Source organism: Amblyomma americanum, chromosome 2 (assembly GCF_052857255.1).
Source record: "Amblyomma americanum isolate KBUSLIRL-KWMA chromosome 2, ASM5285725v1, whole genome shotgun sequence".
In the NCBI taxonomy this organism is placed as follows: Eukaryota; Metazoa; Arthropoda; class Arachnida; order Ixodida; family Ixodidae; genus Amblyomma; species Amblyomma americanum.
The window spans coordinates 110,430,986-110,503,074 of record NC_135498.1 but is presented as its reverse complement, the minus strand read 5'-3'; the positions used below and the strand labels follow the sequence as shown (position 1 = coordinate 110,503,074).

The following is a 72,089-nucleotide window of genomic DNA, read 5'->3' as shown; positions in this document are numbered from 1 at the left end:
TGCGTTGCATGATGTCCAGAGCAGACTCCCAACAAGTGATTCAACTCTCACTACTTGATCGGAGCGGGACCGAAGGCACATCTGTTTAATAAAATTCTCTGCAGGGCTAATTGGTACAGCGTCCCAAATTTTGAAAGTGCTCAGAAAGACATGGACAAGAGAAATAGATGAGACAAGCGCGTTTGCTCCGTCCAGTTTTTCTGTTCTTGTCTTTCGGAGCGCTTTCAAAATTAAAGAACATGTCATCGGAGGGGTCTGTGAACCGGATTTTTAAGCCGCTCTTACCGCAGGAGTCAGTACAGCGACGACTCGAGTTCTTCGCAGAAAGACAGACTCTTTGCAATTCATACGGCGGTATGGTTAAATTGGAGGCTTTTCATAAAACGCTCTGCAATTCTAAAAACAACAGGCTTGCAGAATTAGAAGAACGCTTTTTTCGCAATAGCGTTGTCAGCAGTGTACCACGTTAGTAAACAGCTTTATTGTATTCATGTGAACTAATATTTCATAGATAGTTTTTGAAGTATTGCTCTTAGTGACCTTAATTTTTAGAGGCGTGTAGCCCACCGTGAATCTTATCCCTATCAGTTTATGGACTTTTAAAACTCAAATATCTTTGGCACTGTGGCCCAGAAATTTTGGCTATTTCAGCGGCACGGGTAGGGTTGCTCTGCCTGCCAGCATTTCGAAAGAGCAGGTGTTTTGATCTGATGTAGGCAGAATTTGTGCGGCCACAAGTCTGTTTTGCGGAGTTTATGAAATTCTAAATATATTTTGGGTATTACTGTGGTTTACATGCCTCTTACTAGTCAAGTTCAGTGAGAAAGAAGCTAAAAAGTAAACAATTCATTATTAGCTAAATAACATACCAGTTAGCCTGTGTCAGCTCTTTCTTATGCCCTATGCCGATGACAATAATATGCTGAAAAAATATGTTGTCTGTGGATGCTGTGGAAATTTTGAACAAAGCTAGCGAATGCGTTAGATCAATTATATTGCCGGCGTTATCAGCTTCAGTGAGGCTGGGCGTTGTGCATCTGGCCCACAACACTCGGAGAGTCGGGAATAATTACACTATGCTACCCACATTGCGAATGGTATCCAAGGAACAATCCACCAGCGAAGCGCCTAAACTGGTTTTCTGGAGACTGGAAAGAGAATTCCAAGCGGCGGTTCAGTACTGAAGCAAATTGCTGAAGTTAATAAACCGTCTCGGGTAGGAACAAGATATTTCAGCACAGAGAGAAGACATGCCTCTGTCAGATATGAACTTGTCTGGTGCACATGTGTGAGAGCTTGGAGTTCGTTGCTAGAAGACAGGTCAATTAGCTCTCGGAGTAACATGACGTGAAACATGGCGGCTCTTAATGAAGCGAGAGCCGTCCTCTTCACGACAGACCCGCCTTCGTACGCCTGCGGCGAGTTGCGGTAACAGTTCAAGAATTGCTCGGAGGGTCTCTCTTTACGGAATTTCGAGTGCTGAAAGAGGGTTTTCCGACGAAATGGGTTCGCCTTGAAGATCAGATACAGAACGGCGCCCGATACTAGGCCTAACTGGACACCAGTACCGTTGCAATGTAAGCGAGATCGGAGACGGGAAGAGCGTCAAAAGTGTTCGGCGAGGGTGTAAGGGTCCCGTTCTGGAGGGAAGCCTTTGTAGCCGTTGCCGACATCGTTGTAACCGAAGAATCCGGATCTGTCGGAAAGGTGGCTACGGCAGACTTGGAACGAAAGATTTAAAAAGTGATTAAAACGCTACAAATCTTCAGGTTATAAACTCGCAAAACGACGAAAACGTGATGAAAATATCATGGTATATATTGTAAAGGAATTGCGCTGAAAGGAAAATTTGTAGAGTGGGAAACCGAACCTGAGCCATAATCGCTGCCGCTATGCCACGCAGGTGCTTTGTTCTTTACTGCATAGAAATATTGCCGAAGAACGAAATCTGTGTATGCTTATGGCAGAAACACCAGGTTGCGTAATTAGAGTTCACCACACGTTTGAAGCTGGCCTTTATGTGTATGTTCAGTGGTGTTGCACATAAAAATTGTGATTGTGAAAGAAGTAACAGAGTCAGTGTCTGCGTGGGTAAGAGGGACCACTGTTGCGTCATAGCCGCATAGGCCCGCATTTTTTTATATGCGCAGTTAGTACACGACATTCTTGTGTTTCTGTTTTTATTCAGTATTTGAGAGCAGACGTTTGGACACTGGAAGCGGTGCTAGATATGCGACATTGCTTTATACATTCGACCTCCGAACCAAAATATATATCTGTTTTGAGGACATTCATCTGTTCTACTAAGCTTCATTACTTGATGCAGTATAGTCATTTAGGCTCAGAGGTTGATATTTTGTAGTCTGTACATATGCTGCTGGTGGCCGTGTAATGTCGTCCTCCGATTTAATTTTGGCCACGGGGGTACACAAGAAGCTTGCTCTGAAATGGAATATGATACGCCGTTTGTGCTTCGAGGTTATGAAGCATAAACTATTCAAGCAAATATTGGAACGGCTACCTCTTCCTCAATTCCAATATTTGGCTACAGTCTACTCCTCACCGCTTGCGAAACTGTATACGCATAGCCGCAATTAGGATCATCGGAGAAGTTAAAGAGGCTGCACTGATTAGAAATACTATAATGCAATATGCGGGCTTCCCTTCGATGCTGTTCCCATTTTCGGCTTCAGCCCCCTGTGAACGTTACAGATTTTCTTTTTTCTGTTGCGCAGCGTAGTATGCGTGGAATGAATGTAGCGGATTCTGTTGTACGTATATTATATTCTCAGTCCTCTCCAGTTAGCAAGGATCGTTCAATTCCAGAATTAAATGCTAGCGTTTCTCGCTTGCTATATTTCCGCAGGTTTTTAAGTCTGGTATATTTGCTACACACTCTATTGCGTTAATTTGTCGTTCATGGCTGTGACTCGTCTGCGATGGAAAATGCTGTCACGGCCGTTGGCGTGGAAAGGACGAGATTAGAAAAGAAGAAAGCCGCGGGAAAATTCTCATGTCGTTGGCAATAATATATTCGTGGTGCCGGCGATTTTCATATTTCTTCCATCAATGGCAGCCTCTTAGTAGTCAGGATGGTAAAAAGCTTAAGGTAACGTGCAGCGCGTACTCTGCGTCACAGTGACCTGCAAGAAAAAGTAGCTCCACTATGTTTCCGAATTTACTTAAACGGCAACTTGGGAAGATTTAGAAAAAAATTAAGTTTGAAAATTGATTTACATGCCTTGAACCTCCTTTTCTTAACTCCTACAAATAGTGTTTAAAATTACCGCAGAAAACGTAAAAAAAACAAGCTCGAAAACCAAAACCACGTTCGGCTATGTATGGCATCAAGATAAAAAGAAATATTACACCTGGGACATTGCCATGAACCTTATGTACGCGGGTAGCTTAGCTAATATATGGGTACGGTAAGTAACGGCTTCAATATATTTGTTTGAAATATTAACGAGTAAAGGGTCTCGAAGCGAGCAAAGAATAAACACGGTCGAATTGTGTTGTTTCAGCAAATGCAGAGCGAATATCGATAGGCTTGCAGCCCGTGACGTCAAAGGAGTAGGGTTGACGTAGAAATCGGCCGGATTAGAGCAACGAAACGAGGAAATGGAAGTTCATTTGTGATGAAGCAATACGCCTGCGGGCTGAGAAATTTCGTACTTATGTTCAAAAGATTTTGATATACTAGCGTGAAAACGTGCATCAAAATGACAGAAAGTATTAAAACGTCGTTGACTGTCAAAGAAAGATATTTCTTTCATCATATGGCCGGAAATGTGAGGCGCGCAGTTCACCTGGCGAAAGTTTCTTTCAAATTTCGAAATAGTTGTAAAATGTCGTTTTTGTCTAATTTAGAAGATTAAATTCTTTAATTAATAAAAAAATGCGTTGCACAAGGATTTAAATCAAAGCTATTTGGTTTGTTTGTATGACAATCTTGAATAACACAAGGATGGCAATGGATAAGAGAAAAGGTAATGATAAACAAGGCGCCTTCTCTTTATTTGTGAGCTTCGTGGTCATTCAACGACGCGCTGCTCGGGCATCAAAACTTAAATAAATGCTAATTAAAGTATTGTTACAGTTGTCGTGCTGTCACGGATGTTGGAAACTGTTCTGAGGCTTCTGAATTGGTCTGAATGCAAAGTAGGTGTCTTCGCATTTTACAGAGATCCAGCGGTTTCAGATTGTAATTCTTTATGCCAATAATATATTTTCTGCCCCCAAAGATTAGGTGTCAACGTGTGTTTTTCTTATACAGTAGAGACTGCAAATTCAGCCAAATTAGCCAACATCGTGAAAGCTATCAACTTAATTACTTTCACTGCAGTACATAGACTTCTCCCATATCTCTCCAATTAAGTCTCTCCAGCACCAGGAGCGACGTTGTTTTCGCCGCAAAATTCATAATCTCACAGCCCACCCTAATTTTTGCCGCTCCCTGCTATGCTCGCGTTCTTTCGGAGTGACTCCGTTACCATTAACGAACATCACTCATACAGCCTTCGCTTTACACTTCCTGCCCATGCTAATTTCTTTTCGATTTCGACTAAGGTGTCATTAAGTGGAGTCTGTTTCCGAAAGCAATGTGTTCTTTTCCTGATTTTTAAAGCTTCACCTATCATTTTGCTTTCAATAGCTCCAAGTTTCTGCTCCAAACGTTCGCATCGGTAAGATAGAGCTTTAATATTCTTTTCTCCTGAGAGGTACTGGAAAAGTGCTTTATGTGAACCAAGAATAGATTCGGAATTCAATTCATCCCTTTTTATTCTTCTTGCTTGTTAACGCTCGTCGTCATGCTACACTCTCACACCTACGCCTAATGGAAATACTTCCATAGCACTCCCAATGCTTCCCTGTCTACTGCGTGATATTTAGGCTCACTTCGGTGACTTTTCTGTATGATCCTGGATCATGCTTGAAAATTCTCTTGAACTTCAGTATAACCCTATAAAAAAATCACAGTTTGCTACGGTGTTTTCTCAAAAATTTGTTTTCAACTCTTCGCAAATCAAGTCTCTAGAAAACTTCTTTAAGCAATCAGTGAAATCCAGAGCTGATATATTGTATTCCTGCCTAGCATCTTTTCATATAAGGATCAGACGACTTTCTGGCACTAGGGCGTTTATCCCTTTAAAGGACTATGGGTCTCTATGAGTATCGTACAGCACGTTTATACACTCTTCTATAGTAATTTTAGGTGATGCCTGCAGAACTGTGCATATTCCAAGTGAGTAAAAACCATTCCCGTGTTTTTCAAATACTTAATATAAGCGTTGCTGGCATTCTGCGCATTTATCAATCCTCGGATTGATGACGTGAATGAAGTCTAACGTGAGATATCATTTCCAAAATTCGTCCGAGTCTTTTCGCTCACTGAAGTCTAAGGTTCGCAATAATTTTAATAAGGGCAACCTTCTTTAAAATTTTGCTGACAACCACAGAATCTGTGCTTGGAAAAGACACGTCGGATGCTAATTTACCGATGGGAGGGCCACCTGACTGTCCTCCAGCACTCTTCTACGCAGGGTGTACGCAACATACGTAAACTGGCTACAATGTACAGGTAAGTGCTGCATCTTTGTGTTTTGTTGTAAGCGATTCACGTCTACGCCTGCTCCCTACGTTTTACGGGCGCAGCCGCAATATTAGAAAGGTCGCTTTGGTGTTCCACCTCTTTCCATGTGCTATTTAAAGGGTATAAGAAGGTATAGCGTGCTAATGCGCAAGTACATCGTAGGCACTTTATAGACATGTGAGCTTGTGTAATTTATTTTTTTTTACCACCTAAGCTCACTAAAGCAACTACATCATTCAATCTTGGTGCACATTATTGAAGACCCGAGAACACACTCTGATACGATTGTGGCATCACAATGCTCGGTGGCAGCCTTTTCTAAGTAGAATGTTTTTTGCGCATCCAGGTGCAGTATAGGTAGAATTCCCATACTATTTCAATCTTTTATGCAGCAATAGTTCTTGTCGCTGCTAAGGTAGCCAAAACGAGCCACACTGCAAATTTGTATACGGGTATGCTCTGCCTCATCGTGCCGGCGTAAGAGTCAGGAAGCGCTTGTCATAGAGGTCTTTTCTAATCGCAGAATGGAATACCTACTATGCAAAAGGTTCACTGTTGCAGAAACTGTCCAAGGACCGAAAAGACGACCGTCCCCGGTGCTATCCACTCGACACGCTTCGTAAGGGTACAGTTTTTTCTGAAATCGGTACGAATATACGATTCTGCGTAAGTCTGGCAGGCTAGCTAGTGGTGATGAGACCTCTGCGCAATATTTATGTAGCTAGCGCTCTGTTGCACAGGTAGCTAACAAAATGTGGGCGCTTTTTTTTTGAAGGAGCTTTTCATGTTTTGTGCTTTATCAAAACTCATTAAGTAGGATACATTCAGTAGCGTACCCTAGAAAACGTCTAGACAAGAACAAGATTGGAGTGCAACCAAATCCTTCTCAGAAGTTATCTCCAAATTTGTTCACAGATCCAAAAAATGAAACTTTTTAGCTATGCAGCTCTTTAAAACCATGGTGCGTGCACCAGCAATGACCGCCGCCGCATTGTCTCAAAAGGCCTTCTTGGGATTATTTTGAGGACTTATGGGCAGTGGAAGGCGAGCCATAGAGTTTTGAAGAATCACCTATCCTAGGTGCTTAAGAGGCAGCTGAAGACGAGCCGCCACCGGAATGACCATCTTCGCTGAAGCCGCGAACAATGTGTGCAAGAAGGCGCACAGGGACTTACTTCCAGCAAGCTTTGTTTAGTGAACAGAATATTTTGCGGGGAAGCTCCGAGCCACCACTGCAAGGGAGCTCGGATTGAGAGAATGATACTGAAGCAAGGACGATAAATTAGAAGCATTGTTTTTGCACACTGAGCTTGCGTTTCGACGTAATAATGATTACAGAAACTTGGTATGAAAGTAGTAACCAAGATTTGCACCTACCCGGCTACAACACGCATGTGCAAAGCCGTACTGGGGAACGAGGTTTTGGTGTCTTGATAAGAACGGCAAAAAAGTTTCAAATGTGCCATTCTTACCGACTTGACTATAACCCACGAGGACTACGATATAATGTCGTTGCAAAGTGGAAGTAGTTAGTGTCTTCTCCGTTATATATCGGCCTCCTAAAGCAGCATCTCTAATTTCGTAGGCTTTCTTGATGAATATCTGCAATGGATCGCAGCAAAGAACCTAAATCTATTTTTAGGCGGGGATATTAACATAGACGTTCTATCTCAATGTACTAATAAACGTGCGGTCGACTACATATTGCACACCTACGGATTTGCTAATGTCATAATTAACCCCACACGGCCGCAGACAGCGACGGCAATTGAAGTCTTCATTAGTAACTATCCCTTTGACTTTCTTCATTCAGGAGTCATTATTGCCCAGATAAGTGACCATCTACCCATATTCATGTTTGTAAATTCCTTTACTCCCCCAAAACAAGGCAAGTTTCCTGTTGTACAGTACCGGCGTATAAACCAGGCCACATTAAATTCCTTTCGAGCAGCACTTTCAGGCGTGGACTGCCATCTCGTTCTCCGCAATAATGATCCAGAGGACGCATATGGTGTCTTCATTACTACATTTAAGTCTGTCTATGACCAGAATTTTCTACTTGTGATTTACAAAAACCCCGCAAGGCCCGCATGCCCTGGATACCAAATGATGATACTCAAATCCTGTTCTTTCATTATATCTCAATACCTACAAATCATATTCTGCAAAACCCTCGAAAGTGGCATACTCCCTAAAGTTTTGAAAAAAGCCAACGTAGTACTAGTGTTTAAAAGCGGCACCAAATCCTCCGCAACTAATTATAGGAAAATGTCACTTTGTTCCATATGTTGTAAAGTTTTTGAGCACATTCTATATAGCAATATAGCACTTAGAAGGAAGCAATTTTATCTTTCCAAATCAGCATGGTTTTCGCAAAGGCGTGAGCTTCAAAACTCAGTTAATTGAACTATTTCATGAGCTTGCAGATACTGGCGCAAAAAGAATGCGCACCGATGCAGTCGTCCTTGATTATCGCAAAGCCTTTGATTCCGTATCACATGATCTGTTAATACAGAAAATGCGTACTCTTAACTTAGATACAAAGTCATCAAGGTTATTGTAGACAACCTGAACCCACAGAACACAAAGCATAGTTATTGGTGGCAAGAATTCTAATTTTGCTTAAATCACCTCCGGAGTGCCGCAGGGCTCTGTGCTCGGACCGCTACTCTTTAATTTACATCAATGATATCGCTTCAAACATTTCCTCAAAAATGATTCTATTTGCAGGCGAGTGCGTTGTCTACAGAGCCACTGGCACTCAGCGTGAAATAGATTCACTCCAGCAAGACGTCAACAGTATAGCCTCCTGGTGCCAAAACTTGGAACTTAGCCGGAATACAGACAAATGTTACCAGGTGACATTACTAAATCAAAAATCACTAGTGAATCCACCTACGAACTGCGCGATTTCATACTCAGAAGGGTGATTGAAGTTAAGTATTTAGGTGTTCTTTTTACGGAAGATCTGCCTTTTTCTAGCCATATTGACACGACTGCCCCTCCCCCCCCCCCCCCCCCCAAAAAAAAGCCGGGAAAATGCTGAGCCTACTTACAAGAACACTTAGGACTGCCCCTCAGATTCTTAAAATTACAGCATATAAGTAGCTGGTAAGGCCGCAATTGGAATATGCGTCCGCATTATGGGATCCTCACAAGCGGTACCTTATTTACGAAATAGAAGCCATACTAAACCGCGCTGCCAGATTCATATCAAGGCAGTACTCCGGACGCTTAAGCGTTAATGAAATAAAGAAACACGTCGGACTAGAACTGCTACACATGAGACGCAAGAAGCACCGCCTGAAACTACTGCATGAAATATACACTGACTCGACAGGCATAGAGAAGCTTATGTACCTCAAACCACCCCATTATGTTTCAAACAGAAGAGACCACAGTTTCAAAATGCGCGAAATTACCTGCAAAACAAACTACATGAAGTATTATTTTTTCCCGTAGTAATTCTGAATGGAATAAGTTGCACGTTGAAGTTGTGAGTGCTCCCCGAGATGTATTTTTAAGTCTAATCAGTTATATGTAATTGCACTGTTCTTTTAAACTATTGACTGTATGCTTTGTCCAAGAGCGCAAGCATGTTTTTTGTGTTTGTTTTCTGTTCTACTGATTTTTATGCATTGCTCCTTTGTCATCCCTCCGTTCTGGTGTGATTGTATTCACGTATTCTTCACTTTAGGCAGTACCCACTCCCCTGCTAAAATGCTTCGGCGCTGCATGGTGTACTGTAAATACAGAAAAGAATTCCTTCGAATGATAAAACAAAAAATGAATCTTTACAGCTGCTTTATCAAAACCCGATCCCTCGATGACCTAGCGCGTTGTAAGGCGTATCGAAATCAAGTCACTTCTTTTCTTCAGCAAACAACGCAAGAGTATATGGAAAAGCTATTTAATCCAGACGTAATTAAAAGGAGTGACCTTGTATGGAAAACAATAAATGAAGTTTTGAAGCCAGGTGGACATGCCAGCGGTGTGCTTGAGGTCTTGGGTGATAACACACCAGTCAGTGGAAACATTTGGCAGAAAAATTTATTGACTTTTTCGAGTCACTTGTAGATGGCACCCACGGCCCCCACAATATCAAATGCCTCGCCTTCCGTGTTTCTTCTACGGCATTCTTGATGCCAACGGACGACAATGAAATCAAAACTTGCCTTGTGTCTCTTCGTAACAGAAGGTCACACGACATAGACGATCTTAAAACACAGCCAATAAAATATGTAGCCGATATAATTCGCCCAGTTTTAGAGCACATTTTTAATTGCTGCCTCGAACTTCTGGTGTTTCCCCCAACGATTTCACGTTGCCAAAGTAACCGTTGTTCATAAGGGCGGAGACAAAAGTGACCTGTAGAATTATCGCACAATTTCTGTCCTCCCCATTCTCTCGAAGTGTTTTGGAAAAATATTATGCAAGCGAATGTGTAGTTCCTGCGAAAATTGTAACATACTAACGTCTAGCCCGCATGGCTTCAGGAAAAGCTTTTCTACAGAAACTGCGCTCCTCACCCAAAAAGAACTAGTTCTAGAGTCCTTTGAACCAAAAAAAATTCAATCTCGGCATTTTTATTGACTTTTAGAAAGTGTTCGAAGGCATTAATCGCAGAACAATGTTGACCAAACTGAAACACTATAGTTTTCGCGGAAAATTTCATCAAATAATTACATCTACCTTAGTTGTCGTGTCCAACAAGTAACAGTAGACAACGAGTCATCAAATTTTCTACAGCTGTCTTCTGCTGTGCCGCAAGGCAATATATTGGGATCGGTACTTTTCCTTCTTTATGTAAACGGCATAGTCTGTATAAGTATTTTTTTTTAATTTATCATGAGATGAACACGTTGAAAAAGTCCGGGACAAGTTGTCCAAGGTTGCTGTTATTGTGTCCCGACTGCGATACCTTTATCCAAAGCATATTAAGCTGATGCTGTACAACGCACTGCTTTCCTCTGTTGCTAACTATTGTATTTTGGTCTTGGGAACAACTTCATTTATGAATATTAAACGGTTGCATTTACTTAAAAATAAAATAGTTCGAAATATTGTTAATGCTTCACGTTTTGAACATACGGAACCGATTTTTGCATCACTTCGCATCAGACCCCTTCCCCAAGTCTTTGAATCTATACTACTGAGACGATATAAAACAGGTATTAGCAAAATAATTCATTGATGTGGCACCTGTCGAACTTAACATGTACAGAAATGAAGTATGCCACCTGTACTGGTTTCACATGGTTCGTGCCGAAATTTCGAATTATGGTCGCCCAATGCTTTCATACACTCTTCCATACTCATTAAATAAGGCATCTAAATTGATGTACACTTAGATACCGTCGGCACTTCGTGCAACTGTGATTTATACTTATCATTTGTATTTTTTCCTCTGTGCTTAGAAGCCGAGTGGAACTTGGTCAGTTGAACTGCACAGTCAGTCTTTCGCTGCTCCGTATAGCTGGGCTCTCCTTCTTCATCTTCGTCCCGCGCCACCGGCAGCTGCTCCTCACCACGTGACGAGCCACGTGACAGCGTGGCGGCGCAGCCACTCTGAACGCTCGAAATGCCACCGTAATGTAGCTATCACTACAAAAGAGTGAAAGGCAGCAATCATAGCGGGCGCCACGAGTGGAAATCAAAGCACCAAGATCATCACTGAAATCAACCTAAGTGATGAGGATAAACATTCAAGTTCCCTACCAGCGAATCATACGAAAGTTTGACTGATCGAATTAGTGCTATTCAAACGTATGTAAGGAGCTTCTATGCGTTGAAGAACCAGTTGGTCACTGCGCCTAAAAAAGATGCTTGTGCTGCCTTATAGCATTCCCTCGGGTGTAGTACTAACGACAAAAATGAAATGAAACATTGCACTCCTCTGTTTGAACAATACAGCTGTTCTCAGCGGTCATGTCAGACTCGCCAATATGTAGGCCTTTTTGTAGATGGCTTCGGTGCGATTTTTATTCGTCTTCAAAAACATTTTAGGAGCTGACTAGTGGTGAACTTCCAAGGGATGTAGGATAATTTGTTCGAGTGTGATTTTTGAACCGGTCGTGGTTGACATCTCGGCTGCATTCTAGAAGAAAAGGCCATGAGCAGGAATGTACTCGAAGGCAACATAATCAATATTTTTATAAGGTAAAGAACGGATCCAAAGAGATTAAAGCGTAGAAGTGTGCGGCAGAACGTCAAGTGGGTGGTTGATATTAGGAAGTTTGCCGGGATAAGACGGCCGAAGAAGGCACAGTACATGGTTAATTATAGAGATGAGGGAGAAGCAACTGCCTTGCAGTGGACACAGGGTGCTGCTTCTGTTCGTAATAATGATCAGATCAAGGGGTCTGCCGAGATCATAGACTGTTGTCCGCCAGGAACCTTCATTTTTTGTTTGCGGCTGTGAGTAGTTTTGTGGTTATTTTGCACCGGCTGCAGTCTGGGAGGGACGTTCGCTGAATTGTACCTGTTACTGACTTGCCTACATTACGTATTGAAGATCTGTTGATAGCATTCTTTCAAGGACTGCAGTTCAGCTTGAGAACAAAATATGATACCTCTAATGTTGTGTTCTGAAGAGAATGGCGTTTTAAAGTGAAGTGAATTAGTGGTGTGATCGAGCAATGTTTTGAACGTTTTTCGTCAATAGGAGCAAAAGAACTTGGATCAACTAGATATTCATGCCCGGATGCTCATCCTGAGCTTTCGTCCTCATGGGAAAGAAAATTATTGAATAAAAAGTGCATGTGTGCACATGTGCACAAGCGATTCATTCGAGGCTTTCCTAGTATAGAAGGGCAATGTCCAGATCTCACGCTTAAATCTCTAGTTGATCTACGCCAACTAATGCTCTTTTTTTCTTCCCACCCATATCATGCGGAGGCATTGTACTGCTTTTCAGGCCATGTTGCCTGTGAATGTATGGTGCCAAAAACACAGGAGCTGTTTTGCCTCATGACTCTTCACCCTTGGCAAATGAAGTTACCTCCTTTGTGGGGCATTTCGTTGCATAGAAAAATACGTATTTGTTTGCGCAGAATATACATACTTTCATTTGCAACGTTTTATCCACCTGATGCATATCCATCAAATATGTTTCTTGCGAGATGTTCGCATGCTTCTTAAAATTTTGCATTTCATATCTTCACATTTTTTCTTTAAAAATTTAACATTAAATACCACATTTGCGTTATATTCTACCCTTATTCTTTAAACATTTGGAAAGAAAATCATTTTCAGTCGCAGAACTGCTCTCAAATACTTCCATGAAATAAATATCTATTGCTTCTGAAAGAAAAAAACTCTTTTTACAGATGTTTTGGTTTGGTTTGGTTTATGGGTTTTTAACGTCCCAAAGCGACTAAGGCTATGAGAGACGCCGTAGTAAAGGTCTCCGGAAATTTCGACCACCTGGGGTTTGTTAACGTGCAATGACATAGCACATTACACGGGCCTCTAGAATTTCGCCTCCATCGAAATTCGACCGCCGCGGCCGGGATCGAACCCGCATCTTTTGCCCCGCGATGATGTTATTTTATGAAAACGTTCAAATTTTTACACTGTATCATCTAATATATGTTTACATTTCGAAATAATTATCTTTCTCTGTCATAAGCTCAAAATTAAGCTACATGCATTATTTTTGCAAGTTTGTATTTCAGAAGTTAGCACATTACTGCCTGCCATTTCTATGTCGAATGCCTCAACATCAGTGTACTGTCTTTTAGCTACATATTTATGACTACCGTGTTAATGAAACTAATGAATATTTTAAACATATAATATGAGTCTAACGAAATCATCTATTAATTGCAGAGCAGGATAATGAAAGAACGGCAGATTAGGCGAGTTTGTAATGATCCATAACATTGAAACAGCGCTAAGCAACAAGGAGAATAGCAAATTGTTTGCTGGGAAACATTATAATGATTTTAATGACGCTTCTACCACGCTGAAAAGATTGCATTTGTTATAATTAGGAAATATTACATGATTATCAACCTGACTGCTCCCACTTTTTGACAAAGGCCTCCTTTACATCTCCAATTTACCCTTTGCGGCCACCTCTTTCACTCAGACTTCTTAATCTCTTTCGCCCTCCTAACATTCTTACGCCTCTTGCTACGCTTGTTTAGTCTTGAAGCCCAGCCGTTATCTAAAACGACCAACAGATATCTAGCCTTCGAATCGAAGGACCTCCCCAAGCCCATGTCTTCTCGTGATTTCGACTAGGGTCTCATTACATCGCGTTTGTTCACTGGCCCACTCTATCCACTGTTGCTACGGGATCCTTACCATCTATTTTTCCTATTTGGATTCCTCCTAATGCTTCACTTGCTTCATCTTTGCTTTCTGGCGGGATGTCCAAGAGCTCTGCGTTTCTGTCTGTCTACAATGGGCACTGGTTAGATTGGTGTCATTCACCTCTATGTTCTCCATATTGGTAATCATATTGCTCTCCTTGTCTCTAGATGCGTACATTTGATTTTTTTTGCAAGAAATTCCATGTGGATACCTCTATGCGATACATCATGCTCAATTCTCTCCATATTATACCACCCCTTGTCAGTTACCTTGCGTTTATTGATTAGCTTTGATAGCTTTATCAATTTACCTCAACTTATAGCGTAAAAACATGGCATGCTTCGGCGTTTCTTAACAAAATGTTTAGTCTCCTGACGGAGTTTTCCGGGTTCCTGTATAACAATTCTACCGCCTGTATCCACTGCGCGCTGCGCAATGACAGCTGTGAGATTAGCGCTCACTGCTTGAACATTAAGGTAGTCGGGCGTGATTAAAGCCGAATATCTGTTTTTCGACACAGATCACGACATTCTCTACTTTATTTATTACTGCTAACTCGTTGTTGAGCTTTTGACTCCCCAGTTTGTTTCGTTCCCTCTTCATGTCTCGACTACTTCGTGACCGTACCATCCTATGGTGGCTACATCGCACCTTTCTAACACCTTCACATCCTGCACAATGCCAGGCTAAGGGCACTGTTTGAAGTATCTTTTATTATTAGGCACACCGTTGGAGTCTCTAACGTCTGCTTCCTGTTGTTCTGTTCGAGGAAGAAGGTATTCATGAACAGCAAATAAGTTCTCTTGCGTCTTTGAACGTCATTTCGCAATCGCTTTTTCGTTGCAATGTTGGAGAGCCTGCTGGGAAGGTGGGGTTGGAGACTTTCTGGAGAGTGCACCCACCTGAGGGTTCTGGTATCATACTCTTATGCACAGACCACGAAATTTTAGTGCGGTAATACTTATGGTATGCATTACACGCATTTAGAAGCGGTGTGTTTGTCTGAAGCGTGTTTCATGGCACCCTGCTCACCTGCCCACTGAGTGGTCGATACCATGCCCAGGCCTATATGTTGGTATATAATCTAGCAACCTTTCTTCTCTATAAGGTGGCAGCTCATTTATTCGCCAGAGGCTGCTCGGCAAGAGAAACCTCGGTCGCTATCCAACCGAACTACCGCGGACGGCAGCACCTGCCATGGCAGGGCATTTGCGCATCGCCTGACCGCTGCGCTAGGGGTGAGGACTCCCAGGGGTCTATCAATGTGAAGGAGCGAATCACCAATATGGACATTAACCCAGTATCGCTATGCGAACAACTGCCATTTGTGAAAACTGCATGTGAACACTGGAACCGAAGTGTAAACCAAATTGCTTGCGCGCATAATTCTCATTTGGCAAAACTGCCAAAATCGACCATAATTTTTCTAAAGAGCACTACACTGCTCACGCAGTGAAAAACGCAAATGCCGGAGAACAATCCTATTGCCGGGCGCTTGGTGACTGTGCGCAGAGCGGGGTAGATCCGACAGGTTGTAGGACATTATTAACAAATAAGTGACGTTACGGTAGAGCAGTTGCCGGCAGAATAAGCAAGGCTAATCCCAGCTGTACCATTCAACACCTCCACTCAACTCGAAATCATCTTCGCAGCTAAAACCTTCTCCAACTATGCTCGCGGACAGCTTTTTGTGGCTATGCAGCCAAGGCTAGGCAGGAAAGGTAAGTAGGCGTCGCTTCGTCCACGAACTGTGGGGAGTGAGTTCTCATTTGTTCGAGCCAGGGGTGCAGCGGGATGAAGGGGTAAATGGCGCAGGCTCGCAAAGGCTGAGATAGGCCACTCCGCATGGCAACAAGCCCACTCTCTCTCTTCTCCTGCCTAGCCTTGGCTGCATAGCCACAGAAAGCAGCCTTAGCTGCACTTGAAACTTATCTGCGACGGGGTAGAGTGGAGCCAGGAGGCAAGAAAGTCTTTTAGTTGGACGTGCGAACAAGCTGCGTACAATGTACTTCTGCTATTCTTCATAGCAACCGATTCGTTTGTCCGCGCTTGTCCCACGTCGATGAACATCTAAAATGTAGAAAGGGCCTCGCTCTACAGCCGCCGGGCAAGGGTGTGATTAGTCAGAGCAGAGATACCCTCCAATGCGGTCGCTGCCGTTGAGATGTCTAGCCATAATAATCGCAGACCATGCGCAAGGCACAGGACGCACGTTGCTCTGTGGTTTCTTCTTAGACTTAAGTCCTTCCGTTGTCATGATAGGGAGCGGTTGAGTATTCAATTTTTGTAGATGTGTGCACAATTTTATGCCATTTTTTTAAGCTTGTAAGCACGGCGGTGGTATTTCAGACGGCTGCCTGCAGTAATGACTTTAGAAATGTCCTATAATTTTAGTAGCCTGAAAATTATACCGAGTATACCCTGCCGTGTGAACTTTTTACACCTCGAATTACTTTTTCAAGGGTAAAATTAACTATACACTGCCTGCGTACCCCAGCGCAAACAGAAGACCTCTGTGGGAGGCAGAAAGAACGGCCAAAAGGATGTTTACGAAATTTCCCAATATAATTTCCGAATCTCCTTGTGATACCAGTCGGCGCGAAGGCACGTTGGAGGCAATGCGTCTAAACCTACGGCTGTTACTTCTCGAGCAGGTGCTGCTGGTCTGTGTTCGGAGCCAAGAAGACACATGAAAGAAGTGTCCCGTTGACCCGGCTGCAAACGTGGCTGTAATCAACGGATCGTCACGGATTGTCGGCACTATCTAACATGGCCGTCACGTGGGATCAAGCACAACCTCGGTTGGGCTTATAAACTACGACTCACCAGCAGCCAGCTTCAGTGGGCGCGGCGGCACGGTGGAGGCAATGCGTCTAAACCTACTGCTGTTACTTCTCGAGCAGGTTGGTTATTACTGCTATTGTTGTTACGGCTACAAGAATGGCAATCGTTTTGTAGCTGTGCTGCCGTGCCCCAAAGTTATATTTGCTGCTTTTGCAGCAATGTCTCTCTTGCTGTTTGGAAATGTGGAACTGAATCCTGGCCCCGAAACCGAGGCAATTTTGAAAGAGTTATGTGACGGCCAAAAAACAATTCAGGCTGAACTACTTGATTAGACAGGACGACTTCTAGAGGTCGAAAACAGCTTAAAGGCCGTTAAAGACCATGCTCGTAGCATTAAACAACTGACAAAGACAGTGAATTACCTTGATGACGCCCTCCAGAAACAAAATGAAAAAAATAATTGTTTTAGAAGACAGGAGCAGAAGGAATAACCTAATAGTGTTTGGATTTAAAGAAAGCAATGAGGAAACTATTGAAGAGCTCAGAACCAAAGATAATACAGATGTCTTTTTATATGTATTAGTGAAAACCGTGGAAAGAATTCACAGAATGGGAGGAGAACAAATCAAGAAGCCCCGACCGGTTATTCTAAAGCTGTACGACTATCGAGAAAAGCCAGAACTCTATAGGAATTGTAAGAAACTAAAAGAAACTAGTATTTCTATTGGCGACAACTTTTGCAAAGAAACACAATATAAACGCAAACAGCTGTGGGATTGTGCAAAGATCGAGACGAAGGAAAAAAGTGCGACTTGAATATGATAAGCTGGTTATAAATGGTGAGGTTTTCTTCTGGGATGAGTCCAAGGAGCGCAGAGTTAAAATTCGTGGTACCAGAAAACGTCCCCTATACAAAAACAGGAATGAATTCATGCAAACCAGCAACTACCCTCTTTTCGGCTGATAAATCTGAACGCTAAGAGCTTGGTCAATAAAACTGGTGATTTAGAGTACTTATTAGTTAATTATGATCCACACGTAGTTACCGTCAGTGAAACTTGGTTACGCCTGGAAATAGGAGATAGCGAGTTGGTACCTACAGGCTACGGGATAGTCCGTAACGACCAGGAAACTTGAGGCGGGGCGTCGCAATAATTGTAAAAGAAGGCATTCGGTTCTCAATATTCCACGGTATCCCAGATCATGAAAGTGTTTGGTGCCAGATAAATTTAGATTAAGCTTCTCATCTTGTAGCTGTACTCTATAGGCCACCAAATGCACCAGTTTCATGCCTAGAAAATTTGCAGTGTTACCTAGAACACGTAAAGCCGAGAAAGCATAAGCTTATTATCTCCGGAGATTTTAATTTAGCTGGCATTGACTGAAATACATAGAAAAATGACTCGAGAGAAACAGAAATCAGTGAATTGCTCGTAGATGTTGCCTTTAATAACGACTTAACACAGGTGGTGACTGAGAGTACACGGATAACAGGCAATGTGAAAACAACGTTAGACTTGGTGTTCCTAGACGGGCGGATCAACAACTACGAAGTAAATGTTGAAGAGGGTGTGTCTGATCACAAAATCGTTTTTGTACAGATAAGTACACAGCCTGGATCTGAAAGGCTAAAAGAGAGATTCATTCATCTACCTGGTTTTCACAAAGCGGATGATACCAGTATTATTGACCATCTATCTTTTTCCTTGGAGAGTTTTAAAGAAGGTGACGTCAATATCATGTGGTTAAGATTCAAGGGCATAGTCTTCCACTGTGTGAGCTCATACATTCCAACAAAACGAAAGAAAAGAAACAAACACAGCCCGTGGATTTCGCGTGATATCATTCATTTAAAACGAAGACTTAGTCGACAAAGAAGGAAAGTGCCAAGAAATTGCAGTTTTATCTCTAATTTATGAAGCCTTTCACGAGAAATGCTGAGAAGCCAAAACGAAGTATTATGATGGACATTAACTAATTACATAAAATCTGCTCCCCATCGATTTTGGCGTCACTTGTCACAGATGAATAACAACCCTTAAAGCATTGTTATTGGCGATCAGGTGATTACCGTTTCTTCAGTGATTGCGACCGCCCATAATACGTTTTTCAGACTGCGTTTACTGCCCCAGCAACGAACACTGTGTCATGGAATCTATCGTCACAAATACAAGAATCAACAATGCCTGACATTGAAATAACTTACGAATTAGTGTATTCTTTTGTACTAAATATAAATGAAAAAAGTCTGTCGGACCGGAAGGCATACCAAACGCCTTTTCATGTTGTTATGTGGAATGGGTAATCCATTATCTGGTCATTATATTCAATACCTCACTCGAACAGAAATAGGTCCCAAATGACTGGCTTACAGCCAAAGTGGTCCCAGTAGCACAAAACTGGAAACCGGCACGCAGTTGAAAATTACAGGCCAACCTCTTTAACTTGCGTTTGTTGCAAATTTCTGGAGCACATAATATCAAATGCAATCCATACATATCTTGAATAAACAAAAGCCTTTTTTCCAAATCCGCATGGTTTTCAGCAACAGTTGTCAACTGTAACACAACTAGTAGGGACAGTTAATGACTTCGCGAAGGCACTGAACGACAAGAAACAAATCGATGCAATATGCCTTGACCTTTCAAAGGCTTTCGATGGATTCAAACACAGTGATTTAATTAACAAATTACTATCAATGGGTATAATTCAGAAAATTGTGCACTGAATATCAGCTTATCTAAGTGGAAGATCTCAATTTGTCGAAATCAATGGCAGTAAAGAATTATTAAGCGTAACCTCCGGTGTACCTCACGTGTCTGTCTTTGGTCCCGTTTTATTTTTAGTCCATATTACCGACATTTCTTCTGATATTAATAAGGATGTTACAGTGAGACTTTTCGCTGACGACTGCCTGCTCTACTGTGGTATAAATAATCCAGACAATCAAAAAGCACTTAATGATGCTCTCGTAGCTGTCGAAAAGATGGTGACAAGGCTGGAAAATGAAAATCAATGAAGAGAAAACAGTAGTTTTGCGCTTCACGAACAGGAACAAACATGCCCATGAGCGCTGGTATATGCTCAGATCTACCGCGCTTACCACAGTAAATACACTTAAATACCTGGCAGTCCTCATTTCTAGAGATCTAAGCTGGAAAAATCATGTAATTAAAATTTGTTCACATGCTGAAACGAAACTCTGTTTTTTGCGCCGAAGATTAAAACTGGCCTCACAATATACCAAGTTAGCTGCCTATTTAACTCATGAGCGACCAACATTAGAATATGCCTGCATTATATGGGATCCTGTAGAAAGTGGTTTAATAAAAAAACTTGAAAATGTGCAAAGAAGAGCAGCTCGATTTATAATGTCCAGATAGACGCGTACTGATTTTGTAACAGAGATGCTGCGTCTTCTAAATTTGCCGCCTCTAGCCGAACGTCGCCAAATGACCAGACTAAAATTTTTATTTCAGCTCTCAAGAAATTCCTTCAATATCAATAGCTCCCATTACTTCGTCCCAATACAACTTACATATCTGATAGCAAGCAATGAACACTCTTACCAAACCCCTAACCCACCCATTAATGTGTACGCTAATTCTTACTTTCCAAGGACGATAGCAGAATGTAATGGTTTACCAGCATTTCTCTCACAGTCCAGTACATTAACAAAGTTCGAAAAAGCGATCTCCATTTCACAGAAAAAAATTGTTTATTGTGGTTTTTTTAATGTCATATGCCTAACGACTTCGTGATTACATCTCGCCTGAGATGAAGGCCGGAAAGGTAGAAAAGTTTTCCTTTTCCTTTTCGGTGTGAAATAACTGTACGTTTCTAAAGTGAACGTTTATTAACACTACTTCTGTAAAAAAAAGTAAAAAAAAGGCAAACATCACACTGCAAGAAATATGATTGAGTAGATGGCGATGACTTTGTATTTTTGTATTTCTGTATAATGAAAAGGAAACCTGTTACGATCCACCACTGTAACAGACGCACGGCCAAAAGTATTTGCAAATAAATATATAAATATCCGCCTGTAGTGTGTCAGGACCTCTCTGTCATGTACGGTGTACGTCAATGTTGTCAATGGAAATATTTGTTCCTCTTCACTTCTTGCAGTTATCTCCACTGTTAATGTTTGCTAGATACAATAACAACTGTCTTCTAAACGTTCCACCCCTCGATTCCGCTTCGTTACTGCTCCCTCGAGCTATAAGCAGTTTAATTATCGTCGCGTATTGGGGCAACGTCGGCACACGCACCGACCACAGCAATCTGCTGGACTAGGGTTTCTAGAACCCGGACACCTACGTTAGAAATAAGCTGTCTTTTTAGTGGATCCGTGTGAAATTTTCCTAGCAAACTCATGATCTTGGAGTCGGGGACCAGTGGAGGCGCCGGAAAGCACTAACCTATTTTCGAGAGGAGCTTTGTAGGACGTGAGAGACCCATCGCGTTTGCGTCAAGAACGTTAACAAAGACCGAACGGAAGTATGCCCAGATAGCTCGAGAGGCTTTAGCCATTGTTTTCGATGTTCGTCATTTCCATTAGTATCTGTGTGGAAGAAAGTTATTTATTCTCACAGGTCACAAACCGCTGCTCGGCATTTTTTGACAAGAGAAGCAAATTCCAGCTGTATTATCACCACGCACACTCTGTTGGACGCTAATGCTGTCGGCTTATGATTACCACCTTGACTATAGGAAAACGCAAGAGCATGCCAATGCTGACTGTTTAAGCAAATTACCAGCGAAGGAGACGCGAGGTGAAACCTAGGCGCCGGGCGACGTCCTTCTGCCAGAGGCAATGCGGTATCCTCCAGTGACTGCAGAACAAGTGGCATCCTCTACCAGGCAAGATCCTCAATTGCTTCAAGTGAAGACGTGGACTATCGACGGCTGGCCGAAGCACACTGTGTCCTCAGAATATTATGCCTACCATGCGAGACGATATGAGCTATCCGTCGATCTCGACTGCGTCCTTTTGGGAAATCAAGCACTGCTACCGGAACGACTACGGAAGCGAATTCTTGGCATGCTACCGGCAAATCATCCAAGAATTACGGCCATGAAAGCTCTCGTGATGTGCTATGTTGGTGGCCCAGAATTGACGCGCAAAGATTTCTTTCGGCACTGCAAACAATGTCAAGAGAACAGGCAGAGTGATCACAAGACACCTGTACATTTCTGGTCGAAACCCGAAAGACCTTGGAGCAGGGTTCATATCGATTTTGCGGAACCAGTCGTAGGCGTTTGTTTTCTTGTGGAGTGAATGCGTTTTCGAAATGGGCTGAAATCGAGATAATGATATCCCTTCAGTCCTATTCAGTGATCGAAAAGTTGCGTAGAATGTTAGCATCGTACGGTCTACCAGACCTTATAGTGTCTGACAATGGGACTGCTTTCTGAAGCAAGAAATTTCAGGAAATTGTAAAGCTAAACGGCATCCAGTTTATGTACACAGCGCCGTATCATCCTTCAAACAATGGAAGAGCAGAACGGATGGTTCGCGAGCTCAATTGTGCACTCAAGAAGCAAATACAAGGCACAGTGGCGTGTAAGGTTTCTCGCTTCTTGTTCAAGCAGCCCTCCACCCTTCATTCTGAGACCGGAAAGGCACCAGCAGAGCTCATGTTGTGTCGGAACTTGCGTTCTGCCCTGCCAAGGCTTCACCCCGACATGGAAAGCGGGGACTTGTGTCAACGTGTGGCGACAAAAGTGTTCGAGTGTGGGGATGATGTCTACTTGAGAAATTTTATCCGAGGGCCTACATGACTAACCGCTCGGGAGTTACGCCGTCTGAGCCACGTCATGTACGAAGTTTAGACGACTGAAGGAAATGTGCATACACGTCACCGGGATCATTTGCGAAAGGCATGTGTGTCGGAACCGGCACCTCCAGCTAGTGCAACAGGCGATTTCTTCAGCCTCCCACCGACTCCAAGCGCAGAACCCGAACTACCCAACGCTGAGGCACCACTGGTTCTTAGACGGCCTACTCGTGAGCGACAACCTGTGCAGCGCTACGGCATTAACTGAGGGGTAAGGGATGTGATAACGTGATAACATGCCGATGCGGCCATTCTGTGTGCCGCGTTGCTGCCACGTTCTGATAAGATCATCGAGTGTGTTATCCTCTGTGGTTATGTGATGTTCGACGCCCTTTCCCACTTTACTATATATGTACCCTGTTCTTGTACGCTTTTGCTAATAAACGTTTGCCCCCGGCATCGACGCGTCCAACTGTGAACGTTAGACTTAGCATCCTCCGCTGCGTCACAGAACGCCCTGCAGGCGCGTCACAGAAGTCTCCGCAGCCGCTGGAAACCGAGGCCCGAGTGCTCATTGGATTATTCATAGAGAACATTGCGGTCAAGTAGAGAACATGGGGGGTAAATCCTGTTCTGGTGACGGAACGCGTTGATGGTTCTGGTCACCGAGATCAGGCTGTGCCCTAGGGCTGGTTGCGCGATTCCATCGATACGGAGTCTTTTTATGCTGTGGAGAACTGAGCGACACCGGCATTTGTACCCTGGTCCTCTTGCACCCGTGGCGTATGCTCAACCGCTACGCAACCACTGCTTCGGCGTGGCTGACTACTGGGCGCATGGCTACCAGCTCTCATATTTCTACTCTTATCTGCTTGAGACTGCGTAAATACATTTTCTTCTAGTTTTTATCAGTTTTTATTCATTACAGTGCGTAACGCGCGTGACGAAAACAGACAATTTTTGCACAAAAATTTTAGGCTCAGCAAAGAAATGGCGGTGGTTTAGCTCTAGGTAAACCTGGAGTGACGCGATATATCTAAAGCTGGCCGAGTGGAACTTGCTCAGTTGAATTGCAAAGTCAGTCTTTTGCCACTCCGTCTCTCTGGCCTTCCTTCTTCATCTTCGTCCCACTTGACACGGCGTATGCGTACAGCGTTGGCAGCTCGGTTTCGCCGGCACGCCGCGCCCGTGTCATCAGCTGCTGCTCCGCACCACGTGGCTGGTCGTGTGACCAACCACGTGACGAACCACGCGATTAGCCACGGCGCCGCGCCGCCGGCAGCTGCTCCGCACCACGTGAACAACCACGTGACAGAGTGGCAGCGCAGCCACAATGTGGCGGCGCCACCACGCTGGAGGCTCGAAATCCTACCGTGATTTAGTTATCGCCACAAAAGTGATAGGTGATGCTTAAGGTATTTAAACCGAGCAGACTTGCGAAAGCAGGTGGTCACTCTTCAAATGGGAAGTTTAGGTTTAGGTTTAGCTTTTTGGGGGTTTAACGTCCCGAAGCGACTCGGGCTTTTAGGGACGCCGTAGTGAAGGTCTCCGGAAATTTCGACCACCTGGGGTTCTTTAACGTGCACTGACATGGCACAGTACACGGGCCTCTAGAATATCGCCTCCATCGAAATTCGACCGCCGCGGCCGGGATCGAACCCGCGTCTTTCGGGCCAGCAGCCGAGCGCCGTAGCCACCCAGCCACCGCGGCGTCTCAAATGGAGGAGACGCTTATGCTCCGCCTTAAGAGCATGACGCTTTAGCTATACCAGGCTAATGCCAATATGTATAAAAATTGGTCATTCTCCACTTAAAATTCATAAATCGCGGCGAGTCCTCACACCATCACTAGCATAGTGGCGCATAGCACTGCAGAGAGCCTCTTTCTATTAAAGTCACCGGTGGGGATTGTGCGACCTATGCTGCTCTTGCCGAGCAACCTCCTGAGATTATTCATTAAACTAACTCCCCCTGGCAGGGTTGCTTGTGGTGAACCTACAAGGTTACGCGAAGTAGGTGGCCTGACGCCCTCCTCCCATTGGCTGCAGCCGGCGCGAGGCTCCTCCGAACGCACCCGAGCTTGCCATATTAAGTCGGGTAAACTTTGCTTAGTTCCGAGCACAAGAGAAGACAAGATGACAAGGTTCTTGCTCGGGGCTGGTAAGCTTAGAATTTTGCTTTCGCACTAAAAAGAAAAATGGCTGTGGTTTAGCTCTTGTTAAACCTAGAGTGACGTGATAGTTACAGCTAGCCGAGTGGAACTCGCTCAGTGTCACCACTTCGCGCACTTTTGCGTGCGCTCCCAGACACCCTTAGAGCGTGTTGGGGTAGCAGTCTGGGTCACAAGGGAGATGCCCTCGACTCAGCGTGCGAAGCTCAGCCGGAGACCAGCTACCAAGTGACAAGGGGTTTGGTCGTTTGGTGCCCAGCTTTCGCCGGCCGCAAGCCAGAGAATGGGTCAGAGCAATAGGTTTACAAAACAAAACAAGGTTTATACAGCAAAGATACGATACAAAGGATTTCACTATCACTCGTACGAGGAGATACAAAGTGATTTACAAATACAATGCACTCGTGCAAAGTACCGATAGAGAGAGATAACAATTCAAACGAAATCTATGCACCTAAAGTGCACTAACTCGTAGACAGACAAATAAACAAAACACAATTTGTTCACCGGGAAATGCGACAGTCCGACGACCTGAGGACCTCGACGGGGCCGTCCCGCAGGTTGGCGCTCGTTGCCTCGCTGGTCCGGGCTGGGCGAGTGGTGTTCTCCCGGGAGTCGAGCGGGCGCGCTTCTCGGAAGCTTGAACGGCGGCTCGGGCTCACAGACAGCTGTTGAAGCCCCTCATTTATAGGCACAGTCCGCGTGTGTTTGGTTTGAATAACGCGCTACACAACAAGAAAACGACAACTGGAACGGAGGACACAGAACAAGCCCGCTTGTCCTGTGTCCTCCGTTCCAGTTTTCATTTTTTTGGTGTGTAGCGCGTTATTCAAAGCAAATGTACAACCAAATAGCCCACATTGCCGTTTTGCCGCGCCTGTTTGTACTTCGTGCCAGCGCATGCGCGCACATACTCGCAGCTTCAACTGCACAAACTCCTTCTCCTTCTTGCGCCGAGCGCGTGAGCCCATTGGTCGAGAGCGGAAACCGCCTTCTACAACAATCTAGGTCATTCGCGGCACGCAAGGTCATCGGTGCAGGAGCGAAGGAGAGAGGGTATCACTTCGGCGCGGTCAAGGGTACCCCCTTTCCGTCGAGAACGATCAAAACCTCCAATATTCGAGAAAAATCGACGCCGCGCGCGGCCATGCCCCCCATGGGTGCCGCCCCGGCGAACTAAGTTGCAGCAGCACGCAAAGCTACGCACTCTCCGGGAGATCTTCCCCGCTCTTTGTTTGTTTTATTTTACCGCACCCGGGCGCGATTGCTTAGGCGCAGCACTGATTTTTTTTTCGAAAATGCGCCGAATTTTGTGACACTCATTCGAATTGCGAAATCAGTCTTTCGCAGCTGCGTTTCGCTGGACGTTCCGTCTTTATCTTTGTCCCTGGGCGTTATTCACTCTCTCCAGTCCTCCCCCCCCCCCACACTCGGTTTCGCCGACACTCCTCGTCAGCTGCCACAGTGGCCACGCCCCCACCACGCTGAAGGCTTGAACTGCTAGCGTAATGTAGGCGCACGGCGCGCACACCAGCTACGTGCTCTGGCGTCACTCCGCGCATGCGCACAACCGACGACGAGGGCGGTGTCTGCTCCGCCGTCATGCTCACTCCGTGCATCATTTTGATGACGAGCTATCAGGTTATCATTTTGATGACGAGCTTGTCTACATCTATCTTCAGCCTGAGACTACTGACTTTTAGTAATGACTTTGAACACACTGGGACACTGGCGTGGGTCTTTTCCCGTTTAATAGTGTCAAAGCTGTTTTTGAAACCTCTGGGTCGTTGTATTACTCAAAGTACAGCACAAACACATCTTCTTCAGCCTGATGCAAAGTCCTTGGCGTATGCCACTGCCCTCAGAGCATAACGCACATCTTTGGGTATCAGACGACCTGCACAGCGCTGGAATTAGAAAGAAAACATCATTGAAACGGCGCATGATCTATTATATCACCGGCAGTGTCGCAGTTATGTTGCCAGAAATTTGTTTTCTGCTTTTTTCTTTTACCCCACAGGACGTCTACGGTGGCAAACATGTTCCAACGGGTGATCGGCTGAGCTGATATTACAGTGCCCTAAAAGGGACCGAATACTATATAGTGTGACGCCGTTGCAGGTTGCTTTTTCATGTTGATGAGTTGAGACTGCAAATTAGAGCGGTGTGATGTCTTCCCAAAACGTGTTGTGATGACCCCCATAATGCGCAGGTCCACACGGCACGGAGAGGCAAAGAGACACCGTATGGCTCAGTTTAAACAAACAGGTATATTCAATAATTACACATGATTAAGATTATACATCAGAGGCTGGGGCGTCCGAGCTTACGTGCCGACGACTTCATGGGGGCGATGGAGTGGCTCCGGAGTTGGGCTCGAGCGGTTGCTGGCAGAAGCTGCACGCTGACGGGCTTCGGCGCTGAAGGCCCTCTTGGCAAACGATGTCGTCCTGAGCGTGCTTGCAGTAGAATTTCAATAGTCGTCCGTTTCTTCGAGGATGGTTCACAAACCCTTCCTCTAGTGTCGTTCGGCTTGGAAGATGAACAGGAGGCGAGCTTGTAGATGATGACAGCAGAGCATAATTTTACAACAGAACAAACTTTGCACTTCTTTACTCATCGACCGGGCAGGTTAGTGCCTAAGTAGCATCACATTACATGCTAAGCATGGAGCCCCAGCTCAGACTGGACTGCATCCGTTTACATGTGCTTTTAAGCACTTGATTAACAAAGGACTAAGGGCGGTCATTTCCAGTGGCCCGCCCAAAGCATCAATTCTCCAATCCAAAATAACATGCGAAATGGGGACCACCCCTTTGGGTTGGGCTTAGCCTCGAACCCAGAGTCTGTTAACAATACAAACTAAATAAACAACAAAAACGCCACCACTCTCTCTCAAGTGAGAGTATACACAGGCTCTCTCTTCGGAGCTAATTCACTAGCGCCTGTCTTTCCACATTCTTGGCGAGTACTGCCTGTCCGCCATGACAGGTGTCCGTCGCGGCCCTTCTGGGAAGCTGTGGGTGCCTTCCCGGCGATAGCCCACGACAAAGGGGGGGGGGGGGGAGGGAAAGAATGTCGTCTTCGCGGTATCGCATAGCGTCGGCTGTGGTACGGCGCGCTCTGGCCCGCTGACAGCTCCCTTGTCCTGGAATGTAACCGAAAATTGGGGAGGATAAAGCCTGTTTCCCCGGGGCGGCGGCGGGTCCGGTTTTTCTGGTCGTCACTCAAAGAGCATGGCTGGGTAATTGATGATGCCGCTGTCACGGGTCTCCGTCTACGCCGCGCCGTCGAACGTGGATCCTCGTAGCACACACGGAATGTCACACTCGCTCACCCTCCAGAAGAATGTTCTCCGAACATTTGAGTCCACGCAGCTCCCCTTGTCTTTCTGAATCGCCTCGCACAGTGCGTCCGACAAAACAGTTTTCGCTGTACTCAACACCACTGCACAACACCATATGCCTCCGCTGTCAATACTGGCGTCTCCAGGGGCAGCACTGATCTTCTTTTACAGATAAACATGAAACTCAGCACCCAAGCCTCTCTTTTCTAGTCCAAACTGGACGAAATAAATTTACCACAGTTATAAAGGAGCTCCCACTTCTAGCACGATCACGGCACAGACAAAAATATAGATAACGAAAGGAAGTAGGGCAGGTTCTGCATGCGCTCCGCATGCTCTCCTGTGCAGGTGTTACTTAATGACAGAAAGGTTTAACTACCAACTCCGATAACTTAACACATAAGCACATAGCAATGTTATGAGCTGCGGCATTACACAATTCTAACCAGTTCACAACTCCACTCTGTTTACGCCATTAGTCCGACTTAGCTTTCCGATTTCGCAGCGGATATCGGCCTTCATGAGTCATACTAAGTAAGTCTGTGCCCCTTTGTCTGCTTTGGGACTCGCGAGGGCTCGTGGCAGGAGCCTCTCCTGGCGTTCTCTGCGCGGCAACCTCGCGCGCTTCTTCTTCTAGCAATGCATGAAGTAAATCCGGTGGCATTCCGGCCGTCACCTCGGGCGCCTGCCGAACAAATGCAGGAGAGGGCGTTTCTTGCGAACTATCTGCGCGCTCCGCTTCACTTCTGTCCCCATCAAAATCCGCGCTTTCCCTTTCCTCATTTCGTGAATACTGAACCGGTGCCGACTTGAGGCGATTTGCGTGTATCCTTATCAAACGCCGGTTCACGTCTCGGACTCTGAAGTTTACCGGAGAAAGCTTCTCGACAACCTCGCACGGTCCTCTCCACTTCGTCTGGAACTTACGAGCTAGCCCAATCTGCCTTTGGCAGTTTTCAATGTACACGCTGTCCCCCACATCAAACGGCGCGTCTCTAGCACTGCGATCGTGCACCTCCTTCCTGCGCTTCGCCGCTTTCTTTAAGGACTCCTTTGCGATGTCCCTCGCCACTTGCAAGCGCGATTCTAGCTCAACCTTATAGTCGTCCAGTGAAGCGTATGGGACACGACGGGGGCCCTCTGGCACTTCACTAGGCTGGTCCGGGTCTCGGCCGTAGAGAAGAAAGAATGGCGATTCGCCCGTGCTCTCGTGTGCTGCGGAATTGTAGGCAAACATTGCATACGGGAGCCACAAGTCCCAGTCCCGCTGGTCGCGCGAAACAAAATGCGACAGGAACCCGGCCACGGTTTGGTTCAGTCGCTCCACCGCGCCGTTGCAAGCCGGATGGTACGGTGTTGTCTGCTTCTTAGCGATCTTAAGCAGCTCGCAAACTCTCCTCATTAGCTGCGACACGAAGTTCGTTCCCCGATCTATCAAGAGTTGCCTCGGGGGTCCATGTCGGAGCACGATCTGTTCGACAAATGCTCTTGCAACCGTGTCTGCCTTTTGATCTGGGAGTGCTACCGCTTCCGCGTATTTTGAAAGGTGGTCGACAAATACTAAAATGTACTTGTTTCCGGAAGTGGTCGTGGGCAATGGGCCCATTATGTCCATACCTGTCCGCTCGAAGGGAGCCGAAACCTCAGGGAACGGCTGAATTGGAGCTGGTCTTCGTCCCTTGGGTGTTTTTCTTTCGAGACAGGAATGACACTCTGCACAGTAGTCTCTAACATCCTGTCGCATGCCACTCCAAAAGTACAAACGCTCTACACGCCTGCGTGTCTTCGCTACGCCAAAATGACCGGCGCATGGCGCATCGTGAAACGCGCGAAGAACCCTTTCTGTCCACGACCGAGGTATGACGACTCTCTCCCAAGCGGTTTTCTCTGGTCTCCCTTTCCTGGTTGGCCTCGTGCGCCGACACAGGGTGCCGTCTTTGTCAATGAAATAACCTAGCTGTTCGGGATGAGACGGTGCGCCCTCTAAGCTTTCGATTATTCGCTTCAGGTCAGGATCTTTGCACTGCTCTGTGCGTAATTCGGCGGGGTCGACTACGGGGACAAACTCTTCTATAGCTGCCACGGCAGCTGTGCGGCTGAGTGCATCAGCATTCAGATGTGTCTTTCCTGACTTGTGCTCAACTTCAAAGCAGTATTCCTGCAGGTGTAGATTCCATCTAGCGAGTCGCGAGCTAGGGTCCCTGACACTCATCACCCATTTCAGAGGATGGCAGTCTGTGACTAGCTTGAATTTGCGGCCGTAAAGGTAGCATCTGAAGTGCTTTACTGCCCAGACAACGGCGAGGCACTCCCTTTCCGTAGCTCCGTACTTTTGCTCTGTGGGGCTCAACTGTCGGCTAGCAAAAGCAACGGGATGTTCTTTGCCCTCGATAACCTGAGATAGCACGGCACCAACTGCGAACTTTGACGCATCTGTGGCCATAACGAAGGGCAAACTAAAATCCGGGTGGCGTAACAGCGGTGCACTCATTAGCTTCCTTTTCAGGGCCCCAAAAGCATTCTCCGCGTTTTCGTCCCAACGAAAGGCGACATTTTTGGCTGTTAAGGCGGTGAGCGGCTTAGCGAGCTTGGCGAACTCCTCTATGTGCCTTCGGTAGTAACCGATCAGGCCGAGAAACTGCCGGACCTGGCGGACGCTAGTCGGGGATGGAAAATCCGAGACACACCTTAGTTTCTCAGGGTCCGGTCGCACGCCGTCAGCTGAAACAACGTGCCCGAGGTATTTCACCTCGTTTTTGAGGAATTGGCACTTAGAGGGCTTCAGTTTGAGACCCGCTGCTCTTAGTCGCACCAAAACCTGCTCAATATCGCGCAAATGGTTATCAAAACTGCCACTGTATATGATAATGTCATCCATATACACGAAGCACAGCCTCCCCAGAAGACCTGCCAGGATAACATCAGCGGTTCTCTGCCAGACAGCAGGGCTGTTGGCCAGACCCATCGGCATTCTTTTCCATTCATAGTGCCCTGAGGGCGTGTTGAATGCCGTTTTCTCGGCATCTGCCGGATCCATTGCTATCTGCCAGAATCCCGCCGCCATGTCCACTACCGTGAAGTACCTGGCAGAGCCCAGCTGAGAAAGCGTCTCTTGTATATTGGGGATGGGGTATGGATCGATGCGAGTTACGGCATTTAGTTTGCGGTAGTCCACTACCAATCGATACGAGCCATCTGGCTTTTCCACCAATAGTGCTGGTGCTCCCCAGGGTGACTTTGAGTGTTCGACAATGCCGCGATCAATCAGGTCCTGCACCTGCCGCTCCATCTCCTCACGTTGGGAGTAAGGAATCCTGTACGCACGCTGGTAAACGGGCGATGAAGTGCCGGTTTCTATCCTGTGCTTTATAACGCCACAGCAGCCCAAATCCAGGTTGGACGCGGCGAATACCTCCGAGTAGTCGTTCAGCAAACCAGCCAGAGCCTCCCTCTCCCTGGATTTTACGTGAGAAAGATCGAACGACACCTTTGGAGCAGCCGAAGGACTAGCATGCTCTACAGTTGCGAGTACCGTATCGGTGGGCTCACGTTGCTCTATCGCAGAGGTGAAGAAAGCCAATGTTTTGTTCTTGGGAAGGCTCAGTGGCTGCTGGCTACAGTTAACCACCCGTAGGGGCACTCTGTGGGCGTCATTAACTGTCACGAGGCACGCGGCTGCCTTCAGGCCATTGCTGAGAGAGTCGACCGGCTCAAGCACTCCCACGGCGCCGCTCTCTACATCTGAAGGCACAAACGCGTACAAAATGTGCTCCGACCAAGGAAGGACGACCGCCTCCTCGACCAGCCGGACGGCAACCCGCGAATATACCTTCTCCAATGATCCCACTGTTTGACGGGTGTCAATATCGGTAATGCGAATCTCAGCCCCTCTCCTGTTCAAAAACGGAACTTTTGAGCCGCCCGCATTAACCTCTTCCTCAGAGAATGAGACTACTACCTTCCCTTTTCTCAAAAAATCCTGCCCTAATATACCTGACACTCCGTTTGGCAGAGACACCGTGTCCGGGCATACGTAGCAGGGGTGCTCCAATGCAATTCCGCCGAGAGAGAAGTGTAACCGGTAGAGTCCACTTATGCCAAGAGGATCCCCCGTTATGCCTACAAATTTGGTTGCCATACCACCAGACGCTTCCAACACCTCGCGGTCCCCCTTCCTTCGAAGCGTGTTAAAACTGCTCTCCTTAAGCAATGTCACCTTTGACCCCGTATCTATCAACAATTCCATACAACAACCATTTAACTTGCAACGCACAACAGGGCATGCCTCGTCGGCCACACAAACTACCACCACCTCATCATCTACTGCTCCCTCCCCACGCTCCTCAGGCTGGGGAGGACTAACTAGTTTTTTGACTCGGTATCTGGAGCCCCGCTGTAGGCTTGCTTAGGGCGTGTCTCGCCTGCTTCTCTTTGTGGCTCCCCACGGCGCACGTTTTGGCAGAACCTGGCGATGTGTCCGCGACCCTGGCAAGCGAAGCATACGATTTCTTCAAAATCTCGCATACCGCGCCTGTAGCTTTGTGGCGGTCTCCGGTTTTCAGCGAATGGGCGCTGTTGAGCGCGCGCTTCAACCTGGCATTCTACCTGCTGAGATAGCAGCTGTTCTAAGCGATCTAACCGCTCTGTCAAGAGAGCAACCTCAGGGTTGAGCACCGCTCTCTCTATGACGCGTACTCTCGCTGCGGCTGTCGTTAACGCCTCATTTTGTTCCTCATCCAATGCGGCCTCCACGGCTTGGTCGAAATTGCTCGGCTTGCGCGAGAGCACGAACCGGCGCACGGGGTCTTGCAGACCAGCCACGAACAAAGCGGTCATTTCCTCTTTAAGTATATCCTCCGCGTATTTCTTCTTAAGCTGGTCTCCTTCCTCCTCCCTGCTTAACGTATCGCGCGCTAAGCGCTGAAGCCGCGACGCAAACGTTCGCACGTCCTCCCCTACCATCTGTCCGGCGTCACGGAACCTCTGTACTCGCACGTGACGTGGTTCAGTGTCAAAATGCTCAAACGCGAGCTTCTAAAATTCCGCAAATGATTTTGTGGATTTTACTTTTTCGTCTCGCCATGCAAAATCATGAGCAGCTCCTGCCATCTTACACCTCGCCATTCCCAGCATTTGAGCATCGGACCATCCCCCCATTTTCCCAATCTCTTCTAGCATGGAAAAGAAATCGCAGATTGGAACCCCTGTCTTATCTCCCGTAAACGTCGGAATGACGCTTCCTAATGCCAGCATGCTTGCTCCGAGCGACGGCTGTTTAGTGGGAGCTCCCTCAGATACAGTCATTTTTTTTTCAAGCCCTCCAGTGCCTCAAGACTCTCAAATGGGGGTAAAAGTCCCACAATCAGTCCCGTGATTCCCTTTTGATTACAATTTTGAAGTCATGAATGTCACAGCATTCAGAGGACATTTGCTTTTGAGACCCCACTTCTGACACCAGTGTGATGACCCCCATAATGCGCAGGTCCACACGGCACGGAGAGGCAAAGAGACACCGTATGGCTCAGTTTAAACAAACAGGTATATTCAATAATTACACATGATTAAGATTATACATCAGAGGCTGGGGCGTCCGAGCATACGTGCCGACGACTTCATGGGGGCGATGGAGTGGCTCCGGAGTTGGGCTCGAGCGGTTGCTGGCAGAAGCTGCACGCTGACGGGCTTCGGCGCTGAAGGCCCTCTTGGCAAACGATGTCGTCCTGAGCGTGCTTGCAGTAGAATTTCAATAGTCGTCCGTTTCTTCGAGGATGGTTCACAAACCCTTCCTCTAGTGTCGTTCGGCTTGGAAGATGAACAGGAGGCGAGCTTGTAGATGATGACAGCAGAGCATAATTTTACAACAGAACAAACTTTGCACTTCTTTACTCATCGACCGGGCAGGTTAGTGCCTAAGTAGCATCACATTACATGCTAAGCATGGAGCCCCAGCTCAGACTGGACTGCATCCGTTTACATGTGCTTTTAAGCACTTGATTAACAAAGGACTAAGGGCGGTCATTTCCAGTGGCCCGCCCACAGCATCAATTCTCCAATCCAAAATAACATGCGAAATGGGGACCACCCCTTTGGGTTGGGCTTAGCCTCGAACCCAGAGTCTGTTAACAATACAAACTAAATAAACAACAAAAACGCCACCACTCTCTCTCAAGTGAGAGTATACACAGGCTCTCTCTTCGGAGCTAATTCACTAGCGCCTGTCTTTCCACATTCTTGGCGAGTACTGCCTGTCCGCCATGACAGGTGTCCGTCGCGGCCCTTCTGGGAAGCTGTGGGTGCCTTCCCGGCGATAGCCCACGACAAAGGGGGGGGGGGAAAGAATGTCGTCTTCGCGGTATCGCATAGCGTCGGCTGTGGTACGGCGCGCTCTGGCCCGCTGACAGCTCCCTTGTCCTGGAATGTAACCGGAAATTGGGGAGGATAAAGCCTGTTTCCCCGGGGCGGCGGCGGGTCCGGTTTTTCTGGTCGTCACTCAAAGAGCATGGCTGGGTAATTGATGATGCCGCTGTCACGGGTCTCCGTCTACGCCGCGCCGTCGAACGTGGATCCTCGTAGCACACACGGAATGTCACAGTGTTTAACATGGATCACCAAAAACAGTCGTAGAGTTGGGCGAAATTCGGCAGGAGGAGCCGCCCAGACCTTCCAGGAATCGGATACCTTAGGAGTTATGATGTCGTGCTGCACCGAATGAGACGATTCAGTAAATCAACGGCAGGTTCTGTATGTATGTGTTTTGCTCTAGCAGGCGGGGCAGATCTCACCGCAGTGATGGCCACAGTGGTTTAAGATATGCTAAGTGTGAGGTCACAAGGGAAAGAAATCGTTTGAGCTTTCCTTGTGTACGTGGATTCGCGGCGAGTAAGGTGTACATAAGATATAAGTCAATGAGAGTGTTACGGGCCTTTTAATCTGTCTCTGTTGCTCGCGGTGTATACACTGCTCATTATTAGGGTGGTAACTTAAAGCCGCTGTGAAGGTTCCTCGAACATAAGTGCACGACGAGAGCTGAGCTTTTTCCATCTTTACAATTTTCAAGTGACGGGGTGCCGCTCCAGAAGCAACTGAGGAAATATATGTTAGTAGGAATACATGCTTTCAGTACAGGCAATAACAGCGTTCGGTTTCCTGAGCGTCCATGAAGTCTGACGTGCGCCACAGAAAAGCTACTGGTGAAGATCTCAGAGAACACTGACATTCTTTGGCAGTAGTGGATGATATGCATCCAGTAACATAGGAGATATATGCTTAAAAATAGGCAGCATATAAAAGATAAGATCGATTTCGCTTGAACACATCACAGTTAGAACCACCACCCTCAGCAATAAATAAAGAACTCTCGTGAGCCCTCTGAACATACTTACTCTGGTAGCTGGGAAAAACTTGTCCAGGTCAAAGCTATACATCTTCGGATAGCTCTGCACGAATAAAATGAGAAGGAATAGCTGTCAGCCTTAAGATCATTGAGCCTATAATTATTTTTGCCTGCAACGAAGAAGGCCTCTTTTTTAAGGAAATTAAAAACGGTTTTCTAACAAAATGTAATGAATAAAAATAATGAGCCTTGTGTGTGAAGATACTCAGTATACCTTATTAACTTCTCGTTACCAGTGTGTCAGCACCACTATGATAAAGGGCCTTACAAAAGGCCGATAAACATGTGGTGCTGGGCTCCTCCTCGTGGCGTGAGCGAACTGCCAAAGCACGCCTTTGAGCTGATGACATGTGGCACGGTAACTTTAAATCGAATGGACTCAAAACTGAAGGCCACAAAGGTTCTATGCACGCCAGAGAAAATGTTATGGCTGAAGTTAAAAGAGGAAGCTCTTTTTCCTCATCCTGGTGCTGAGATCTTGCAGCATCACCATATGTATACCTCCTGCTATTAAGAGCGCCCAAAGTAAGCATATGAGTACAGAAACAAGATTCGCTGGCACACACATTAACCCGTCCACAGTGCTGGCAACCTACTACCACGCAGTTCTGCCTTGGGTGAGGATGCCAGTATACAGGGTGTTTCAGCTATGACCTTTCACATATTTTAAAAATAGAGGTTTTAGTTATAAGAGCGCTTTTTTCGGCACAGCATTGTGAGCGGTGTAATACATCAGAGTACAGCTAAGAAGTGCTAACTTTCAGGCTGGTTTATAATGATTGTCTAGTTAACTTTTTAGTATCGCTGTTGCGCTTTTTAATTATTGAGGAGCGTGTACCCCACCGTAAGTAATATCTATATGTTTCTAAAATTTCGAAAACACGGTTACCTTCAGCTCCGTGGCCCAACACATTTTTCCTTATTTCGACGACTTATGTGCACTGGAGAGATTTCTTTGCCTTCAAGCTTCACGAAGGCGAATTTTGGGCATAGCGCCGAGTGTAACCGCGTATTCTTAATTCTAAAAACTGATATGGATATTACTTCCTGTGTGCTACACAAATCTCAATGATTAAGGAGCCTAGCAATATACTTGAAACTATAAATTCATAATTATTTAAACAACCTGCTAGTTAGCACTATATAGTTGTATTCTGATGCACTACACTGTTGACATTTCTGTGTCAGAAAAGTGCTCTTCTGACCGAAAAAGCTTGAAGCTTAAATGTTGTGCAAAGTCTTAGCTGAAACACGCAGTGTAGTTATGTAAAAGGGCCACGCCAATGCTCACGGGATATAGAGTCGTCCATGTGTGCATCAGCTTTTCGGCGCAATTCAGCAGCTGGTCTTGGAAATTGCCTGATGCCTAGGGCATGTAAGTGGTGGAAGAGAGGAAAGAAATCAAGTTAGTCTTCTTTATTTCCTGGTAAGGAAGCTGCACTTTCTACCTGCAAAGCTAAAAAGTTTTCAAGCCCAGCAATCCGGCAGTTGCTTCTGGTGTCACTGGTGGAAAAAATGCCCTACTATTACCATACTGAGTAATGCGAGAGAAAGAGAAAGAAAGACGGAAAGGAAGGGAGGTTAACTAGGCAGCGCCCGGTATGCTACCGTACACGTGGGAAGGGGAACGAAGGGAGAGATAGAAAAGGGAGAGAACAAAGGGATATGATCACTTTTCCACGTGTCCGTTGGCCGTTACTTGCAGGGTACACCGGGCACGCACTGATTGTTCACAGTCTTGCACTCAGTCCTGAGTCCTTAGAACTTTAAAACGTAATGCGAAATTTGAGCACAGTACATGGGGTATTCAGAGTTTGCAATAAATTGAGGTTTTGGCAGATATGCATTGTACAGTAACAAACCACTTTTTTTATTTAGCACACATTCGCACCTTTGATGTATCGTTCCTCTCGTAGTCCTCAATTGTCATGATGGAAGCCGTATGATCAGAGAGGTGGCAGGTGATATGTTCGACGTGCTTGACCTTGTTACCAAAGACGAGATCAATGAATGTGCTTGCTAGGTCGTCAGAGCAGTAAAAGAAGTTACGGGGAGGTTAATGACATGTTTTTCTACATAAATGGCATGAAGTTCTAGTTTGTATTTGTGTCCGCCTACTTCTTTCCCACTAATAACACTGGTGTGAATTATGTGCGGTCCATGCGGTGCGCAAGATCACGATGCGTAGTATTGTTGTCACAGCTCACCGTACCTCTTGAGGGTAAGTTTGAACGCTGTATGTATGAATGTATAGGGTTATCTCTCTCCTCCTTTTGTAGATGTCGTTGATGAGACGCACTACAAATCTTGCCACACCTAGCCTCTTCTGTGAACTTGCTCTGCATTGGCGGAGAGTGTGGGATGTTGCGTCGATGCAAGGACGTTCAGTAAATCCCGCGGTGCTCCTCATTCTTCTTCCCCGTGGTATTCAGGTATCGATCACTGCTCATGACATCTTGGCGTGAGCACATGGTGGGGCCATGAAGTCGAGCGCACAGATTTCTAGAACATCAAATTATTCATTCTTCATAGGCGGCGGGTGCAGTTCCACATCGAGAGGCTAAGAAGCAGTGCCCCATACTTCGTTTCTCAGTGCGGCTCGGAATTCGTTATGTTTACATTGCTCTGATATCAAGTTTCGTGCCCTTGAATGATGTGCATGTGTTCTTCGTACAGCCGTTCGAAACAGTTTGAAATCAGTTCGCCGCTTGTTTGCGAAACGGGTAGAAAAGCTGGACATGATCTGTTTTGAAGTTAACGGGATGTTACATGGAGTACGTGCGTAGCGGTGTATTAGGCGTTGAATTACCTTATTGCAGGTGTGGACGCTGTAGTGGGCATAATCTCCGAGAGTGACAGCTTCCAACTTTTTACCGTGGTGTCCGTAGCACTCATCGTAATTATTCCCCCAAAGATACGTGCTGAACTCGTCTAACGCGTCCTGCGTCATGCGAGCATTGGTAGACCGAAAGCGCATCATCTCCTAGGGCCAGACTACACTTACAAAAACAGCCTCGCAGCTCACTGGCGACGTGTCCAGCTTCAGCGGACACCAGGTGGTCTCCTGTGCGGACAGATTCCCCGTTCGGTTGGAGAATAGTGAATTTTTTAAATACTGCTTATCCTTGCAGAAAAGTAGCTGAAGGGTCTCCTGGGTTAAAAGCTGCTTAATCAACTTGAGTGAAGCCCAGGATACTATCACATGAGAGCAGTGGCTTAGATGAGGTGTCTTAAAATAAATATGGCAGCAAATATTGCAGTTTACAGAAGTCGCTGCAGGATTTCAATTAAAACACCACACATCAAAAAAGCATTTCAATATTGCATCAAACATGATAAGTCTTCAAAAGTACAGTACAATACAGAAGCCAGTGGCAGGGTGAGACCTAAGTATAGCTAGCACGTTGTAAATACATGAAAACAGACCTCAAACCTCATCGATTCAATCCAAATGCTTGTGCTAATTTGCTTAGTGTAAATGGGACGTTGCGTGACAACTATTGGTACTTTAAAATGTTTTTAAAAGTAGGATTTACGGTTCCGGTGCTAAAGAGACTCTAGTGCCGTTATTTGGTTAATAACTGCAAGGGAAGAAATATTGAAGGTTTCAATTTGCGAAATTGAAAAACATGTTCCATGCTTTTTCTAATAACTTAAAAGCATTCTTTGTAAAGAGCATTAATTTCGTCTTCCAAATATGACGAATCATTTTCTTTTTGCATTCTCAGATGCCTGTTTATATTTTCTATAGCTGTTGTACACCGTAATTAAGTATAATTATTTTGGAGAGAGCTAAACAATGCTTGGTATATCTGAGGTATAGCTTTCAAAGGATATCTATAGCCTCAACGTGCGCGAACTCCCGCAAATGACGACCATTTTATACATAGATAATTGATATCAGGGTTCCAGCTTAAGCTGGACGAGCAGTCTGCTCCAAGGAGTTTGTGGTCGTCAACAATTTTTATTTCCTGGCTATGGAATTCAATTGTAAGGTTAATTTTTCCTGGCGTATTTGTGTCGCGAAAAATCAGTGTTTTAGTTTTGCTAGCCTGAATTTAATTCCCTTTTACTTTGGACGAGACACCGTTTTGAAAGTATTTTTATATTTCAAAATAAAGTATCTCTCTAAGCCCGGAACAAGGAGTGCTATTACCATCATATATGATAAATACTATTCAACGGTCAAAATGTTTAATGTTCGTTATATATGCATTATTTAAAAGCGACCCTAGCACGCGGCATTGTGGAACTTGTTGCTGTATTGGTCGAATCGGTAGATTTTCGTGGTTTCAGTGGACAAATTAAGCCTGTTTTTAAACTAGGATTCGAGTAAATTTATGTAAAGCCAACGAGTTCTTTTAGATGAGAGTTTATCCATTAAATCTTAGCGGTAAACGCAGTTAAAGGCTCCAGTAAAATACAAAATGAACACAGCAGTTGTGAAAAAGGTTTTCAGTGCTTTGCAGGATACGTTCTTTTAATCTGAGCAGAGCCATTTCAGTCGGTCTATGTTTCCTAAAGCCAAAAGCATGCATGTCAGTTTCGTGTTATGTTTCTGAAATCCTTTCTTAGTCGAGCACAAAAATCATTTTTCGAAAGCTTTTGAGAAAACTGGAAGGGCCGACAGTTTGTTTGTCAGGTACGATTTTAGTCTCTGACCTATTTTTGGTGTCCGGACAACGTTAAATACATGAACAAGTACCGGCGCTATTATTCTCCAGAAATATTTGACGGGCCTTGTTTGATGGTCATCAGCGTCGAACGCTTTGTTGTTTGGTAAAGCCGTGACTTTGCTCTAGACTTCAGTCTGATGCGTTTGCGAAAAAAATACGCTGGGGTTGATGCTTCCTCGGTGAATTGTTTTTTTTTTCGGTGGTTAAGTTCTGGGTAGTAGGCCAGCAATATTTACAGAGTATTGAGATAAACAGTCTGCGAGGTTATTGCCACCAAGGACAGATCCGTTTATTCATGATGTATCTGAGAGGGAATGTTTATTACTACGACCCAGAACACTGTTTTTTCCTCTTTATTCAGCAGTTCGTGTGCGGTTGAGTGACGGTAGCAAATATTTTTTCATTTTATATAAACGTAGCGCGCCAAAGCTCGGAATTTATTCTACTTAGAAACTCATTGAACTAATGAGACGGCACTGGCTAGGCAATCGTCATTCACCTGATAAGCTAGATAAATGCTGTCGATTTCTTCTACGGCCACTCTTCTGACCGTGTTTTAAGCGGAGGCGCTGAGGCGGCCAATGCAAACAGAGGCAAACCACTGACATATCGGCCCGAGGGAGCAATGGTGTCGCCGCGCCATGCTAGCAGCTGATTTCGTTCACTCAAGCCAGGATTAAGAGCAGCACAAACGTGGCGCGCGAATGCGCTGTCACGTGATTATTTTTTGTTATTTCGGGTGCTTTCTTTGAACCTCAGAAAAATGATACACGTGAGGCTTTATAGAAAAAAATTTAGTGGGGGTTTCTGAAGGTGCTCTCCAACTTTGCAATTCACATCTGCTGTCTAAAGTCTATATTTACGCATTTAGAAAAATTATCATAATTGTAATACAAAAAATTGCCTTGATGTGCAAGGCGGCTGGTAGCTGTATTTAAGTGGTTTGCCTGGCCTACCTCCAATTAGTATTTTTTAACGCCAGGCTAAATTTAGCCTGGACACCCTATATATATATATATATATATATATATATATGTTACGAACGTAGGTTGCGTTGGCTCCGCAGAATAAAGATTTAAGAGAAGTGGGCACTTCTACAAAGACACTTTTATTTATCAACGTTTCGACCGCGGTGCGGTCTTCTTCAGGACTGCAGTGGTCTCGCGTCAGATGGACGTTTTAAGTTTGTGAGCTCAAGAGGAGGGAGAAAGGAGTGTAACACGCAAATAGCAACAACGGTTCAAAAAACTGAAAAAAAGAAAATAAAGATGGGGGTGCGGGGAGCAGACCGGGACAATATTGGGGGAGGAAGCAAAAAAATAGAAATAAAAGAAAAAAAGGGGGGGGGAAACTAGTACAGTAAGGAAGGGTGGGGTACAAAAGGAGATGGCGAAACGAGAGAAAGGGAGAGGAAGACGGTGCGGGGGACATGGGCAGCACGGAAACAAAACACACAAACAAAATGCACAAACACAAAGGGCGCCGCTGCAGATGCGTGGCCAAAGGGGAGCCGCTGCGCAAATGACACTGGCAGTGACGAACAGGCCAAACCAGGCGCCTTTTGGGGGTCTCACTAATTTCCGGTGAGCCGAGGGCTAGAACGTTAAGGAAGGAGTGGGCTACGTTAACGAGCACATGTCTAAGAACTCACTCACGGGGTCTGGGTTTCACTGAACGGTGCAACCCTCTCCGTGGGTAGGTCGTTGAACCGACCTCGCCGGGAATACTTGTTTGTAGGGGAGGAGGGCTGGGCTAGCTGTGTGCAAAGATTTCAGATTGTCGGAAAATGTAAGGAAAGAACGTCAAAAACTTATCAATACTGCACGAGGCAGGATAGTGTAAGTAAGGAGGGGTATGATTGCCTGGGATATACACTAGGAGTTATAAAAGGTATATCTGAGTTAGCCAATTAACGAGAAGTGTAGTATTATTTTGTTTGGAGGTCGTGAATAAAAGAAAGGGTACCAGGCTTTTCGTTAAGACCTTCTTGAATAGTATTAAACTTGTGGATAAAATAGGATTCACGCTGTTCACGTTCTCGCCTGTTTTTGAAGCCCCCTTGAATAATTGTTACTTTTAGTTGGTCAAATGGGTGTCCTTCTGCGTTTACATGCTTGGATAGGGGAAGGTTTGGGAGAGACTTGGCGTGTGCGCGGTGATTGTTAAATCGAATGCGGAATGCAGTGTTTGTCTGTCCTATGTATTGCTGGTTACACAAAGTGCATTCAAGAAGGTAAATAATGTTTGATGAGTCGCAGTCAAAGTTACCGTTGATTGAATGCTGGAAAACTGACCTCGTACTAGTTGCGGAACACGTAGTCTGCATGTGCTTGCAAACTTTGCAGCGACCCTTACCACAGGGCTGGCATCCATATTTTGGGGTTTTGTGTTCCTTGGAGTGGACTAGGTGGTTCTGAATGTTTTTGGCACGCCTGTAAATCACGCGGGGTGCGCATGTAAATATTTTCGATAATCGTTGACTTTGCTGGAGAATGTTAAAGTGCTTATTAAGAATTCTGTTTATGTTCGGTGCGTTACTGTTAAATGTGAGGATAAGGTTTGTAGTGTAATCATTTCGGTTATCTATTTGGTGCCCCTGGAGTATTTGACTACGGTTAAGATTTGAAGCTCTGCTTATGGCGTCATCAATAAGGGAACGTGGATAGCGCTGTGTTAAGAGCACGTTGCGCATGTGTTCGGAGTTTTCATGAAAGTCTAGGTCGTTAGAGCAGATTCTTCGAAAACGATGGGCCTGCGAATAAGGGATGCTGGTTTTGCAGTGACGGGGATGGGCGCTTTGAAAATGTAGATATTTTTGTGAGTCGGTTGGTTTTCTATAAACGGTTGTACGAACTGACCCCTTGTCCACCAGAATGTCAACATCAAGAAAATTGATTTGACTGGCTGAGTAGGTGTGCGTAAACTTTATGTTTGGGTGCACGGAGTTGAAACTGTCAATGAAATGGATAAGTTGTTGTTCTGTGTTTGTCCATATTATAAAAATATCATCCAAATAGCGCTTGTAAAAGTACGGCTGAATTGTACAAGAAGAAAGAAATTTTGACTCTATATGATGCATGAAGATATTGGCATAATTTGGGGCCATTCTTGTTCCCATAGCGGTGCCACTTACTTGCAGATAATATTGAAGATCAAATTCGAAGCTATTATATTCTAACACAATTTTGGCTAGTGTTCCTAACACGTTTGGGCTTGGAGATTCATGAGGTTTCTGCTGTTCATAAGATTCTAAAAGGGCTGCAATGCCGTCGGCATGGGGAATGTTTGTGTATAAAGATGTTACATCCATGGTCACAAGAAAGGCTCCTTCTGGTAATGTTATATTGTCTATCTGGCGGAGAAAGTGGTTTGTATCTTTGATGTAGGATGGATGTGTGGCTGGAATGTGGCTAATTAGAGTGTCAATGTACTTTGATATTGGTTCTGTGAGAGTGCCGATTCCTGAAATTATTGGCCGTCCAGGAATACCGGCTTTATGTAATTTAGGGAGCATGTAGAAACGCCCAGGAGAAGGATGGGTAGCCGTGAGTGCCTTGCATAGTTTCGGGGAGATTTCATTGTGTTTTATGAGGTCGAGGAGAATGTCAGATATAGCTTTTGAGTGCTCGTCGGTGGGGTCGCCATGCAGTTGTTTATAAAAATGGTTGTCAGAAAGCTGTCGGATGCCTTCTGCTATATAGTCATCCCTGTTCAAGATAACAATGCCTCCGCCCTTATCAGCTGGCTTTATGACGATGTCGGTACGGTTGCTGAGCGCCTCGAGAGCAGTACGTTCTCTTTTAGAAAGATTGTCTGGTCCTAACCTGCAGTTCTTAAAATTTTCAACAATGTCATTTTGAACTGCCTTAATATAGATATCCAAGTGTTTTTCCCGCCCGATGTTGGGAGTCCAATTTTGGTTTGCTGGGTGGAAGTCCGTGTTTTGGTGGGGGTTTCCGGGCTTATCAAAAAAGTATTCTCTCAGGCGAAGTTTTCTGGCGAAGTCGTCAAGATCTTTCAGGAGTTGGAATTCATTGAATTTGCCTGTGCGGGGGCAAAAAGTCAGCCCTCTAGATAGGACGGCTCGCTCATACTCTGTGAGCGGTGTTAGAGATAGATTGGTGATGTTGTCTACACTGTGATGGCCCTGTTTTGAGTGTGTTTGCCCTTGGCTGACCTTTGACTGAGTGATATCGGGGTTGGGAGAATTCGATCCAACCGCACTTAGTACTTCTTTCATCCATTCGTCATGGGGAACTTTGTCCCGTGTAAATTTTCTAATTTTGATTATGCCAATTTCTGAAGTTTTTTTTGTTTTGAAACGTTCTAGTTCCTCGGCCTCCAGCGCGGAAACAAGAAGATTATTCCGAGCCCGACGCTCCTCCGTTCTCAGTATCACCGAAGCTTTCTCAGAGTGCCGAATTGTGATTTTGAGTAACTCTAGAGAAGCTGATTTTAATATGTCGTTCCATTGCTTTTTGTCTCCTTCTGATAGATTATTCATTGCTGGTATCAGCTTCACTTGTAGACCTTTCGGTACGATATTAGCCCGAAGGTACGTTTTTAAGGTTTTAACATGAAGGTCATGTCTAAGCCGCTTATCAATTATTTTTCGTAATTTAAGAAAAGCTGAAGATTTGAAACAGGGCTGCCGGTGATATGAGAACAAGGGAGGCGGAGTACTCACGCGGCCTGTGTATCAGTCCCGGCGCCTGTTTGGCCTGTTTGGCCTGTTCGTCACTGCCAGTGTCATTTGCGCAGCGGCTCCCCTTTGGCCACGCATCTGCAGCGGCGCCCTTTGTGTTTGTGCATTTTGTTTGTGTGTTTTGTTTCCGTGCTGCCCATGTCCCCCGCACCGTCTTCCTCTCCCTTTCTCTCGTTTCGCCATCTCCTTTTGTACCCCACCCTTCCTTACTGTACTAGTTTCCCCCCCCTTTTTTTCTTTTATTTCTATTTTTTTGCTTCCTCCCCCAATATTGTCCCGGTCTGCTCCCCGCACCCCCATCTTTATTTTCTTTTTTTCAGTTTTTTGAACCGTTGTTGCTATTTGCGTGTTACACTCCTTTCTCCCTCCTCTTGAGCTCACAAACTTAAAACGTCCATCTGACGCGAGACCACTGCAGTCCTGAAGAAGACCGCACCGCGGTCGAAACGTTGATAAATAAAAGTGTCTTTGTAGAAGTGCCCACTTCTCTTAAATCTATATATATATATATATATATATATATATATATATATATATATATATATATATATATATATATATATATATATATATATATATTTATATATATATGTATGTGTGTGTGTGTGTGTGTGTGTGTATACCGGCGTCCTCATCCTGTAAACGCCTTTGGTCTTCCGCCTACCATTCGACTCGGAGCCTGATTCCGTTCTCTCCTTCGGAAGAGAACACCCCTAAAACTTTGTCCACGAGGGTCAGTTAGGCACGTTGCGACTGCACCGACATGGCTTAAAAGTACGATTAAGAAATCAAGCCTAACTCAAGCAGCTACCCTTCAAGCATCATTTCAAGCGGCGTCGAGAACTGCAGCTGAAAAAATTAGTCGGCACATGTTTTCTATTGATAATCTGAAACGAACGTCGGAAATGAGCGTCGGAGCAAGCAAGTACTGAATAGGACGCTTCCGTTTCAAGTAGCTACCTAGGCGACATTATTCGTCAGTGCGATGTTACTGCACAGAAGTTTGAACTTTCTCGAGTTGATTTGACCGCAATACTTGAAACTGGGCAGGGAACGCTTTGCGGAAGCATTTGCATATCCAGGAACATCCTCGAATACAGCCAGCCGGAAACAGAAAGTTCATGAAGGACTGAGGGTATGTAAGCAGCCGAACTTCCTGCCGCAATTATTTTAAAATTGGAGTCCAAAGATAAACTCAAAAGGTCCACTTCAGAAGTTCTCCAAGCCGCTACGTTTTTCTGTCCGGGGCTAAACATGGCGTCGCTTCCTTCAACGGCTTCCTCTGTGAGAAGGGAGCCTATAGACCCTTTGGCCGGTACTTTTAGAACGCGGAGCCTAACCGAACTAACACTCGCGAACACAGGATAGGGAGACTCTTCAAGTTGTTCGGCATGTAAGAAAAAAATAAGGGTTTTCGACTGTACTGTGAACAGAGAGCAAGCGAGACGACGAAAGGACGGACAACAAAACGACGAAAAAATGCAGGTGGGCTGTCATGATGGACAAAGGAAGGCCAAAGTGTAGCTACGTAGAGAAAAACACTCGGGGTATGAAAGCGCCGTATTTGTGGATGCATAAAATATCGACCAAGAAAAGAATAAGCCTTTGCGGTGACCGCAGTGAGCATTTATTATTTATTTATTTCAATATACTGTCAACCCCAACTGGGGTTTTTACAGGGGTGGGCTTTAAAAAAAATACCGATCTTCCAAAGAAAACAATTATAGTAAGCAGGTATACAATGAAAAGGATGGGTGTACTTAAATCAAGACAGGAACAAACAAATTCGAGGTAATCAGTTATGCAGAACACAGTATATATATCACCAACATTTTAACAATATTTAGTCAGTTTTGTGGCAGCATACTCAGCTCGGCAAGCTCCAAAACTTTGAGGACTGTCGGCTGCATTACAATCGAAACGTCAAGGGCATTTCATTCGCGCACTGCTCGCGGAAAGAAGAAAAATAGAATGTGGTCATTGCAACAAAAAAATTCTTCAAGCGTAAGAGGATGTTTGCGGCGGGTGGTTCTGGAGTGGCTTATATTGACGAAGTATTCAGAGTTAAGCTTAAATGAATTGTGCAGAAGTAAGTATATGAATTTCAAATGGTGCTGTTTCGATCGGATAGATAAAGGCTGAAGTCCTGCGCGATGCAAAAGTTCAGTAGGTGAATCTGTGCGCCTGTACTGGTTATAGATAAATCGCGCAGCTTTTTGCTGCACACTTTTCAATGCGGCTACGCTAGTGCCTGTAAAAGGGAACCATATAATGTTAACATATTCTAATACCGGGCGTTTAAGTGTAGTGTATGCCAGAACCTTTATTTCGGGAGGCAAGTTTTTCAAGGCACGTTTGAGGAAAAACAGCTTGTTCTTGCCTTATTTGCTACATATTGAACGTGCGTTGTCCAGTTAAGGTCGGATGAGATAAGGATGCCCAGATATCGATATTCTGTAACAGTTCGTAGCGCAGTGTTAGCAGAACCATAAGTGAACTTAAGCGGATTTTTTTCTTTCTTACGGACATAGAAACAGTCTTGTCTTTGTTAATGACCATACTTCAATCATGACACCACTGAACAACTTTATTCAAAGCGCTATTTAGTTTATCTGGTCAGACTGATGCTTAATTTCATTATAAAAATGCAATTGTCTGCAAAATGTCTCATTTGTACTTCATTTTGGTTAGTTATATCATTAATAAACAGCAAAATAAAAGAGGCGCCAGTACAGATCCTTGGGGGACACCAGATACTACGGGAATAATGTCGGAGGTACGTCCGTCAAATTGGACAAATTGGTAACGTTCAGACAAAAAACTGCTGATCCATTGTGTGACGGGACCATCACCAATTAAATGCTTGAGTTTGTACATCAATTTTTGGAGCGACATCCGGTCAAACGCTTTGGAACAGTCAAGGAAAATTATAGCAAAATGCGACTGATTGTCTATACCTTGCGCAAGATCATGCACGAAGTCAACAAGTTGTGTTATAGTGGATAGACCATTATTAAAACCGTGCTGGCAAGGCTGAATTAGGTTTTTAGCCTCCACGTATTGAGTCAGAAATTTTAGGATAATGTGTTTCAGAATTTTCCCACATGTACATGTCAGAAATATGGGTCGATAATTATTCGGGGAGTGTTTGTCACGTGATTTGTGGACAGGGATTACTTTGGCGATTTTATATTCAGAGGGAATACAACATTCAGGAATTGATTTCTGGAAGAGAAGACAAAGCTATTTGCTACAAGACTCGGCATAACGTTTTCCCGCAAGATAGCAGCCTCGGGAGTTACGAGCAGACTTGAGGTGCCCTAAGAGGCCATTGTAGCACTATTGATAGCCAAGGAAGACATCAGCACCTTTCGTAACGATTCCAAGACTGCTCTCCACAAGTTTTTTGCGAGGGCTAATCGCCACCGCGTACAATATTTTCAGCACTAAGACAAGGAGATAATTGACCTTATTTGGGTCTCGGCTCATGAAGGGGTCGCCGGGAACGAGGCCGCTCATCAATACGCTCGATATTTTGTCGGTCGAGATGGGGAGGAGGACATCGACGGGAGGGCCTTCCGAAGTGCTGCGCTGAACACCTACCAGACCGTTACGAGTTATAACAGAGATTTTAATGCTAGTCTGTCTCCTCCGCATTAGTCGCTTAGCAGAGATGAAGCCACGACGTGGAGGCGACTGCCAACACGGTAGCAGCTACATCCGTGGGTCTATGCGAATATGTTTCCTGACCTGGTAAATCCTTACTGCTATCTGTGCGGTGAGCCAGCAACACTGAATCGCATAATGTGGGCTTGCGCGGAGGATCCGACTCCAGAAAACCTGGTTGTAATTCTCTCATCAGAATTATGTGAAGTTATCTCAAGCCCCGACCAGGAGGTAAAGTCCAAGGCCGTGGCAAGAGCGCAAGAGGTTGCCGACAGACTTCAACTTCCGGCCACCTGGAAGAGCAGCATAAGACATCCAAAAAGAATTCCAAATAGGTGACAATAAAGGTTTCATTCATTCATTCATTCATTCATTCATTCATTCATTCATTCATTCATTCATTCATTCATTCATTCATTCATTCATTCATTCATTCAAGGAGACTAAGAATGCTTCGCTTTGTTACCAGGATGTCGCTGGCGTTCATGCCGAGCTGGCATTTGCTTGAACTCACTCCGATTCAACACAGACAAACATAGTCTTGGCTCCTGGCTACCTGGGTCTACGAGGCAATGAGGTCGATGATGCGGCCATCCGACCGCTCACACACCGGGCTGGTCGTCCTAGCTCTCTTGGCTTAGAAGCTTATCAACCGCTTTCGTGGTTCTGTGAAATTTTGATTAATTATTGGGACAGTCATCGCCTCTACCCGGCCCCTGCGAAGAGGTTGAGCAAGACGGAGGAGCGAAAACTGCGCCGTCTGCAGACAACGATTTTCTGTCCTGCCGCAGTGAAACACTTTTATCCAAACACAGATGGATGTTGCGTGCACTGTGGAGATATCTGCGATGTCTTTCACATGGTGAGGGCATGTACTCAGGATCATCACCTTTTCCCTTCCCCTACCGCTACCCCATAAGCATGGGAGACTGCCCTCCTCAAATGCTCCACACTGGAGTCCCAAAGGGCTCACTTAAAGCGGACGTTAAACGGGGCCTCGTTGTGCGGGGTCTCCGACTAAGGATATCGACCGTTTCGCGGGGTCTTCTGAATCCCAAACCCTCTTTTGGAACATTAAAGATGTTCTTCACCAGCACCAAAACCACCGACAGCACCTCTGGCGCCGGCCGCAGCAGAGGAGCGTTCGTTCGCTTTTTACACACCGCAGATAACTACTGCAAACAGATTATCTGGTCGATGACTACAGATTAGGACATCAATCACCGGTGATCTCGGCCGATGATTATCCCCGAAAGTCACTCGTAAAAGGCACACGATATGGAGCCCCGAAGCGACTGTCGACTAAACAATAACTCTAACAAATAGTCACATCTGACAACGACGCGAGGACCGTTTTGTGTTAATAGACATTTTTATGGTATTGTCTATTTCAGGACATGATCTACAAAACAGTTTGTTGTAATATATGCATATCCCGTTCTGTACGTCTCTAGAGCAGCCATTCTGGGGACTCTCAGAACGGGTACATTGGGGGGACGTCTCTGGAGGAAGGGAAAGTGTATAAGGTGTACCCATATTACAGTTGCAGGGGGAAATCTGTTTTATGTTTAAGTATTTTGTTTTTTTTTACATGGAAGGAAGTTGAGCACTGTGTGTTAAGCTTTGAAACTCATGTATACTAATGTACTTTCATATTGGGTGTTCCGTTTTAGTAAGCGGTGTGTAATGCCTTTTCAATCAGTGTGTATTGAATTTTACTGTATGTGTGAACCATGTATTTTCAGTGAGGGCATTCAGTTTGATTCTAATGTCATTAAATTAGTTTCACGCTAATTGCTGGGTGGTCATCGTTCTATTCATCGATTGCTCTTATTTTCTACAAGGAAGGGAGGATATGTTGTGGAAGGAGTATATTTGTATATTGATTTTAGTTCTTTTTTCTATTTAGTGGATTGACTAGTTACTTATCTTTGTAGATGTGTACTTTCTAATTGGAAGAAATGTGTCACATCATTGAGGTGTATGTATACCAGTGTCCTCGTCTAATAAGCGTCTTTCGTCTTGCGTCTACCATTCGACCTGGAGCCTCGTCTCCGTTCTCTGCAGTGGGAGCTCTGCGCACCCACAACAGCGTTATACCCTCGGCGCGAAGGGGCTATGTACCTGCTTCGGTGTAGCGCACCCTCGAGTCTTTTCAGCGGTGGCGATGAGCTTCTCATTCTACGGCGCGTACTCACGGATCTTCTCGAACGCAGTGGTAAGCCTTTGCTTTGACGGCGCTCCGTTTTTGGTCCTATCGGCGCCGGCGGCAGAGATATACGTCGGAGATACGCTGATCACATTGCCTAGCCAAATAGCTGAGGGGACGAATTGCAAAGCGTGATTAATGACTTACCTTCGAATTCACAAACGAACCTCGACACGACCCTCCGTCTCCACTTGGTGGAATCCAAGAAACGGCAGCTGCTCCATTCGATTAACCTCTTAGATTGAAAAGTGCTACACAGATACCTAAATGAAGCGTGAATAGTGTATTGAGACCGGAGAAAGACGAAAAGTTGGCCGTGTAATTGAAGTTATTTGGTGATTTCAAGCTTATTTTATCCAATTGCACTATCTAAAGGACGTACAGAAAAACCCACGCCGTTTACAGCGTATTAAAGCGTCTTTTGGGAGCTGCATGACAAAAAAAAAAGCAGTGAAAAACAGCCGGAAATGCTTGCGCGTCTGGCAACCTTCGTCACCGTTGAAGTAGTGTCTGCATAGGCCTTTAGTAAATGTGAATATACTGCCACTCGGAATTTGTGTGAAATTTCTTTCTCTCTCAGAGGCGACCAGTGAAATTCGCCTGGAGCACTTTGCAACGCATAATCCTGACGTTGCAAAATGGCGGGCTCAGAAAGGAACATTGCTTGACGGTTGGTAGCCACGTGGGAGCCTTATTTGTGAAAGCGCTTGGAAAGCGATGCCATTCCGCCCATAAAGAATATTCCTTCCGAGGTAAGAGCGAAACCTCCCTCTCCCTTGACATTTCGGGGCCCATTTGAATGCGCACGAACCCTAAGCGTCCCGGAGAGCCGTTAATGCGTGCAGCACATATATTTGCACTTTACAACCACACTTCCGAAACTTTCAGCTCACGCTATCCAAAGGCGTGCACCGCCTTTTGCAGAAACTGCCCAACGCAGGCGAAAAGCGGCACACTCTGAAAATCGGCACACATTGAACTGCGAAACGCTGCTCCAGTTGCTAGTGGCGACTTTTAATTCTCCCGTGCCGTATAAGCTTGGTTTGATGAACGTCTAGGAAAGTGGAGGCGGCGACTGGGTGCCACTAAACGAGCTAAAAGGTTGAAAGCACGCATGTCAGAAGGCTAAATACGGTCGTGTTCACAGGCAGCCTGATCACCAGCATCATCATCATCAGCCTGAATACGCCCCCTTCAGGACAAAATTCTCTCCAATTAACCCTACCATGTACCAGCTACGGCCACCCTATCCCTGCATCTGTTTTAATCTTATTCGCCCACCTAACTTTCTGCAGCTCCCTGATCCTCTTCCCTTTTCTTGGAATCCGGTCTGTTACTTAAATGCCATTTGTTATCTTGGCTTCGCACTACATTCTCTGCTCAAGAAAATTTATTTTTCTTCAATTCGACTAGGTTTAACGCAGAACGATAACTTGCTTGATATTACTGGTCAGACTGACGCCCTCACTCAGCTGGTGCTTCGGTACAATCTTCTCTGCAAAGATCGTAAGCACGCTCGTGATAAGCTTCGTTTGCGGTTCAAACGAAATTCACAAAGCCAAGAAACGATGTGACACCCGCCATGCTTACAAGCAAACTGGCTGTCGAGGAGCAGTCAAGGCAGCGTTAGTGCTACTTCAGGGTTGTCAACGGAAACCTTGAGTTTTTCCTCCTCTCGAGGAGTGACTCAATTGGAGGTACCTTAGGCTTCTGAAACGCAAGTGAGGCCTCAAGCACCGCTTGCATTCGAACTTCGAGACGAGGCGTGTTTAAGAATTGGGCGGTAAGTTACGCAGGCAAGTCAGAACGAAAGGTCACATAATAATATTCAGAAAGGTGATGTTCAACAGTGTGTAAGGGAATAGCAGTGTGCGGTGGGTAAGCAGCGCAGGAATTAGTAAAACAATACGTCTACTATTGGCAGGTGGTGACCGCAGGTCCGAACCGCGAGACCGAAATCATCACATGAATAAGAATGGGTTGGAGCGCATTTGGCAGGTACTCTAAGATACTGAATGGCAGGTTACCAAAATTCCTCATGAGAAAAAGTATATACGAGCTGTATACTGCCAGCAGTCATCAACTATAGGGCAAAAAAGTGCAGTCTAACGAAAGGGTTGCAGTTATATTCAAGACACCACAGCGGCCTATGGAAAAAACATGATAGGTGTAACACAACGAGAAAGTAAGAGAGCATAGTTGGTCAGGTGACAAACACGACAAAGAGATTTTTCTGGTCTAAATCAAGAAGCAATGGCCATATCCAGGTCAAGAAATGCGATGGCACGACACCGATGGTCATTAAGGGTAACGGGGTGCACGCCAAGAAAAGGCAACCATAGCAGGAGGCTCCACACAGTTAGGCAGGCAAATGGGGTAAAGAAGCCTGCGGAAATAGGGTCGCCGGAGAAGGCATCGGACCGGTTTAATTGGACAGTCATGTGAGATGCACATGTACGGTAATGGGCGTAGTCAGTCTGCTGATAATGAGTGTAGTGGTATAGACAGGTTCCAGTGTTTTCGTACTTCAGTAACTCCGAGGACTAAAACGCAATCATGACCGAAGGTATGTACAGGCAAATCAGAGTAGTGGAACTCAGTATTCCTACAAATAATTCTAATTTTTTCTTCAATATTCTCGGAATGACAAAAGAGTTTGAGACTCGGGCGAAGGAAATGCGAATGGCCATGGAATACATCCACATGGGTAAGCAGCAACTTCTGACCGAAACGACGAGAGTGGCATGATTTGTAGAATGAGGACGCTGAATGCATTTGGTGGTACACTCATGCCATGTGTAGCAATTTACCAATATACACCACGACGAAATTATACGACCACTGTATCTTGTAAGTATACTCATCAGTGGGGCGGAAATGTAAAAGCAACTTAACTAGAACCACGTGTCAGGCGCATTTGTGGGGTTAATGACAATGCAGTGAGCCATCTTAAATAAAATGACGGGTGTTACATTTAGAGGTAGAATGAGTGGAATTGGTCAAGCAGTAAAGGAAGCTTAATTATTTTCTGATTCAGTCAAGAAGAAACGGGCATCGGGAGGTCATGCAATAACGAGGCACAATAACCAGGGATCCCTTGATGCAACAGAATGAATTTCAAGACAGACCAGTGTTGTAGCAGTGCAGAAAGTCGGGTGCGTAGACGAGATTGGGAAGCTCACGGGGACGGCTCAAGCAGTCACAAGACAGAGTAATTTGAAGGGACTCAGGAGAGGGCTTTGTGCAGCAATGTGTGTGCTTAAGCTGATGATGATGAAAATGCTGGAACACATGCTTCTTCATGCATTTTCGTAACCTCGAGGGGGATGGCAGGCTCCCGTCAAAGCAAGAACTAGACGGATCCCCGGCTCCATGAATGTAAGAACGGTGGTAGTATGCGCCCCGGCCCGATGCCGTCATACATGGCGTGCGATGCAATGGCCGGAATCTGAACGAACGCTCTCCGTGCTTGTTCTCATTTGCTACAGGGTGTCCTTCGCCATATGTGGGCACGAAATACCAAGGGGGTTTGTGTTCTGTGTGTTGTCAGTGCATTCTAAAGAATGCCATGTAGTTGAAACATTGCCCTTCACTACGGGACATCTCTCCCTCTATTCTCTAGCCCCACTTCTATCCTTTCTCTCGCGGCGCATTTGAGGCGTCCAGCGAGAAGATGGACATGTAGTGCGCCTTTCACTTCCTCAATAGCCAATATTTACCACCGAGTAGTAAATAATGTTTACATCATGGGCTTCACTGAACCACTGGCAGAAAGCGCGCCTATTTAAGATTTCTTGACTGCGACTTTTAGTGCGAAATGAGTACTTCACGAGGTGAAGGTTGACCATAAGTGGCATTCTGGCCAATGAATAAGCAGATGAAGGAGCAACCTGTGAAGGCCACCAAGATCGAAGATAAATTCGGACTTTATTCACGAAATCTAATTCGTCCCAAATGGTTAAAATATTTTCTTCCGATGAAACGTTTTCGCTCTCGAGCTTCCGGACACATAATTACGAATTTCCATACTCAATCGACCGACATGTGAGATCAAGACTGCCACTTAGAATGCCTCGCCATCTGGAAACAATTTATGAGCTATTTCGCCTGAACGCTCCAATTACGAACGGCATGCGGTACCGTTTCGGACAAAAGAACAGTCCGCTTTGTGACAACTGAGGCTCAATCGATTCTGTGGAGCATATCCTACTTCAGTGCCCTGCGTATGCTGACGAGCGTGTGCACTAGTAATACCCCGGTGCATCTAAGAATGCTCAGCAGTTTAGGTTCCTTAGCCTTCCTTAGGCAACGGATATACAATGAACTTTTTGTTTGCATATGTAAATGGCACTGGACATCTTGACACTCTCTAATTTCTCCTTGCATGTTACCGTCATGCATTCTTAAAGCAGTGAAATTAGTGAGCTGGACTATGCACTTGAACTTTTCGTAAGTTGCATCGTTTCTTGCCGATGCACCTTAACAAGTCCAACATTCCCGGACAAATTTTTTAAAAATTGCAAAATAGTAAGGTAAGCTTATAGAAATTTTGATGGTCATGGTCTGTTCATCTGGTATGTAGCGAAACCTTTTTTTTCTCAAGTGTTTCCGCCGACCACATCTAACATTTAAGAATGCCTTAGAAAACCAATGGCGAACGCTTTTGACGATAGCGAGAAGGTTAATAGAAAATAAATTGCAAGGCTGCAGTCGGGTGATAACCGATACATTATATGTTAAAGTGAAATCCTGCGTTATATAAAAAAAATTGCATTCATGCCAAGTTTTCAGCTCAAAAATGCTTTTGTGCAGAATTGCTGAGTGTGTAAGCATTTAATGGACGCATTTTAACTTCTCTCTTGTTTATTTCTTTTATTATACCTTATCCGCACCGCTCTATATCCGTTTTAATCTCTCGAATTTCCTTCTCAACGCAGAAGCATATCTTCGATTTTTAATCGCTGGCTGAATTCTTTAAACGGCTTCTCTCACTCTTTACGGGTGACCTTGAGCAAACCATATAAACAAATAAATAAAAATAAATATTGTCGCAACCGGCATACAACCCCGCGGCGGCGGGAACAGATCCGCTTCGGTGGCTACTGCATGAGAGCACTATGCTATCGCCGCAATGAATCACGCCTTATGTTAAACTGCAACCCACTCTCGTCCTATGCATTGTCTTTGTACATCTTTTTCAGCAACGAATACTAATATCAATATAATATTCACGCTTTGAGCTATGTGGCGGTAGTGACAGAGAGACGTGCGCTGCATGATTTGGCGTGGACAGTGCTGTGGCAGAAACTTGGCACTAAAGCAACACGCCTTGGCGTTGACAGCATTGCTGCAGAAACGCGCCACTAGAGCATAGGCCGCCAGCAAATATTGGGTAAATTGACATTGACGATAGAATAGTTGAAGGCGCGCATATGTGGCTCCCACGGTCAGTGGACATTTCATTCTGGCTTTCAGAGATGTGAATGTGGTGCCCACTTTCAAAAACTCTCCTTTCGCGCAATATTTCATGCTTAGCAAAGCTGAACCGCCAGCCAATTTCAATTCATAAATGTTTTCTTGTAGGACGTAAAATTGAGAGGCCTTACGTTTTTGTTTTCTTCGAGAAATCCGTAGCAGAGCCTGACTCCGACAGAGACTCGATCGGTTTCCTGAAAAAGAGGACAAATGGGATAAGGCTTGCTGAGATCCAGGTCCATAAAATGAAGTCAGTTTGAAAGGAATGTAGGTCATACTAGTAGGATAATATTTGAAGTTTACATCCACGCTTTAGATAAATGCCCAATTTTTACACCGAAAAAAGAATCATGGGGACTCTTCATTCCATTATGCGCTGCCAATGTGCTTGCAGTAGAACGTGTTCGTTCCTTGGGCAGAAGTGACGTCACTACCACATTTTTCTTCCCGATGGGGCTTCTAACGGTATTGAAATAAACAGATATGCTGTCTCTTGCCCGCCAGTAATCTGAGCGAAGCAGCAGTAGCCACATCTCTAGAGAACAGGTTGGCATTCAAGTATCCTTCGCATAGATGGGACTTTATTATTGCAGAAGGATATGTCGCAAAGGTGAAGGGCAGCATTTTGTGAGCGTTACCAGCCACGGTGTGTTGCTGCTGCAGTAACTATGTTTTAGACGATGGGGATGTATCTTCTGCTTTTGCCTCGGACTTACAGTATTGCCACGTGGTGTTGACTAAAATCCGGAGAACAGAAAGAGACCTAAAATGGCGTCTAAGCAAGCTCTTTATTTGGGCTCACTTGCGCCCACAATGGACTGAATCACTCCCCGGCGGCGTAGCGACAAGCGTGCTCGGCGGTTGTCCAACAGAATTCACGCCGCTCTCGGCCGTGCTCAACTTAAAGCTGATAGCGAACTTTCGAGATAAAGCGTGCACAGTTACTAGAACATTCTGGAACAACATATAATCAGCTGCACCTGGATAGGATCAATCGAGAAAAATCATGTCGCGTCTTGCATCCACAAAAAAATGGTAAAGCAGCGTGGCGGCAGCTTTGAAGAATGAGCCAACAAACACTACATTGTTTCGTGGCAATATGTCTTCTTCACTGAAATGCACAGTGAGATTGGAAAGAACATTTTGGGATATAAGAATTTCAATCCAATTCGAACTAGATATGTACCACAACTTTTGCCAACGAAAGACGGTTTTTTATTTTGTTGTACTCGTCATTCTCAGTTGCGCTTAATATATGTCCTGAATGCATTCTGAATACTGCAGGAAACTCACCTTTATCATTGCTGGTCGTATATTAAGCTTCTTTATCTCCTCCTTACAGGCATAAAAAGCTTCCATCGCGACCGTGGTAGCTTTCGCATTGTCCCATTGGTCTGCGGCAAAGGAGGTATGGTCAAGTGCGAAAATAAATATTAAAACGAACATTTTCTTTTTCTTAAAGCGCGTCATTTTCTTTCTTGCTTTCACAAGCACGAAAGTGGAGGATGTGTTTAGAATACATTGCTTACGGGCTGTTTCAAGATTACATTTTTGGGATGCGCTCATGAGAAGACTCCATCAAGATAGCTAAAAATTCTGAGAAGTGATCTCTGCTGAGCAAAGTACGACTTTTGCTGGACAAGAACATGCCTAGGCGCATATTATCAATTCAGTAGTGATCTTTCCAACCTAATTATCTCTTTCCAGGGCCTTCTGTTTCAACCTCACTTTTGCTCCTCAGGGCTCTGTTCTGTGTAGAAGCATTTAAAAACATTACGCCCATGAGGCCACACGAGATTGTAATGTCGATCCAACTAAATGCTCGAAAAAGGTTGCCGGTGACAGCGACTGTTTTATTTCTCTAGTAACGTTAGCATGCACAGCCGACAAGAAGGAAGCACCCGATGAAAAAACTTAGGTAAAAATATAATATTTGCCAGTGGTGACACCTTTCACCAAGGTTTCTAAGAAATAGAATAAGGGGTTCACAGTGTAAATGTAAAATTCGTTTTTGGATTTTCAGGAAATAAAATGGCGCATAATTGTCTCGCACCTGGGTGGGCATCTGAACCGCGCCGTAAGAGAAGGGAGGAAGGTTGGAATGAAAGAGGAAAGAGAGGAAGAGATGCCGGAGTGTAGTGCTCCGGAATACTTTCGACCACCTAGAGATCTTTAACGCGCACTGACATCGCGCAGACACGGGTGTCTGCGTTTCGCCTCCGTCGAAACGCGGCCACCGTCGCCGGGTTCGAACCCTTCAATTCCATCTCAGTAATTGAGCGGCCTAACCACTGCGTAACGTTCAAGAGATATTTGTTTCGCCGGACAGCGTAAATTAAAAGGAAAATACAAAATCATAAAATTATAGCTTTTGACAGCGTAACGCTACAGGGCTATTGTCTGGACACCATAAATTAAAAGATATAAAGAAAATCATAAAATTGTAGCATTTGACTTTGTAGAGAGTGGGTGCGAGCATCAAATGCATACCATGAAGACCGTTGGACTTCGTAGTGATCACATATATGGTGGCCGAAGCAGGGATCTTTCATGTTTTAACTACGTAATCCATCCACTCGATCCAAGATTCCCCATTTTCGGTATTTTTTCTCGAAGGAGTTTGGATAGTCTGTTATTTTCCTTACTTTATTATATGGTATTTTCGCTCTACCAACGTTCGACAAACAACATACACGTCCCCAGCCTCAGCGATTTTATAAAATAGTAGCAGTTATATTTTGTATAACTGAGTTCATGGTGGTGATGAATTTTTATTGTGCATTGTAAACTACGGCCCAAACGCGATAGGTGCGAGACATCATTATCTAAACAAGGAGAAGATCAAAGAGCCATTCTGCAAGCATTGCACATAAGAGAAGACGGGCATAATACCAGGGCAACGCATGCACCCAATGAAAACTGGTGACTGCCCAGTGGTATTGGAAATCGAGACGAGCACGCCTCGCATGCGTGGTGGATGCAGAATCTACCAGATAACCGCTGCTGTGCGTCGAATATGGAATAACTTTGAAACAAGCGCGAACGCGTTATCTACGAAGCAAGCCAAGATGGGGCTCCGTGCAATCGCCTGTCGGCGCAATTGCGGAATATTTTCCGGCCTCTCTTAAAGATAGCGAGCGTATTAATGCTGTGCGCAATAGCATTGGTAGCAACTGCAGTAATTTGGGAATGGGCGGCGAGCCTCAATGACCGGCTTTTAGCACTGTCCTAAATTTGGTCCAAAACATTCGCCTAAGTTCCCTGCGAATTTCTGAAATTCCCTAAAATCCTATGATCATTCTCTTTTACTTTTGCGCCCAATTTGAGCGAGAAAGTCATCTGAAAAAAAGAAAACTGAACGACAGGAACGCCAGTACCTAACAGCTAATAGCCTTATGTTCCTGGGGTTGGGTTTCTCCTGTACCATCGACTGCGTGCTTCATCGAGCCTTACGGCCACATTTTTATCGCCATGTATGCAGCGGTGTTGATTTCTGCGACCAGTGCCTGAGCCGGAGAGCCCTACACATCCGTGAGCGGGCCTTCGCCAACCAGCTGGCATCCCGCCCCTTCCAATCTACCATGTCGGATTTGATATTCTTGCATCGTTTTTTTTGCCTGCCTCCCGAAATAGATGGGTTGCAACTGTTTCCGACTAAGCTACTGGCTACGTAAGTGCGCTTGCACTCTCAACCAAAGACTGCTACTGATGTTGCCAGTTTTTCTTTAGTCGCCGCAGTGGCCCAGTGGCAATGGTTCTCGGCTGCTATCCAGAAAGACGCGGGATCGATCCCGGCAGCGGCGGACGCATTTCGATAGAAGCGAAATGCTAGAGGCACGTGTACTGTGCAATCTCAGTGCAGGTTAAAGAACCCCAGGTGGTCGAAATTAACCGCAGCTCTCCATTAAGGAACAGAGGTGCCAGCAGAACCAGCCATGGTTTTATGTGACATTCATGGCCGCCTCGGCATACCGATCTCACTCACAAAACGATCGCAACATATGGCTGATGTGAGATCCTTAGTTCTTGAACATCTGAAACGGCGTCTATAAAGGTTACCTACAAATTTTCACAGACGGCTCTGAGTAGGCATGAAGAGAGAAGCTAAGCTTCATTTGTAGTCCCTGAACTTGCAGCATCTTGGGCTGGGCGCCTGCAAACATTAGTGTCCTCCACTTCGGCTGAATCAATGGCCATTGGAAGGTTTGTTAAGCGTCTATCTTTCAGCATACCATAGAAAGACGAGATTCTGTCTGACTCCAAGTCTGCACTAAAGGGCAGGCAAAGAGCTGTTCTCCCTGAAAAATTCTGCCTCTCCATTTCCTCTCGTCTGCGTCAGGAAGCGAAGTTTCAAAGGATTTGCAGTTTGTTTCCAGTGGCTATCAGCTCACGTTGGAGCCGCTGCTAAGAAAGCTAGACCTTCCTTCCCAAGAATCCCGCTCTTATTCGTCTTCAGATAGTGGTGCATCAATTTTCTGCACTTCTACTCCCTCTGCACGTCGTTCGTTACAGGCGGTTTGCATGCGCACGTTTTGATGGAGGCGAAACATAAAGGCGCCCATGTGCTGTGCGATGTCAGTGCCCGGTAATGATCCCCAAGTGGTCGAAATTATTCCAGAGCCCTCCATTACGGCACCCATTTCTTCCTTTCTTCTCTCAGTCGCCATTCATACCTTCCCTTACGCCGCAATTCAGGTGTCCGCCGACATGTTAGACATATACTGCACCATTTTCTTTCTCCAGCAGACAAATCAATTCACGAGCTGCGTCTACACGCCATTAGAGGCGCACAAAATATACTCTGCTAACTTAACTATATGTGCACAGTGTGATGTTGTCGGCGGTATGAACCGTTTTAGCGTTCCCGCGTTCTTTGTGAGCGTGAGACACTCTTGCGAAACGTAAGGATACTGAACGTTCCATTGAACGACTTGCCTTCTATCGTGTGCACTGACAGCTCCCGAAGGAATAGGCGATCAGGGCAAAAATCATTCTTGGACTTATTATGGGACAAAAGGCTTATCGAACAGTGGTGTAGAGAATTATTTAAATAAGTGCGCACCATAGAGGGAGCATTAGTGGACAGCCTAGTGTAAAGGTATTCCTCCACTACATTCACGCCACAACAACCCATGCGGTGCTAACGTGGCAAGAGGACTTCCCTGCAACGAACAATTTGGCTTTCGAATAGTGTTGACGTAAACTAGATGGCCGATCCCTTTCATTTACACTGCACGGCTGCTCATTACTAACCGGTTCTAAAAATAGAAAGGCGGCGACTGAAACGAAGTGCTTAGGTTGGGCGCGTACTATGTACCTCTGTTGCTGGTTGTTCCATTTGCGCTTTTGTCTTGTTACGTCCTGTGTCACGCAACACCATAACATAACGTTAAACAGCTAGACCGCAACCAATTATCTTCTCGTGGAGCTGAAAGGAAAATTGTAGTGGACACTTCGGCTTCACCTAAAAGGTGTGAAGCGATAGCTTATTTATTTATTGATACTGCAATCCCCGCATGAGGGTTTTAGCAGGGTTGGGGAAAAATCTAAGCAGTTCAAAAAACAGGCGCAGGCAAACAAGCAATAACAGCGAAGTTGCAGCTCTCTCTCTATATATACTTGCATGTATTGCGCTTTCCAACTATATTTGTAGAGAACATGCTAATTATTTCATGTGCAATATACATATAGGAGCAGGTGCGGCAAAACGAGACATTTCGGTACCTGGCGCCACCTAAAAATGTTTTTTTGAGAAATAAAGTGGCACAATACTATATATATATATATATATATATATATATATATATATATATATATATATATATATATATATATATATATATATATATATATATATATATATATATATATATATAAATGCGTATAACAATAAAATTATTTCTGCCCAAATGATCTCAATGTTAAACCCATTTTTTAATGGACTCTGTCTCGGAACATTACGGACAAAGGTATTTATATATATATACCTTTGTCCTCAAAGGTATATATATATATATATATATATATATATATATATATATATATATATATATATATATATATATATATATATATATATATATATATATATATATATATATATACATATATATATATAACAGACAAGGCAAGGTAAAGGAAATGAGGGACTCGTTTGACAAACTTATGAAGGGAGCTAACACGGCCGCCGCTCTCGGCCATGCTCAATTTCAAGCTGATACCGAACTTTCGAGATAAATCATGCAAAGTTCGTAGAACATTCTGGAACAACGGAGTATCGGCTCTGCATGGATGTGATCAATCGAGATATATCTGGTCGCGTCTTGCATCGCAAACAAACATAAATACGAACAACCATAAATACCCACGAGAGGAGCAGATTGGACAGCTGTCGTCGTAGCTCTGTTGGTAGAGCACAGTACGCGATATTCGGAGGTCGTGGGTTTGGATCCCACCGGCGGCATGGTTGTTTTTTCTGCTGCTTTAAAAGTAATTTTCTTTAAAACCGATTGATTGGCACTACAAATTTAAAAGAAAAAAAATTAAAAACATTCCCCTATGCACCTTGGTTTCGGTGACTGTTGGCTTCCTTAATATGTTTGTCAAACGAGCCCCACATTTCCTTTACCTTGTCTGCTAATAGCATAACGGGGGTCTTGGTTCTGGCTGTCTTGTTGCCATAGGTAGCATAAGAGGGCTCTCGCACAGTTTCCGCCATCGCCGTTAGATGACGTTCTACGTCACACTCGCGGTACTACAGGACGTGCTACGTCCACCGCTATGGTCGAGGGTAGCGCTGGTGAACACTCTCAAGGTTCGCTTACACCCAGTAAAACATAAATACCCACAAAAGCAGCCGATTGGACAGCCGACGCCGTAGCTCAGATGGTAAGAGCACCGGACGCGATATTCGGAGGTCGTGGGTTCGGATACCACCGGCGGCATGGTTGTTTTTACTGCTGCTTTATACGTATTTTTCTTTAAGCGATAGATTAATCTATGTATTATTATCCCGCTGTTTAGCACTACGCATAAAAAAAATTATACGTTCCCCTATGCACCTTGGTTTCGGTGACTATTAGCTCCCTTCAAAAGTGTACACATATATATATATATATATATATATATATATATATATATATATATATATATATATATATATATATATATATATATATATATATATATATATATATATATATATATATTATCAAATATGCAGTCCGGAGAGCAGAAAGGCCGAATATGGTGTGTACACAAACCTCTTTATTAGGGCTGGCTTGCGCCCACAATGGACTGAATCACTCAGCGGCGGCACAGCAAGAAACGTGCGCGGCGGTCGTCGGACTGAATGCCCGCCAATCTCGGCCGGTCTCAATTTAAAGCCGACAGCGAACTTTCGAGATAAAGCGTGCAAAGTTAGTGGAACATTCTGGAACAACGTAGAATCAGCACTGCCTGGATGAGATCAATCGAGATATATCTGGTCTCGCCTTGCATCGCAAACAAAGCGATAAATTAGCAGCGTGGCTGTTTCGGTGACTATTGGCTCCCTTCATAAATTTGTCAAACGGGCCCCTCATTTCCCTAACTTGTCTGCTAATAGCTTAACGAGGGTCTCGGTTCTGGCAGTTTTTATGCCATAGGTAGCATAAGAGGGCTCTCGCACAGTTTCCGCCCTCGCCGTTAGATGACGTTCTACGTCACGCTCGCGGTATTATAGGACGTGCTACGTCCACCGCTATGGTCGAGGGTGGCGCTGGTGAACACTCTCAAGGCTCGCTTACACAGGTAAACATAAATACCCACGAGAGCAGCAGATTGGACAGCCGTCGCCGTAGCTCAGTTGGTAAGAGCACCGGACGCGATATTCGGAGGTCGTGGGTTCGGATCCCACCGGCGGCATGGTTGTTTTTTCTGCTGCTTTATAAGTAATTTTCTTTAGGCGGTTTATTAATCTAATTATTATTATCCCACTGATAAGCATAACACATTAAAAAAATTAACGTTCCTCTATGCACCTTGGTTTCGGTGACTGTTGGCTCCCTTCATAAATTTTTCAAACGGGCCCCTCATTTCCCTAACTTGTCTGCTAATAGCTTAACGAGGGTCTCGGTTCTGGCAGTTTTTATGCCATTGGTAGCATAAGAGGGCTCTCGCACAGTTTCCGCCCTCGCCGTTAGATGACGTTCTACGTCACGCTCGCGGTATTATAGGACGTGCTACGTCCGCCGCTATGGTCGAGGGTGACGCTGGTGAACACTCTCAAGGCTCGCTTACACCCAGTAAACATAAATACGCACGAGAGCAGCAGATTGGACAGCCGTCGCCGTAGCTCAGTTGGTAAGAGCACCGGACGCGATATTCGGAGGTCGTGGGTTCGGATCCCACCGGCGGCATGGTTGTTTTTTCTGCTGCTTTATAAGTAATTTTCTTTAAGCGGTTTATTAATCTAATTATTATTATCCCACTGATAAGCATAACACATTAAGAAAATTAACGTTCCTCTATGCACCTTGGTTTCGGTGACTGTTGGCTCCCTTCATAAATATATATATGTATTCACTATTTTTCACTCACAATGCGAACACAGGTGAAGACGACTAATGGGGCGGATTCCAGACACAGCGGGGTGCTTAAGGGTGTCGCGATCGAAAGAGCCAAACTAGATCGCAACGATGGCATAATGGTCTGAGCGTCCGCCTCGCATGCGGGAGGTGCGAGGTTCGATCCCCAGAGACACCTGGTACCCAGTGGTGGTACAGTGTGTACAAGCTTTCCCCTGGTCTGGTGCTCGGCTTCTTTAGGGTGAAATGCTTGGGAAATGGATATCTGATCCCACCTTGAGTTGAAGAAAAATACCTTGTATATCGTGCTCTTTGGCCATAGATGCCCTTGCCGTAAAAATCCATCATCATCAAAAGTAAGTTAACCTATAAACCGTACGCGTGTGCGCTGCCTCCTAATCGTTGCGGCCGCGTGTGTTTTTGTTGATCAGATGGACCCTTGCCATCGCTCTTCCTGCTTCGTTACGGCACACTGAAAAGCCCAGAATCAGATTTGACGGTGCCCTATTATAACCGAGGTACAAAAAGTCTGGTCGCCGGCGTTTTACCCCTCCTCTTCTCAAGGTGCACTGACATGCATGCACATAGCGATAAGGTACAATACAAAGCTGGCCGTGTACGCTCACATAAATCTGCCGTACACCTCATTAACACGACGTTCCTCCAACCACCAAGCCCCAGCAAGTTGAGATACCAGGGAATAATTTTTATGCAGAGAGTCGAAACAACCCATCGGTTTTCAATTTGTTTCAACGCATTTCAGCTCGCTGTCATCATTTCGACCTCGTTCGTCTGAAAAGTGCGTTGCGTGGTGTAAAAGTTAGTAGCTGGGAAGTAGCGGCATGGAATCGATACATCGGGCCGGTGGTGCGATATAAATCGAAGTTTGAGAGCTGATTCGAGCAGTAATTACGATGTTATACGACTCATTGATCAATTGAGCTACATGCGTTCGAAATTACCTTTTTTCGTTTGCAATCACGCCATAGTACCATAAACAGTAAAATACAAGAGACACCTAGAACATACGGCTTATTCTCTGGGTGAGAGACCCTCAATACTGCATTGTTTAAAAACAAAATTAGAATAATACTCACTTAGATGCCCAGCACACCATGTAATTTCTTGTCCTTTGTGAGCGGTTATTGAAAATGAAACACAAATCATTACTGCCGTCCAAAACCATCTCTGGGGGCGCGTGCCCGTTGGCTTGCGCATCATCTCATCAGGCAGCATTAATAGTCTGTCTAGAGCCACTTCAGCGGAGAGCCAAAATAATTATCAGCTCTCCAGAGGCCTAGCAGATATTGTCTGCAGCCAAGCAACGGACCTTTTTGGATCAAGGCAACCTGCTATGTGCGCACCCGTCGGTATCGGCGATGATGGAGTGCCCTATGTAGGCACATGTCAGGCCAGGTGGTGCGGGACATCATTATTAATTTTCTTTATCTTTTAACACCCACCTTAACGATCGTTAGCCCAGATTGCTAGGTCCTGGCCATAAATACTCGTCGCCGTGGCTGCTGCATGACGTTTGATGCCCCCCTAGATGGGTTTCATAGATCACTGTTTGGAGCTCAGGGTGCTTGTATGGGCCACGCGACACGATGTCGCTGTGAAGATGCAGCAGAAATTGAGCTGACAAAATGAAGCGTACACAAAGAATGCAGATGTACAAATCAGAATGGGTCGGAATATGAGGCGAAGGTTTTATAATGGTGTTGGTTACAGTGCCACACAGTACATAGAAACTTCCTAATGGTGGGGCGCTTATGGACATCAGCTGTATAGGCGCTGCAGTTCGCTGCTACTATTCAATATTTTCCTGTCATGCATACACCATACCGTATAATTGCAGTACCCGATGTAAACCTGTGCGCGAGTGGCCGTCTGTCGGTGACCAGCCTCTGAAAGAGCAGAACTAGACTTACGCGGCTCAAGGCCTCGAGCACGATTAGATCACGTGGCGGCGCGGGCACGCCACCTCCGCTGAACGCTGCATTGGAGCTGTTGGACATGGGGAGACATTTTTTTTCGTTTATTTGGAGCAAATCACTCTCAGAGACTTTTCAGAAGCCTTCGAGTAGGATTCCCGTAGCAGCACTGCCATGCTGCTTCGGGAATCCTCATTCCACGAACCATGAACACCTCAGTCCACCAACACATGAAATTTGCGGGATACATTTACATGCGTCATAACCGGTAAGCATTCAGGAGGAGGATCGCGCGCACCACAACACCCCCGCTCTCATGCGCAGTGTTCTTTGTACAGAGGCTCAATTGAACGGGGCGGTTCTCGGCGACGATCCATCATGAGGCTCGTCCACAAGGCAAACTTTATCGAGATGTGTGTCAAAATTAAGACAGAGACGAGAACAAGAACAAGCAGAAATTTATTAGCACTCATTTTTATAGATGCCAGTGGCGGGGAAATGGCTGTGCCAAGAGCACAGATTCTGACACCAATGCCCCAACGCGATGAGGCGGTCAATGCGCTGCAACGATAGACAGACAGGGGATGCCCGATACATCACCTGAGGGATAATTAAATAAAAAAATGCATTTTCTTGATTACAAGCTGCATCGTAATGTAGTCGCTGGGGTGTCTTCACAGCACTATTTTGGCTTCATGGTACTATTTTGGACCCAGGAGAGGTTACCGGAATGAGGTGTACTAAATTTGCAGGCTCCGCGCTCTCGGTGGCACACTGTTGCTGAGATGAGGGAGTAGTGGGCGGCACTGCGGCAAGAGGTGAGCTGTTTGATGCAGATAGGCAAGGGACATTTGGCTCACGCGCGGTCAAATCACAGTCGTCCTAACTGGATATAGCTGCTGACTTCTCGCAGGTTTGCAGAAAATTCCATCTGATGCGCCTATACACCCGACCGTATTCGGGTTGCACCTTGTACGACCTGAAAACAGTATTGGCAACGACTGTTCCTTGTCAGAGCGCTGGCAGTTTTTAGTGGCCAGCTGCCGTGGTTTCGCACTGGTTATGGCGGTCGGCTGCTGACCCCAAAGACGCGAGTTTCACCCTGGCGGCGGCGGTCAAATTTCGATGAAGGCGAAATTCATGAGGTACATTTACTGTGCGATGTCAGTGCATGTTAAAGTACCCCTGATGGTAGAAATTTCCTCAGCCCTCCACTACGGCGCCCCTCATAGCCTGAGTCGCTTTAGGACGTTAATCCTCCATAAATTGACATTTATTCCCTGCATTTAGTCGTTGTGTGTTTGTCTAAAGCCTGCCCACCGTGTCAGACGGCAGCTCAACTAGTCGTGAAAATCTTCTCTGTAAGAGCATTCGGGATCGCACCCCAAACTAATCAACCCAAGTACTGTCAATGACAGCAACACCCACAGAAGGGCTGTGGCTCATCGCTTGGCAGCTGAACCACTGTGCCAGGAGTTGAATGAGGATTCCCAAGAATGTATGAGTGTAGAGATTGATCAATTGATATTAACTCATTCTAACTATCGAACCACTGCTCTCCGTAAACACTGAATCTAAAGATCGGAACCGAAGTGGAAACCGAACTCCTAGCGCACCTAATTTGCTTTTAGCATACCTACGCAATTCTAAGATCATCTTTGTTCGATCGCTTATTGTTTCCATGTACACGACTGATTCTTTAGTCAACGGTGGCAGATGCTTTTTTCCAATTTTCTGATGGTGGTTCTTGACAACGTTTCTGCGCAGGACAACAATCTCAAAGATTAGATCTGGGAAACCCACTTTAATGAACTTCATCAGGTGACCAGCCGTCCTGCAGGAGCTAGGGGGTCTTCTGGCAGACCTAGCCGGAAGTTCGGTTTCGAATATTGACTTTTCTTCATGATACACTTGACTACCTGGACATCCTACTCTGCTAGTCAGTAGGATTGCGGGTAGCGACAGCTTCATGTGATGTGAGCGAAGTCGTAATTTCTTGCAAAGACTGCGCATTCGTACCTCACAAACTGGGGCCAGTTGTCGGTGCACAGTTCAAACGGTGCGCCGTATCTCGCGAACACATCACTAAGTGCTGCGATTACCATCATTGCAGTAGTGTCTGCGAGATTCTCGATCTCTTAAAGAGTGCGCATCAAATGCTAGGACGTACTAAATTAATTTTAAAAAATGTGAACGCTAAGAGTGTGCATTAAAATGTTAACACCACGCACATGAAGACACCGGGAGCATCAGCAACGTTTCCTGCGGATACTTGTCAGCAAATTCGCGGCAGCTGGTTCACTGTGGATCAACACAGTGATTGAACTGCTGCGACCGGTCCGTCCAAAACACTAGCCAAGTGCCCTATTTTGCATTTCTGCCTGAGTACTCAGTATGACTTCTTGCTGCTAGAATTACACTGTGCATACATTTGGTATGGGCGCTTTCGGGGCTTTCACCAGTATACCATTAATGATGGAAGTCTTAGACCAAAATGGCTTCAGTTTCTTTTCGAGTCTCTGGATGGGTGACAGACAAGAGCTGCCTGCATGTATGTAGCCGTCGCGTCCCGTTTCATTTAGCAGCTTTTGACATGTTACGTCGATGCCCTTTTTAACCGTGAGTAGCAACTGAACAAGCTTCCACGTCGTCCGTGGCGCCGTTGCTATCGTTTTCAGTATCCGGAGAACATCTTCACAGCATGTCTGCCAAGGAAGGCGCTTACCAGAAACACACTGCAACAGAAAGTTGAACTTCGGACGCTTTACAAAAGCCTTTTCAGGCGGGAAGGCGTGGGAGAAATTCAAGTTGTAGCTGTGGAGAGAACAGGTAGTCGTCGCGTGCCGTTTCATTTAGCAGCTTTTGACGTGTTGCATCGATAACCGTGTAACCCAGAGCCGCAACTGAGTATGCTTCCACGTCATCCGTGGCGCCATTGTTATCGCTTTTTGTCTCCAGAGACGATCTTTACAGAATGTCTGCCAAGAAAAGCGCTTATCAGAAACATACTGCAACAGAAAGTTGAACTTGAGAAGCATTACAAAAGCATTTTCAGGCGGGGAGGCGTGGGACAAATTCAATTTGAAGCTATGAATAAGAGGTAGTCGTCGCGTGCCGTTTTGTTTACCAGCTTTTGACGTGTCGCATCGATGACCATGTAAGCAAGAGCGCCACCTGAGTATCCTTCCACGTCGTCCGTGGCGCCATTACTATCGTTTTCTCTATCCAGAGGCAATCGTTACATCGTGTCTGCCAAGAAAATGCTTACCAGAAGCATACTGCAACAGAAAGGTGTACTAGAGAAGCTCCACAAAAACCTTTTCAGGCGGGGATGCATGGGAAGAATTCAAGTTGTAGCTATGGACAAAATAGGTTTATTATATGTCTCATTGAAAATTTTTGTTACAAATCGAGTTTTTTTTTGCTAGTGTGTAACTTTCATGATTCATAATGGCAGCGAAGGAGAACGAACACATGAGAAGAAAACGCAAACTCATGGACGAACGCTGCACTCAGAAATGGTTTTACTGAGAATAAATTTTGCGCAAATAAAGAGTCTACGCCTCTGTCCACTACAGAGATGACAAAAAACAACCACGTGCCACGGTAACCTAAGAAACCCATCGTATCATATAGCCGCGAAAAGATCGCACTCCTAGATGTGACATAAAACATTTATTTATTTGGCAATGACCAGATTATAAGTACTCTTTTTAACTCGGATGACGTCGTCAAGGTGTATCGATATGTTGATGATTTTCGACGTTCGTAGACAAGCACAGTCCTTTACACTATGCGCTATTGTGAACAGGATTTTAGATGCTTTTAAAGAGTATGAAAGTAGAAGGAAATTCACTTTTGAGGCACCTGATAACCATGAATTTCGGTATTTAGATCTACGGGCAAAGTTGGGCAGAGGTCACGTAGGTTGGTAGTGCGCCCTTCGTGTTCAAAAGCAACTTTTGCCTTAAGATGCCGCTCATGCTAAGGTTATCAAAACAGGTATTGTTTGCTTGTGCCTGGAGTCTGCGCTTGAGAAATTGTGCGTTCATGAAAGGCACACCAGTTTTTACAACCAATTGGCAAGAATTATGGCTGCGGGCCAGCCCTTGCTCGTGACTTCTGTTGCAGATGTTACCCTGGAAAAAGTGAAGGCACTCACAACGAGCTCTACGACGAAAGAGATTTACAGAATCATGCGACCGCAAGTTCCCTCTGCCTACAAAAAGTATCGCGTAATATGAAGGAAGTTGCGAACAAGTTTCAGGTACCGCTGGTTGGTTTCGACTCCGGTGAAGCATTGCAAGCTGTGCCCTCGTATTTCAAAAAGGAGACATCAAGAAGGGGATGTGGAAAAAAGCATCCCACGCTGCATGTGCAGTGCGGTTCAGGAGTGGTATACGAGCTGCCACTTACGTTCGGAAAAGTGTATATCGGTCAAACCGGGCGATGTATCAACGGCCAGCGTGGGGACTCCAACAGAAATTTAAAGAACAAAGAAAGCGAGCGCTTGGTTGAGCACTGCCGGTCGCCTAGGGAATTAGCGCCACCTTTCGACAGCGCCAGAATTCTAGGCAGGAGCAAGCGTAAAACAGCACGTGAACTCTTGGAGGCGTATTATATAACAGAATTATCTGATTGCTGTATTAGTGATGCTTCGATTTTTATGCACACTTCGGAGTTCGACATTTTCGTGGCTATTTGATTAGGTGGGTTTCTGATGTTGCCGTGGCACGTGGTTGTTTTTATTATCTCTCTAGGGAGCAGACGCGTAGTCTTTATTTACCCCAAATCTATTCCCAATAAAACCTTGTCGCTTCTTCCTGTGTCCTCGTCCTGTGCGCGCTCTTCAAACCTGCTCTGTTATTATCATAGATCAGTGAGACAGCACTGCATGTCCATGCTATGCAAAGTGAAGATGCCATTTCGCATTTTGGTGTTAGACATAGCAGTCTTGCTCATTGTTAGGCACAGAGTTGTTGTTTTATTGAGATCTCCCGAGGGATTCTCCTACACCATTTGCTTGCTTGAGCGTTTCCAAAGACTACAAGCTCGCTGCTCGTAGTTGTTTATTCTCCCGTGCTTTCCCTTGCTTTCTCATTCTGTGAGCGGTTTATTTGTTGTGAGTAGCTGTTCAATGCTTTCAAGAACATGACTGTCCTTCATGTGTTTTTGACTAAAAGACAGCCCTAACTTCACCGCGAAAATTCTTCAAGACAAATAGTCGAGCTTGTTGGTTTCTTAACAACTTGAAATTAAGATCGAAATACGAGGCAAAAATAAAACAAGAAGACATGATGAGCGTGGACTACTAAATTTGTATCAGTAGTCTACTAGTCTACTAGACAGCACTCAGAAGTCCGAAGTAGAGGCTATAATTAGAAATGAATACAAGGTTGCATTAGGCCTACCGAACTGTACCTCCACCGAAAGACTCATTGACCTAGGAGTACACAACGCTGTAGACACGAG

General features: G+C 45.2%; 1 long non-coding RNA gene across 1 annotated transcript; it reads right to left on the bottom strand.

Moving 5' to 3' along the window:
• Positions 1-26,395: 26,395 nt before the first annotated feature.
• On the bottom strand, positions 26,396-56,307 carry LOC144118960 (uncharacterized). Its single transcript, XR_013312207.1, has 4 exons — positions 56,248-56,307; positions 36,677-36,751; positions 35,375-35,428; positions 26,396-26,553 (listed from the first exon to the last, which is right to left on the bottom strand). It is a non-coding gene; the product is annotated as an uncharacterized LOC144118960 (long non-coding RNA).
• Positions 56,308-72,089: the final 15,782 nt, after the last annotated feature.